This window comes from Choloepus didactylus, chromosome 19 (assembly GCF_015220235.1).
Source record: "Choloepus didactylus isolate mChoDid1 chromosome 19, mChoDid1.pri, whole genome shotgun sequence".
NCBI lineage: Eukaryota > Metazoa > Chordata > Mammalia > Pilosa > Megalonychidae > Choloepus > Choloepus didactylus.
In genome coordinates this window covers 3,101,030-3,169,878 of record NC_051325.1, presented here as the reverse complement: position 1 = coordinate 3,169,878, position 68,849 = coordinate 3,101,030, and the positions used below count along the sequence as shown (strand labels likewise).

General features: G+C 38.6%; 2 gene segments (V, D, J or C); both read right to left on the bottom strand.

Moving 5' to 3' along the window:
* Nucleotides 1-8,864: 8,864 nt before the first annotated feature.
* Nucleotides 8,865-30,343, bottom strand: LOC119515993. The segment is given in 4 exon segments: nucleotides 8,865-8,962; nucleotides 11,247-11,450; nucleotides 29,860-30,183; nucleotides 30,268-30,343. Coding segments are annotated over 4 exon segments (684 nt in total).
* Nucleotides 30,344-58,269: 27,926 nt separating this feature from the next.
* On the bottom strand, nucleotides 58,270-58,786 carry LOC119515992. The segment is given in 2 exon segments: nucleotides 58,270-58,643; nucleotides 58,737-58,786. Coding segments are annotated over 2 exon segments (420 nt in total).
* Nucleotides 58,787-68,849: the final 10,063 nt, after the last annotated feature.

Here is a 68,849-nt window from a genome sequence, read left to right as displayed (position 1 = left end):
GACAAAAGGGGGACACAAAGGGGGACACAAAATGAAACAGAATGAATTTTCAGTGGCTGACAGATTTCAAAAGGAGTCAAGTGGTCACTCTAGTGGGCATTCTCACATACTATATAGATTACCCTTTTTAGGTTTTAATGTATTGAAATAGCTAGGAGTATATACCAGAGATTATCAAACTGCAACCCAGTAGCCTTGACTCTTGAAGACATTTGTATAACAATGTATCTTACAAGAAGTGTTGCTGTGATTGTGAAAGTCTTGTGAATCATGCTCTCTTTATCCGTTGTATGGGTGGATGAGTAGAAAAATGGGGACAAAAACTAAATGAAAAATAAGATGGGTGAGGTGGATGATTTGGGTGTTCTTTACTTTTTTTACTCTTATTTTTACTTTTTCTGCTGTAAGAAAAATGTTCAAAAATATATATTGGGGTGATGAATGAACAACTAGATGATGGTACTGTGAACAGTTCATTGTACAACATGGATGATTGTGTGATATGTGAATATATGTCAATGAAACTGAATTTAAAAAAAAAAAACATTTTATTAACACACCATACAAACCATCTGATATTTCAATCAGTGACTCTCAGTATAAGCACACAGTTGTATATTCAGAACCATGATAATCATTAGAACATATTCATTGCTACACAAAGAAAAAGCCATACCCTTTGTACCCACCTTATATTGATACTTAGCCATGGTGTTGTACTTGTATTACACTTGAGAGAATATTGAAATGTTACTGTTAACTATAGTCCATAATTTGTAATAGCTGCATTTTTTCATATGTCACCTTATTATTGACAACTTGTAATAGTGATGTACATTTGTTCTAGTCCATGGAAGAACAGTCTACATTTGTAATATTAACTGCATGTATCATCTACAGCAGGGTTCTCTATGTTGTAGAGTCCCATGTTTCATCTTCTGGATTTCATTCCAGTAACATGCCTGACCCTAAATTTCCCCATAAACCACTATCACACTCAAAATACAGTGTTGTTAATTGCAGCCATGATAAGGTGCTATCATCACCTCTATTGATTTACTATCAACCTTATTATGTCCTGTAAATTGTAGAATGTTTAGCTGCATTGATGAAACCCTTTTCACAGATGCCAGTGATACTCAACTACTGTTTTCCTATGAGGTGATTTGCATTTGTGCAGTAACACTCTAGGTAAAGTTGAAAGGGGGTGACTGGAGTTCTTTGTCTTTTGACTCCCTGGGAGGAAGGTTGCTGGCTGAACTCTGGGAGAACACAGTCCTCTCTCTCTGTGCTCTGTCACCATCACTGGTTCCTTTACTTTCTGGCAGGAAATGTGTTGAATAGGGGTGATATGGGGCCAAGGAACAAGAATGGCTCTGGGAATATTTCACTCTGCCCTTATTTCCAGGGAGTCTACATATTGTGTTTATGTACATATATTTCCTATGTGTGACATAAATAATATGTGTATGTTCCCTAACCAGTTTATAATTTATTATGGTTGACTCATGAGGTATCAGTGAAGGAAAGAACATTCTGTGCCACCTTCTCCATTTTGTTGATTTCATTCCTCAGTTGTAACTTCATGTGTGAAATTTTAGTAAGTTATCAGTGCTCTCAGATATTTTAATTACTGCTATTCATGGAATAATCCCCTGTGAGCATCAGGAATTTACTGTGTATCCTCTCACCTCCCATCACCATGACTGCATAAGCCCCAGGTGCCCTCATCCTGCCCTGACATGTCACACCTGTGCAGCTGGGCATGTCCAAAATCGGTTACCCTTGCTTCCTCACCTGAACATTGACTGGTTTTGATCCAATCAACTCTGAACATGTCTTTCTACCTTATCATATTGTGAAAGGAATTGAAAACAGCATATTGCAACCTGGCCTTTTCAAAAACATTAGTTAAAATTATATAATAAGTATGGCAGTAAATTCATCTCTAGCCTTGTTTCAAGTTGTTGAGGCAGCAACGTGAGGTGAAAAGGACTTGGCCTAAACACTAGATCCACCAATGCTTGTTGTGGGATTTAAGGATTAGGGAGAACATCATGAGGCATGTTCCAATTTTAGGACCGGGTGCATGAGGCATTCAGAACCGCCATGGGTGGAGGTACTGTGAATGTAGGGGAGGCAGGAAAATGAATCCACAGGTGGGACATATTTTTTCATTGTGAGGACATTTTGCTGAATCAAAGTGTGTATGTCCTAGGTGATATATTTCCTCTTCTCCCTGTTTGGTGCATTGACTGTGAGGCTGTGGTTGTGCAGGAAGGTTAGGAGGGTGACATTGTTTTTCCAGATGAACTCTGCCTGCTACACAGAAAACTAAACATGTGGAGCTTGACATTGTCTTAATGTGAAAATGCATGAAAAACTGGATGGTAAAACCATGCACAAATAAACCATTAATAGCAGTATATCCAAGAAATATTAAATTAAAGAAAGAGAGGTAAATCTAGATGGAATCACAGATGCTGTTTGGAAAAGTGAAAAAATAAACATTGTGAGCCTGTTGTTTTGTCCTTCTATCTTCTTCTAATGTATACATTGAAACTTGTGTGCTTTGTGTGTTTCATAAGCATCACATCCCATGTAATAGAATCAGAATTCGTCAAAGATGTAAAATAGCAGTGTCAGTGGAAAGATCATTTTTTCATTTCCATCCAATCCAGAAGGAAGGGCATGAAAAAATATATACACACACATATGCATGTAACTCAATTAAAAAAAAAACACACACACATAATACTCTATTTTGCTCCAATATTGGTTAGATTACGGACTTGCTAAGAAAAGACAGTGGCCATTATCTGAAGTTACATGTTGTGGAGGAAAAAGAGGTAACCCAAGAAAAGGCCAGGAAACTTCCCCCAGCCTCTCCCCTGCACCTGCCCCTGGGGATGGCCTCTCATTTCTATTGAGATGATCCTGAGATTTTCCTTCTTATTGTATTGATTTCATGCATAAAATTAATTGATGCATGATAAATCAACCTTGAATCCCTGGAATAAATGCCAAATATTTAGGACAAATAATAATTTTTATATTACTTTAATTTCCTATCTTGTATTTTATGGAGAATTTTGCTCCCATATTCAGAAGAAATATTGGTGTATTGTTTCCTTTTTTCTGACAACTCTTTCTGTCTTTGTCATCAGCAAAATATGTGTCTTATATAATGTGTGGGGAAGTGTTCTTTTCTCTTTTATTTTTCAGAACAATTTGTTCCAAATTTGGAAGGATTGTGATTCATTCCTCTTTTAATGATAGATAGAATACAGGTGTGAATCTATGTTCACCTTGGCCTCTATTCCTGAGTATTTATGTTTACAGATACAATATCTTTATTTGTTATATTTCTATACATATTGTTTATTCCTTTTTGGATTTAGTTTCATCATTTTTTTTGTATTTCTAGAAATTTCCTTTCACCCATGTCTCCTCGTGTTTGGTTCACAATTGTTCAAAGAATTTCCAATAATCATTCTTATTTCTGTTTTGTTTTCAGGAATGCCATGCTCTAATTAGTATTTCTAATAATTCTGATAATTCTGGCATTTAAAATATCCAGTGTTTTTTTAAAACCTTTCAGTTTAAAAATAACAAAAGATACATAGGAGTGTACCACACAAACAGGGAACCGTATTTTAAATTATAGAATATAGTTAATAGTAAATCACAGTGTGTTTCTTCAATTGTAACAAATTGTTCTAGTTTGCTAATGCTTCCAGAATGCAAAACACCAGAAATTGATTGGCTTTTATAAAAGGAGGTTTATTTTGTTACACAGTTAAATTCTTAAGGCAATAAAGTGTCCAAGATAATGCATCAAGAAATGGGTACCTTCACTGGGGGATGGCCATCCAGAAAACCTCTTTTAGTTGGGAAGACACATGGCTGCCATCTGTTCCAAGTTCTGGTTTCAAAATGGCTTTCTACCAGGGCATTCCTCTCTAGGCCAGAGCTCCTCTTCAAAATGTCACTCTCAGTTGCACTGAGTTCCTTCTCTTTGTCAGCTCATTTATATGGCTCCAGTGATTTAATTTAGACCCACCCTGAATGGGTGGGGTAACACCTCCATGGAAATTATCCACTCAGAGTCATCACCCTCAGTTGGGTTCATCTCCATGGAAACACTCAAAGAATTACAATCTAATCAACACTGATACATTTGCCCACACAAGATTACATCAAAGAATATGGCCTTTTCTGGGGTACATAATACATTCAAACCAGCACAAAAATATACCACAATAATGTAAGACATTGATAATAAGGGGTTTTATGGGAGTTATGCATTTTTTTCCATGTTTTTTTTTTTTTTTTTTTTGGTAGGCCTAAAATTTCTCTTAAAAAATTAAATTACATTGGAATATGTGACTGGTACTTTTTTTTGCTCTTAAACTTCTTGGTGTTCATTCATTTTTACTATGAGATTCAGATAATTCAACTTTGAATATTACTATATGCTCTTTTCTATTAATGCATCCCTTATCCTTGATTTCCTTTCTTATTCCTTCACAAAATAATTAGATTTATGGATTTATATACTCTTTGCTAATATTTTATTTTGTTCCTCAAAAAGGCTGGTGATACTTTTTGTCACGCTCATGCCTTGAAATCTCTCATCTCAGAGATTTTGTGTCTTGTTTTGTATTTTTTCTAAGATTTCATCAGTTTACTATATTTTTCTGGACAAGGAATCTAGATCTTTGGTTTTGAACAAAATTTGGACTCAGTGCTGGAACCCCAATTTTTAGCTAGTTGTACCCTGTAATTAATCCCAGGATCAGTGTTGTTCTTGAATGCCTGGGTGAGCCTGCATGATTGGGAACATATATAGGAGGAATGGCACCATCTGGCTTCTCTTTCTTGAATCTCAGCAGGGGGAACTTGGTTTGGCTGTTGGTTTGGCTTGTGCTCCCAGCAGGGAGAGATTTGTGTCTCCCATCCTACCCTGGGGCTTCTTGAATTTCCTAGCACATCTCTGTGCACATATGTGTCCTCAGGTCTCATAGGCTCACCAGTAGATGAACCTAGCTCTGGAGATTCCTTGGGAAGCTTTCCTGACACCCAGTGTCTGTTCTGTGGATGATATTCCAACCCTGTTGATCCTGCACACTTATCTCAGCCTCTCCCAAGGAACCTGGAATTCAGAGAGTTCAAGTGACAAGGAGCCAGTTATCTCACAGGAGGTGCTTGTGTTTTCAATGGGCATCCTCATCCCTGGTTTGGATTCAGAGGTATACAAGAGCCCTCACTACCATGAACAGGAACTCCCTTTCCTTAAACACAAGATGCACCAAGGAGAGAGTTGTTTCAAAATCAGAGGTCTTTGGTATACTGGGGTCAGATGGAGACATCCTTGGCTTCCCAGGATGTGCTGGCACAAGTGATCCAAGCAGAGGTCTGAAGGGATCTAGTCTCCATGAGTAGACACCCCATCAGATCAATCTGTGGAAACTTATGGTTTTGAAGATAGTGTGAATTAGTTCTTTCGAATGACCCTGCATACTTTACAGAAAACTGTGGGGAATTTAACTTTTCTTTATACAAGGCTATTTGGTAACTTAAGGGCAAAATAATACAGAGAAAAAATTTTAATACATCCATGAAAATTAAAATAAAATAAATACATTTGTTAATTGTAACTGGTTTGAGGGAGGCTGTTTGTAGAACTGAAAAATAAACAAGCATTTTGTGCCTATTTATATCTGCTACTTTTAATCTCTTCTGATATATATATTGAAAACCTGTGTACAGTGTGTATATCATAATTATAATATTCCATGCAATAGCATCAGGATTTTTATGGGATTTAAAATAGACACAGGAATGTAGTCCTTCATAACACAAAGAGCAGAGAGAAAAAACTGAAATACCTGGACCATGACTCTTAGGCCATTCCAGAGGTTCTCTCTTTCTCCTCCTTCCACCTGAAGACACAAGCACTACCTGATGGTGTGGGAGGGCTACTTTTCTCATGGACATGCTGAGGAGATCAACATAAGCTCAGAGAATTCAATTCACTAGGTCACTGGAAAGCAAGATTTTTTTTTTTTTAGTTTCTGTTATATCCATATTAAACGGCAGGGAAATAAAAGCTACACACATACACACACACACACACACACACACACACACACACACACACACACACACATTCTATAATTTGCTTGAATATTGAATGCATCATAGTACTTCTTTGAAAAGATGCAGTGGCAGTCCTCTGAGGGTTACATGTGAAGAAAGAAGAGGGAACCCCAGGCAAGGCCAGGAGACTCCTCCCAGCCCCTCTCTGCACCTGACACTGGGAATGTACACTGTGCACCCCCTGGTGGTCAGAAGCACGTCCTGCAGCCCATTCCCTTCCTGTGCCCTCAGGGAGGTTTGTGTCTGGGCTCACCCTGAATTCCCCTCACTGTGTCTCTTGCACAGTAATACGTGGCCATGTCCTCAGGTCTCGGGCTGCTCATATTTAAATAAACTTCATTCTTGGAGGTGTCCCTGGTGATGCTGAGTCGGGACTGAAGGCTTGGGTTGTAGTATGTGCCTCCCATATAACCTATACTCATGACCCACTACAACCCCTTCCCAGAGACTGGCAGATCCAGCCCACAGCATAATTGTTTAAAGAGAACCCAGAGGCAGAGCAGGTGAGGGACAGGGTCTGTGAGGGCTTCACCAGGCCAGGTCCTGACTCCTTCAGATGCACCTGGGACAGGACACCTGAGGACAAGGAGAACCACAGTGAGTCAAGTGCTTAGATGCATTGTCCACATTACCTTCATGTCTGAAATCTGAGACACTCACATCTGGGAGTTGCCACCAGAAAGAGGATAAACCACCAGAAAGAGGATGTACCACAAGGATTTCATGTTCTTTTGGATAAGATCTATGGTGCCCAGGAAATAGCCAAACTGAAGTATTTAACCTGAATTAAATAAATGTGTGCTGGGGTTTCATCTGTTAGCCAATGTGGTGATTTGCATTTGTGAAGTAACTCTGTATGTAAAGTGAAAGAGGATGTGGGGAGGTTCTTGTCTTAGAGGCACCTGGGGAGGAGGATGCTGGCTGAGCCTTGAGAGAACACAGTCCTCTCCCTGTGTACCTCCTCACCAATCACTGGTTCCTTTACTTCCAGGCAAGAATGTATCAAGTGAGCTGGTCAGGGAGGCAGATGAGGCTAAGGATAGCAGACAGATGTGGAAATATCATCATTGTGCCCCTACTCCCAGAATTTTATGTATATATGTGCACGTGTCTGCATGTGTGATATATATATGTGTGTGTGTGTGTGTGTGTGTGTGTGTGTACACACACACACATATATATCTGTATTATCTCCTGTGGTAACCACAAAAGTCCTGCATATGCCCTCACATCAGTCCACCAGGACTGCACAAGGGACACTGTAAATGCTCCTGCCCTTGACACATCATGCCTGTGCAATGTGGCCAGGTGAACCCCTCTCAATCTCAGTGTCCTCAGCAGTACATTGATCAGTTTGGATCCCCTTGTTTCTAAGACCCCTTTACGTATCCTACCAAGAGCAGACATTTAATATATCATATTGTAACCTGGCTATTCAAAAATAATGAAGTCAATTAAATAATACAGAAGATAAAGGATACACATCACTAGCATGGGGAGATTTGGGGGCATAGTGACATGAGTTGAACAGTACTGAATCTGGACATGGAAATCACCAATTCTGAAGGCAGGCGTTGGGAATAAAGTGAATAGCAGAAGACATGTTCCCTGTCATCCCACACTCATGGGATATGGTGATAAAAATAAGTGGTGTGATTCAAGGGTATCTCTTCATCAGGAAAGCCAGAAACTCTCCCTGGACTTAATGGGGCTATAATATAAATATTCTGTCATCATGTCAATGAGCAATAAGGTAAGGATCTCTAGCACTTCCTTCTGAAACTTTGGGAATGAGAACATAATTTCCTTGAAGGAAGCTAGTTAATCTAAGTAAAGAATTGAAGGATATATGAAGATTATTTATATATAAAAATATATATAAATATTGAAAACCTGTGATTAATGTGATACATGGATCTCATTCTATATTAGAGAATGATAACTAAATTGTTCCCTAAGTAAAGGAGGTGTTTGAACCGTGATGCCATGTAAGATGGACAGAAAAACATGAGCCTCCTAATGGTTGCACCCAAGTCTGTTACAGGATTCCCCCTTCTTCATTTTTCCCCATGAGGACATGCAGAACTACATGATGGTGGGTTGATGGGAGATCTCTTGACTGGTGGACTTGGCATTTTCATAAAAGTGACTAAAATCTACATGCTTAAAAGAAGTATTTCCAAATAGTAGGTAAATGCAATTGTTAGTTCATACTATCAAAAAATTTCAGAAGCAGACAAAAAAATCACAAAATTATATATATATATAGACACATACACATGGAATAAAAATAAAAACATATTCTGTGTTTGATTCTTGGGTACATTAAAGCATTGTTTAGAAAATTTGCAATTGTGGCAACCCTAGGCAAAGCCAGGGAATGCCTCTGCAAACCATCTAATTTCCTGGCCCTGAAGTTGGACCTTGAGCTCCCCCAGTGGTCCCGAGTGACCCCTGATGGTAGTGAGTGTCCCCTAGAGCCCAACCCCTCCTATGACCTGACTTCCTCTCTCTGTGTCTCTTGCACAGTAATACACAGCCATTTCCATGGCTCTCAGGCTGCTCAGCCTTAAATAAAGTTCCTTTTTGCAGGGGTCATTTGTGATGCTGAGTCATAAATGAAGTGTTGGGTCATAGTTTCTCCTTTCATCATCTAATATCACACCTTCTGGAGACGTGGTTCAAGTGTACACCATAGCTGGTTAAAGAGAATCCAGAGACAGAGCAGGTGAGGGACAGGGTCTGTGAGGGTTCACCAGGTCAGGTCCCAACTCCTGCAGCTGAAGCTGGGTCAGGACACCTGAGGAAAACAAGAAAAGTGAGTCATGTGCTCAGACGCATCATCCCCATTGCATTCATGTCTAATCCTGAGACACTCATATCTGGGAGATGTCACGAGGAAAAGCAAGAACCACAAGAGTTTCATGTTTCTGTGATGTAGATCCATAACAACCAGGAAGTATTTTCCAGACCCAAAGGAACCTGAATTTGACTAAATGTTTTCATTGGTTTGCCCATGTGGTGATTTTCATTTGGGAGGCATCTCATTAAGTAAAGTAAAAGGAGATAAGGGGAGGTCCTTGTCTGTGGATATTCTGGGAGGAGGTTGCTGGCTTATCCCTGGGAGAACATAGTCCTTTACCTGGCACCCTCCATATGCACCAGTCCCTTTACTTTTGGGAAGGTAGTGTGTTGGATGGGGAGTCATATGGGGCAAGGATCAAGAATGGCTCATGGAATATGATCCCTGTTCCCCTACTTCCAGTTGTGTGTGTGCATATTTCAAATATATTGAATATGTGTATATATATATATATATATATATATATATATAGAGAGAGAGAGAGAGAGAGAGAGAGAGAGATAGATAGATAGATACACACACACATGCACACACACACAAAATGAACATCTTGATGAAAGTGCTTTCTGGTTTAGTGTGTTTGTCACCACATTCTTCACTTTGTTGATGTCAATTCCTCATTTGTAATTCATTGTGTGAAATTTTAGTAAGATGTCAGTAGTGTTAGGTATCTTCATTACTGCCAGTAGAGGTATAATCCCATGTGGGAGTCAGAAAGGTCCTGTGTGTGCCCTCACCTCTCACCGCCATGATTGCTGAAGCCCAAAGTGCCCTGGTCCTGCCCTGACATTTCATCCTTGTGTAACTGTGCAGGTCAACACCACTTACCTTCAGTTTTCTCACCTAAATACTGACCAGTTTTAATCCATTCATCTCTAAATGTGTCTTCCTACCATATGATTCCATAATGCTACTTAAAAATGGCATATTTCAACTTCTCTAGTCATCAGTATTAATGGATAAATAATAAATATGATAAGAAGTTCATCTTTATCCTGGTTTCAAGTTGATATATTAGCAATGTGGGGTGAAAAGGCATTGTTCAGGAAACTAAAATCACCAAATGATTGTGGCAGGATTTGCGGACTATGGAGAATATAAAGCACATTCCAAGGTCTGAACCTGGAGTCTGAGGCATTCAGAAATTCCATGGGAGGAGATGGTGTGAGGGGAGATGCAGGCAGGAAAATGAAGTCCACATATGGAGTGAATTTTACCACTGTGAGGACAAAGTGGTGAAGTACATTTTTCACAGGTGACACATTTACAAATCTCCCCATTTTATGGATTGGTTAATTCCTTGGAATATTTTTGTGTTAATTCATGCATATAATTTCTGTGTGTTGTCTTGGTTTTTTTATTCACATAACTTTACATGAGTTTATGGTCCCAGTCAGTGATTACTGAGGATGTCCCCTCAGCCTTTCCCAGGTGCCTGCAGGAACCACAGACTGAGCCACAACATGAGCTCCAGGTAAAGGGTCTGAGCCTTGAGATTTAGATCACAGGAAGCACATCATCCTGGGTCAGGACCAGAAGGAGCATAGGGAGATATGAGAAGAAAGACTAGAAGAAAGAATTGGATTCAGACAGAAAATCCAATTGTATCAGTGCTGAGTCTCATGGACACACTTCTGCGTGAGTAGGAATGCAGTTTGAAATCCATTGCAATCTAGAACTTAGAAGAGCCTGTCTATTGGTTTTCATGTGCATTTCAAAGTTTGTCAAAATGAGGATTCTTACTGGGTTCTCTGTCTCCCATTTCTCTGGGAAAGTCTCACCAGGATGTCTTGGGCTACTCAGATTTCTGAACCTGGCAAAAATTTACAGTCATTTCTGATTTTATAAATGAGAATTGGCAGTTTTTGCATGTGAATCTGCTTCCATATATTCCAAGGAACTTTTCTTAGGCACAGAGACAATTTAGAGAAGCTCCCTGTGGATAGAGTTAGCTGGAGAGGAATCCTGAGAACCTGACAGGATGCCAGCCCTCAAACATTGCCCTGCATCTGTTCCTGCAGCTGCTCCTTGTGCTCAGTGGGGTCTGAGCAACACCTCTTGGAGGACCCACAGGGGACAGTGATGTCTGGGTGAGCATTAACTTCCCCTCACATTGCCCCTTGCACATTAGTGAATGGATGTGTCCTCAGATTTTAGGCTGTACATTTGCAGACACAGCTGTTCCTGGGCATTGTCTCTGCAGGGGGAGAATCAGCCTTACCTTTCCCTGAGTCTGTGTCCTTAGTGCTCTCATCATTGCAGCTAGCATATGCAATCCTCTCCAGCCCTTTTCCTGGAGTCTTCTGGGACCTATGTGAGGAGTACGTATCACAGGTGAATCCTGAGGCTGCACATGGAGGCTCAGAGACACCAGCATATCTCACATCACCCCCAGACTCCACCAGCCACACTTCAGAAAGGACACCTGCATACAGACAGTAGAAGTTGACTCACTCACAGTCACACACACATACACACATGCACACATATATTCACACTGCAGCATCAACAGTTTCTCAATAAAATTACTGTGGAATATTGATGAAAGGCAACCCCAGCTCAGCACACACTGACGGTGCCTCCTCTTCCTCAGTCCTGGGCACAGAATGAGGAGAGCTTGGACACAGCGGAGGGGTCTCCTTTCTCAAAGGTGGGCTTGGCTGGTTTTCACAACCACAGGGAGTGGCCCCAGTTGCATGTCCATCACCCCACAGGGCACATCAACTCCCTCCCTGCAGCTGAGGCTGTCCCCTGGACCCTCAGTCTCTGCAAGCAGAGTTGTCTGTGACAAGCCGTTGAGAAATTGTCCAATATAGATTGCCCAGAAAAGCATTTCTGTTCTAGAAACAGTGCAGTGCTTTCTCTTCTGCATCTTCATGAGGAACTGAACCAAATGAATATGTTCTTTAAAGGGAGGTCCTACTGACTAGCATCCATTTGAGGCTAGGGTGCTGGGAAAAGCCCCTGACTTTTGAAGAGCCCCTGTTCCCAGGGTACTATCCTCCCCTCTCATCAGTTCATCCCAGGACCGGGACCCACAGGAGAAAAGCAAGTTTATCCAGGCTTCTCTCTTGTAGCACCCATGGGGCCCAGATGACAGCCAGCATCTTCTCTCCTGGTTGGAGGAAGTGAGGGATGGAAGCTCTGGATATATACATGTTAGAGTTGGTGACAGCTACCCATGACTGTGGATACAAATTCTGCATCATTTATCCTCACAGAGAAAGCACCAGAGGCAAGTCTGGACATTCAGCTGGATCTGACCTTGTGATCTTTTCTCAATTTCCAGGGCAGGTACATTTCATGGAGGATCATCCCCTCAAGGGAGCTGAATGGAATGTAAGGGAGGTGCTGCTGGAAATCTTGGAGCTGAGGCACTAACCAGCTTCCATCTGAACACAGTGCACAACTCACAGACCATGGAATCCTACTCTCCCTCCTTTCCTCCTCCCTGCTGTCCTGAAGCTCCTGGACCAGAATCTCAGACTATCTCTGGACTTCCATCAGAGACATGATGGCATTGGCTTCTGTCCTGATTCAGGTCTCCTGCTAAGCTATGAGAACCCCCCAGAATGGATTAGTGCCCTCTGTTGTGTGCCCTAGTGGGCAGTTGATAGGGACTCTGTGTGGTGATGTTGGCAGCCCCTGCACAGCATTCAAATACCCCATGAAGCCTGGTTCTGTGAAGGAATTTGTTTTTCACCTCCAAAACCATTGTCTCTATCCTGGCCATGGTGGAAGCCATCCTGATGCTCCCCTGGTCCAAGATTGTACCCTCCCCCCAACACCATTTTTCTATCTCAAGCTTTAGGTGATCAGGAGTCTGGGAATTTATTAGCTGGAGCTTCTGCTCAGATTTCACAATTATTATTCCAGATGCCAACCAGGCTGCCTTCTCATGGGAGACCCAACTGGGGAATGATTGGCTTGTTGGCAGAATTCATGCCCTTGACATTGCAGGAGTCTTGGTAAGTTCTTTCTACCAAGTCAGTGATAGGGGAGATATAAAATGCTGACACTTCTAGGAATACAGAGTTATGTAAATGTAACCTTTCCACAGCAGTGTCCACTCTTCACCTTTGCTATACTTACTGGTTATGCAAAATTCATGGTGTTGTCCCTAATTCTGTGTGTGTGAATTTTGGTGGGGGGTAAATGAGGGTGTGATACCAGAATGCAGTGATCACAGGGTCCCTTTGTGTCCACCAACCTCCCTGCCCCTCACTCTCTCCCATTCTCCCTGTCTCACACACACAAACTCAATCTGAAAGACCTTAATTGTTTTTTATTTATTTTAAACTTTATTTATCAAAAAATTAAAACAAACAACCAAGAAAAAACATTTCAAACAAAACCAGGCAAAGGATTAAGAAAAACAAAAATATCTGAAATAACTGCTTTGTTTCCAACATGCTCCTACCATGCCCCAAGAAAATTAACAAACCACAATCAAACAAAGGTATAAGAAAAATCAAAAAACTTAAAATAACTGCATTGAAGCAAATTTTTCATACAATAGCTTTTTGACTTTCTTTTACTTTATCAAAGAAATTTGTTTTCTTTTAAAAATTAACATCCAGAGGCCTGCAAATATCATACATATGCTATTCGGCAAATGTAAGTTCACAATTTTTATGTAATAGCCCAGTTACTTGTATTTTTGTGGATGTCATTGCAATATAGCTTTATATGTGGAATTTAAAATTTCCTCAAACACCATCAGCACACTGCATGCCAAATTTTCTAGGTATTTACCTCTGATTTAAAGTTTTGTTTTTGTTTTCCCTTTTGAAACCATAAGACAATTAATGGATCATAGGGAGTAATACACATGGGCCTGCAGATGTGTCACATTATGCTGAAAATTATCTACATATGAACTGTTTCCTGGACATTTTGCCACAGCATTCTCATCATTAGTGTGTTGCATCTTTTAAAGTGATCCCCTGATTAAAATAGATCATTTAGTAGGAAATGCAAAGTTCTCTATTAAAAACAAGATTCAGCAATCAGGACTTGGGCATGAAAATCAAGAATGCATACTTTTTGATATTACATAGCGAGACATGGTGACTTTTGTACTATCATCCTGTGGTGATAAAAGGTCATCATGTAAAATTTCTTGAAAATTTATTTTCAAACCTTGAAGAAAAAAAGGCAAAATTGTTACCATTTTCATTTTTTTAGTTGTAAATCTAGCCATTTGTTCTTCATGAGTTTTCCATGAGGTGCAAAGAGGTTTAATTATAAGGATTGTTATTGTAGGCAACATAGAGCAAATATCATGTAAAACACATTATTTAAGCAGTTGTTGTAGTAATTACAGGTAGGAAGGCAAGATTTCCTGTGGTATTTTGTAGGTTCTTCATTAACATGAGAAACAGGCCTAGTCTTTTTCTTTAGAGGAACAATTATGCAATACCATATACAGTCTAAACTAATTTTTGTATCATCACATATTTGAATGTGTTTATTGAAATAAAATCATGTACATGTCACAGGTGCGCACTAGAGAACAATGTGAAATCTGCTTATCATTTATACCTGTGTAAGTTTTTACCATACAGTGTAAGTTTTGTTAAAGTTGTTTGCTAATGGAAGAGCTCCATAATGATATACTATTTATAGATATAAATATAAGTATTCATGTTTTAGGAAGAGATTTGTTAAACATGTATACCCTTTCTGACCATCATATTTACCTGTGATTCTTATTGAACAAGCAGGTGACAGGGAGTAGAAAGGATTCTGGTCCTCAGACTCCAATAGTTTTTCAGGTGAAGCTTGGGAACTGACAAAAGGGAACATCCTGGAAGCTGACATCCAGTGTTGGATACCCACTAATGTCAACTACCAGGATAGTGGTTTTAAGACCATTTAAGTTTGGGTCCTCCTGAAGTCAAGTGTGGTCAGAGTCCCTCCCTTCAGAGTGCTCCTCTAGTTCTTCTGGGAATCATTGTGCAGCTCAGAGAATCTGGGGTGAGCCCTATCAATCTTGAGATTGATTAGCACTGGAAATCACAAAGTGAACAGAGTATGTTTGAGGATCAAAGACTGATGAGGGATCTGTCTGTTGATCTGTGTGGACCCCAAATAGGTGCACACATAGTGAAACCTAGTCAGAGTTCACACATAGTGGTGCACCCTAGATAAGTTATTCATCAGTGAAAAAGCTGAAAATCCTTGGGGTGAAATGGCATCAACTTAGAACTCAAATTTTTCAGGCATATTTGCAGTATATGAGCTTTTTATTGGGAAATTTGGAAATATTATGAAGAAACATAAGACCATGCTTTATTAAAATTTATTTAAAATTTATTAAAATCATGGCAGTAAAAATGAGTTAAAGATGCAAAACCACAACCATATTTATACATACAATAACATACTCACAGATACACATACAAAGGTGCCCATATGCTAATGCACATAAACTAACACATGCCTTCTTCTGTAAACAGAACCTCACACAGTACCACACACTCAGACACACAGAGTAACACTCACAATCCAACACATATTGAAAGATTCAGAGAGAGTAATAGACCCAAATTGTTCCACACTAGCACAACACAGTAAGAAGCACAGGCACATACACTAACCTACTATCACCCAATGTGTAACACACATCACTACCCACATATTAACACACACAAATACACATTTACACTTTCACGCCTACACACATTAACCCACATAATGCACACATTAACTCACAAACTATCTTGTATGCTTAGAGTAGGACTTGAAAAAATATTACCAAATACTGGAAAGGGAAAGACCATTAGAAAGATAGTTCCTCTATATGAAGAGGTTATAAAAGTCTAATCCAAGAGGCTCTTCTACAGACTCCCTCTTCACATACTCATGAGATGGACCCTGTCAGCCATGGATCATGAGCACCCCTTGTAGTGCTTGTGCCAACTACAGGGGATATTTGTGCCTGGGATTTCACTTCTTTCCTCTCACAATGATTCTTACAGTCACCTTTCTAAGGTGGTCATGGAGCATAGATGCAAATCAACCTCATTCTTGGGCATATCTTGGGAATGCAGATTCTACTCTGGTAGGAAGGTTTGAGGCATGCAATATGACTGACACACAAACACCCCATCCACTGTAGATTGTTTCCTGGTGTCTGATGGGGTGATTCTCAGTAGAAATCAGGGGCTGTGAGGAAGAAACTACAGATATTTCAGGGGAGCACTGGCATCTATAAAGATGTCACCAAATCTGGAACTGGCCCCTGCAGCTGTACTTGAGACAGGAGAGTTTTGGAAAAGTTCAACACAGTGACTAAGGTGAACCCTCATGATCAACTCCTTTGCACCAATCACTGAGTCAACTAAAGAGGGTTGCAGCCATCAAGGAATGTAAGAACTCCAAGGTAGCCAAGTTCATGATATGCTCTTGCATCTTAGCACACACCCAGTCCACAGGGGAAGGAAGCACTAGCCTTCTGATTTTGGCTGCTGAGGTTACCCTGGAAGCCTGGGTTCTCATCTACATGTGGAACACCCTTGTTTCTAAGCCATTGGAAAGCTCAACGGAAAATTTTTTTTCATGGGATCACAAAGAGCATCTACCTGTCCTCCATGTGCTCCCAGAAGAACATATGACTTTATTTCAGGAGGTACTGTTTCCCTGAGTTCCTGTGTGTGTGTGTGTGTGTGTGTGTGTGTGTGTGTGTGTGTGTGTATTCATGTTATAAAAGTAAATAAGGGACAGCCACACAAACATCCTGAGATGTCCAGCTGGATCATGTATGTGCTATGACAAAAGATTTAAATATCAAATTCCCACATACAGACACACACAGACATCCAGTACAACAGGAAAGTATATGGGTCCCTGGGCTTGTAGGGGCTTCTGAGGAGCTTTTCCTATGGGGCAATATAATAGGCAGAATAATGAGCTTAAAATACATCTAGGTCCTTACACAGAGAACCTATTAATTTCACTTTATATAGCATGAAGGACATAACATATGTAATTAAATTGAGGATCTTGATAAGAGATTGTCCTGGATTTTGCATTGGGATCTATATGTAAGCAGATATATCTTTATAGGTGGGAAACAGAGGGATATTGGATTGCAGAATTATAAAACAACATGACCACTGGAGGAAGATGTTATAGTGCTGGTTTTGGGTGTTTAAAAGATGCCACAGAATTTTAAGGATGCATTTCCAGAGAATGTAAACATTCTTTGAATGGTTAAAGGTGACAGGGAATTCTAAGGATACATTTCAGAAGCTGAAAATGGAAAGTAAGCATTTCCTCTCCTAGCATCTCTGGAGGGAAAACATCCATATCAGTGCCATTAGTTTGTTCCAGTAAATCTGACTTCAGAATTCTTTATACCAGAACCATAGGAGAACAGATATATGATGTTTTGATTTTCAAGTTTGTCATAACTTGTCACAACATCCTTGGAAATCTCATGCACATCTTGAGGTGTGCATCAAATTATCAGTGGCCCCCATGCTGCTCATGGTTGTATGAGGCCTTGTATGTGACCTCAGGACCAGGTGTATGTCCCAGTGATTTGTCCTTCTTTAGAGATTTATTGTCAAAGAGAGGACCAAAGGAAGGACAGTGCTGACCAAAATTGTTTGAGTCAAGCACATCAATCAGTTCATGCCTTTGTTTTCAATTTTTTTCATTTTTGCTCTGCAAGTGTAGAGTTTGGTGTTTGGATATATGCTGGGAAACAGAGATTTCCAGGATTTTTAATAGATAGGTTGGATTCTTTATTAACTTTATTTTAAAAATCATAAAAATCATTAAAAATCCGTAAACAAAATTTGTGGGTGAGGTGGCTTTGCTACTCTTATAGCTTAGGTGCCAAAAACAAGGCTGCTTTCCATTGATTGTAGCACAGCAAAGAGGTTACAGATTTGTGGCCAAAAGGAGATTTTCTTTGAAAGGGTTTATTTTCCTGGAGTAGTATGCAAATTCTACCATTAACACTTTCAGAACTACAAAACTGTTTTCAAATGTGGCTGAACTATTTCATATCACCGCCAGTTATCTATGAGTACTCCACTTTTATCCTATTCTCAGCAATGCTTAGTTCGTATTAAAATACAATGATTATAGTCATCCTAGAGGTTGATAACGTGTACCTTGTTGTTTTGGTTTTCATTTACCTAATGACTAATGATGTTGAATATTTTTCTTTAGCTATTTGGCCATTTGAATATGATCTTTAGAGAAATGACTACTGAAGCTCTTTGCTCATTTTTAATTATTTGATTTTCATTGTTGTTTTACTGTAAGAATATGTGTGGGGTAGAACAAATAAACACAGCATACTGCATACAATTCAGTATTCAAATAATCAGATGAACAGATACTTCCTTTTTACTTTCTTGATAATAAATGTTGATACACAGAAGTTATTTTTTGTTTTCATGATGTCCAGTTATCTATTAGTATATTTTATTTTTTGATGTTGCTATTGACATATCTAGGATTCCTTTGAAAAATCCAAGTTCAGTAAAACACATGTTCAATGGAAATATGGTGTGATGTAAGGATTCAGCTTAATTCTTCTGCCTGATGATATCCAGTTGTTCCCACATAATTTGTTAGAGAATCTACTCTTTCATATTAAATGATCTTTACATGCTTGTCAATAATCAATGTAGAACAACACTGTAATGTAATTAAGAGTGCAGAAATATATACCCATATGTGTTCATTGGGGAAATATTAGATTGTGTATATGATAGCATCTCTTACTTCTCTAATAGTATTCACTAATAAACAACTTTTTTCTAAATATAAATGAACCAAAGAAACAAGGGTCTTTTTCCAGACCCTCTAATCTCTTCTATTGGTCATAATCCTATTAGTTTACCAATGCTACAAGTATTTTACGTCTGTGGTTTTGAATTAATTTTTAAAAATGGGAAATGCAAATCCTTTAAATTCTTTCTTGTTTTTCAGGATTCATTTGTCTCTTGGGGTTTCTTGCAATTCTGTATAAATTTGAAGATTATGTTGACTATTTCTGCTTTTAAATATATTGGGATTTAATCAAGATTGCATTCAATGTAACCATTGCTTTAGATAGTATTTTGAGAAAATATTATCCCTCTCAAAGAATGAATGCAGGATGTCTTTCCATTTTTTTAGGATTTCTTCAATATGCTTTAGCATGGATTGCAGATTCTATTAAAGATGCAACTTATTCCTTAAAATATTTATCAGATTCTTCCAAGCTCAATTCAACAACACAAATGATGTTTGTGTTGATCTCTGACCCTGTCATCTCCTCCACTTGTTTATTAACTCTAGTAGTTTTTTATGCTGAATAATTGAGATTATCTTAACATAGTAGCATTTTATCCATGAATAGAGTATTATTTCCACTGGGAACAATGAGAGAATCAGCATTGGCCATCCCACCTGAGTGTCCAGCAGGGTCTGTGGACAGCTGTAAATATGCTGAGCACTCCTGAGATAATTTCCCCAAGCACCTGTCTGGGTGCAGTGAGCTCATAATCTGTTTAGCAAAAAGAATTTTATTCCCAGACTATCCTTGTAATGCAAGATCTAGGCCTGTGTTTCTTATTTCACTAATTTTAGGCATTGCATTAGGTTTTTTTAAACTCACAGATTCCAAAATATTTCCAAGGACTTTGGCTTTGAATACCCTGGGTCCTCTTCTAAACCCCACATAATGGAATTCCATGCTGTATTCATGCATTTAAGTTTCATCCCCAAATGCTGTGTTTTTAGTAATTGATTTGTGGTCAGCTTGTATTCATACACCTGCCACACTATCTAACCCACCATCTCCTGCTACAGTCAGGCCAGGGCACATTATCAAGGCTAATGTCTGCATGTGATCTGCCTTGGATCACTGTGTATTTTACATTTCTGGACACATTGATTTAGCAAATAAATAATTCCCAGTCCTCTACCTTCTCACCATTAAGGCATTTGTAGCATTTAGATCCACACTTTTGAAATATGCTTCAATCACCATTTTGAGGAGGGCAAATCCTCCCAAAGTAGTAGAATATTATGAGACCCATCAACCATCCTAGTTAAAATCTCATGTTAGATTGTCATTTGCAAAATGAGAACTGTGTTCCTGACAGGAAGCCCCTCTCTGGAGACCCTGCACCTGTCTGGGGCTGTGCTCAGTGGGTCCTGAGGACCCGCTTCAGCCCTGCCACTGGCCTGCAGGGAGGTTTCAGTCAGACTCACAGGACATTTCCCTCCTAGAGCCTCTGCCCAGGTTTAATGGATTTGCTCTTCTCCTCAGCCAGCTCTTTAGAGATGCCACACACTGTTCATACTATATACTGACAGAGTGAATTGTCTTTTGTAACTTGGTATACTCTTAGACAGATCAAAAGCAGGATTCTATGGAATGATTGGAGTCCCTTTCAAGGAGCCTGACAGATGCTCTGACACAGACCTGTGCATGCATGCAGTGAATCCAGAAAGTTGGGATTTCAGGGCACCTCTTATCCCCTTTCTGCCCCAATAATTAATGGCCACCCCAGAGATCATCTGCACATACAGAACTACTGGGCTGAAAGCAAATTCACACATGTATTGTTCCCATAATGTATGCACATATTGCACACAAACACCATACATGGACATGCACAAATTTCACACACACACTCACATACCTACTATAACTACGACACACACCCAAATATATACACATGTATAGACCTGCACATGCACACACATGCACACATGTCACTCACACAAAATCTAATAATCCAATTTTCCCCCACACACTCACAAGACATCCACAGACAAGTACTTGCACACATACCAAAGTACACATTCACATATACCTGTGCACATGCACACACAAACACAAAGACCTCTCCCATACCCATGACACATGCACATACACACATATACAGAAACACAAACAAGCACACATGCACACACAGGCACACATTACACAGGCACACTTACATGTACTATGTCCACAACTCATGTGCACATTTACATGAAACACACATGAATGCACATATTTACAGTCTCATAAAATCACACATTTACATGAGCACACAGACATAAACACATATATTAACATGCTGTATCTGACTATTGCAAAAATGGACCCTGTATTTGTCCTTTTTCCTTGTGCCCAGCACATGGGCACTGCAACCATGTGTGGGAGGACACCTGGACATACAGCTGAGTGTGCTGCTCTTCTCAGTGGACACAGAGCCCCATGGGCAGAGCAGGGAGAGCACTTGGCAGGGTGACACTCTTTGGGGCAGAACCAGGTGCTGGTCAAGGAAGGGGAACCCAGAGCAGTGAGCTGTGCAAGGGGTCAGAATCCCTGTGGTCAGTGTCTGTGATGGGCTTCCTGGGTCTCCCCTCTTTGATGGAGATTTCTCCTGGGGGGTGAAGTCCCTGCCCCAACACTTCTGTGGGGTCCATGATGATAATATACATCTTTGTAATTCACAGTTCTCCAGAACAGAAGGAATTCAATAAAACGAAGCCATTGGCATGAAAAATAAATAGCAAGTTTAGGTAAATGGAAAGTCATGCCACACTCAGAGGCAGTATTGGTAAATCACATTCTTGAAAAAGAACTTCTATCCAGAATAAAGCATACTTTTCCAAAGTAAAAAAGAAGATATGCAGTTAAGTTTTTAAATTGTGTAAAATTTTTAACTGCATATTTCACTGAAGAACATATATGAAATCCTAAGAAGCTCCTGAACAAGACTGAACCTCAGTAGTAATGACAGAAATGCAAATATTAAACCCAATGTGTTACTGTTTCGCATACACTAGAATGGCTATACAAATTATATTTTAAAATGATCAGATGTTCAGGGAATGATGTGGAAAATAAATGGTAATGAGAATAGAACAAATATATTTTGCTTGAAATGAAAATAAAACAGGTTAAGCAGGGAAATATGTATACCTGAATTAAAATATTCTTAATATTATATTAAATGTGAATAATTAAAATAACAGTCAAATCAATACTTATTATAAGGTCAACAAATTAGGAAAAGATGGCAAAATGAACTAAAATTAGCAGAGGGAAAAAGATTATAAAATTAGGAATAGAAATAAATGAAATGGATTAGAGTGCATAAATTAACCAAGACAAAGATAGTTTAATGAGATAATACAAATTTTCAATGCCCTATCTAAAGTGAACAACAGAATAGAAAGAACACAAATTATCAGTATTGTGCTTGAAAGAAGACTGACATTGTAGATCCTATAGACAATGATGCATATAGTAAGATAAAATATTAAATGTATACAAAAAGACTCAGCAAATAAATGCCATGCATAATTTTCTTAGACGTATATTCAGTACCAAAACTCACTCAGAATTTTCATATAATGTTAATATTTTCATATCTAATAAATAATCACATTCTTCATAAATAAATTACTCACAGAAAAAAATTCTGTGCCTCATCAGTATACTTGGTAATTTATTTTAAATCTTTAAGAATAGTATCAATGTTTATTACATCTAACTATAAATGCATAAGTAGAAAAGTGACTGAAATAATTTATGAGGATAAAACATTCCTAATACTAAGTGAAAATGACATTGAGAAAAAGAAATTTAGAACCTAAAATAGCTTATACATTTACAAGGGAGGTATGTGAAACATTATCTAGTGATAAAGATGCATGGCCCAGAAAACACCAGAAATAGATTCATTTAATTTGCCGTGCTCATATAATAAACAGGAATAGTTCATATTCTTCTCAATAGGTGCAGAAAAAGTTTTTGTCAAAATCAATATCAATCTTGAGACTAAATCTTGTCCAACTTGGAAGAGAAGGGAGCATTCTAAAATTGACCAACATCTATTGTAATCCTACAGCAAAAACAAAGCATTATCCCAAACTATGCCACTTCCCTTCCCTGTATCCATCCGGAAGAGAAAAGTGGAAGAAAGTAAAAATAAGTTAATAACATAGATATTTGATTTGAGAGACTCTGCAGTGTTACTCATGTTCAGATACATATGGCCATATGGAATTGGATGGCTTTAGAAGTTTTTAATGAGATGTTTTCTTTTAATTGGGGAAGGAAAATATCAGACCTTGACAGGAAAATCATCCCCAAACTTCCCAGCACTTGAACCCAGATCACTTGGGGTTATTCCCTGGGCTTGGTGGGTCCTGAGCACCCCTTGAATCCCAACCCTGCAGAAGTTGCTGTGTGGACTCGCATTGCCTTCCCTGCACTGGTGTTTCCCACAGTAGTGCACAGCTGGACTTAATCTTTCACAGAGCTCAGCTGCAGAGAGAAATCATTCTTGGAATTGACTCTGGAGACACTGTCAGCTACAGAGCAACATGTTTTATGCTGCACCATGTTCAGCACCCCTGCACCTGGACAGGGCACCTGGAAACAGGAAATGCTCTGAGTCACCTGCTTCATAGATCTCATTTCCATCCCACCACCCCCAAATTGTAAGAGATCCTCACTGCTGAGATCTCCCACAGGTGGAGGATAGAAGAAAATGGTTTCAGGGTCATTTGGTTAAATCCCATGAATCCTAGAAAATTATTCCTAGAAAGATCAGACAACTGCCTAAATAGCAGAGGTCTGTGATGTCTCTCAGGAGACCAGAGTGTGGTTAATATGTGCAAGACACATTTGTGTTTGAAGATAGGAAGTGTCATCTGGAGATCCTTCTCTCTGGGCACTCTGGTTGTTTTCCAGGGAACAACTGTGTACACTGACCACAGGTCAGAGAGTAAGGCTTTGTGGAAATAAGCATAACATTTACTTCATTATGTTGTGTTTTCCCATGTTCCTGGGAATGGGATTTTTTTTCTCTATTTATGAAGAAAAATCCATTGTATTTATAAGGCAATAAATAAATACATCTTAAATAAGTGACTATGTTAATGAATATAATGGAGAGGATTTTATTGCATAATCAGAAATGGTGTTGTGGTGGAGACAAGTAACATGTAATTTCCACACGGTCTCTGCAGTGTCCATCTCTCAGCATCACTCCTCAGTCACATGGAACAGAGGAAGATGGTGGAGCATTAGTGGGGTGTGAAATAACACAGCTTGAGAAGGAGACACCATTTGCCTGAGCACTGTCTCTCTGCACAATTCCAGGCCACATCTGCCTCCATCTGTATTTTCTATGAAAGAAGAAAGAACCATAACTTCCCCAGGAATGCATCTCTGAGGAAAATAAGAAAAGTACAACAGTAAGAGGAGGGCAAGTTTCAGGGTATATCTGTCTGTTTGGAGGGAGAAAACTGAGAGTTTCAAGGAGGAACACCCTCACCATCTTTATAGCAGGTCTTGCCCTTGTGCTCCATGGACAGGAGTTGACCACTAAATCAACCAGCTCTGTACTTCCCAGCAAGGGGAGACTTGTGGCTCATGCCCTTACCCAGAGACCCTGGTGTTTCCTAGCACAGTAATATGCATACCTGTGTCCTTGTGTCTCAGAGGCTTACCTAAAAATATACATTTCTTGGGATGGTCTCTTTTGACTGTGTTATGAAATAATGGCTGTTCTGGGGAGATGTTCCCACCACTGTAGATTCTGGTCATATATCCCAGCCTTTTCTCAGGAAGCTGGAAGTCAGTAAGATCAATGTTCAAGGATCCAGTTGTCTCATATGTGATGCTCATGTTCTGGATGGGCAACCTTGCCCCTGGGTTGGATCCCAGCAGGTGCACCTGCACTCTGACAATCAGGAAGAGGAATTCTCATCCATTAGCACAAGATTCTCCAAGGAGAAATGTATTTGCCAGAGTTGTTGGATTGAATGGAGGCTGGTAGAGATGTTTTCAGCTTCTGAAGATGTACTGGTACAAGAATTCCAAGCACAGTTCTGAAAGACCCAGGTCTCCATGAAAGGGCATCACATCAGGTCTGTTTTCAGGAGCCTGCAGTTGTGCAGGTAGATTAGAAGTTTGACTTTGGTCTTCCTGATGTTCCTGCCTGCTCTGCAGAAACCTAACGTGTGGAATATGACATTTTCTTAATATGAAAATAGATGAAAAGTTTATGGTAAAAAATACACAAATGAGTGCTGATTTGATATAACCAAGAAATATTAAAATTAAAGAATGAGAGTTAAATGTAAATGGAATTCAAGATGCATTTTGGAAAAGTAAATATAAACAAATATTGTGAGCTTGTTATTGTTGTCTTCTACCCTCTTCTAATGTATACATTGAAATCGTGTGTGCTCTGTGTGTGCAACATAATTGCAGCATCCTATGTAATAGCATCAGAATTTATAAGAGTTTTAAAATAAGCAAAGGCATCTGATCCTGAATGCCACAAAGGACTTAGGCTGCTCTTGAGACTATGTAAGATTTTCCCTCTAATCCTACTTCCACCTGAAGACTCAAGCACTGCATGATTGTAGGAAAAGATTATTTTTTGTTGCCATACTCAGGAGACTGACTTAAATTCAGAGAATTAAATTTTACAAAGTTGGTTAAGTGATCTTTTTATTTATATTTCCATCCAAATCCAGAAGGAAGGACAGGAGAAAAGTATATACACACACATACACACATACACCCACACTCAAACCCACACACACATAATAATAGTTTTAAAAGACCCAAAAAAATTCTACTGTGATTTAGTCTTGGATTGAACATTACCTAGCTTAGAAAAGACACAGTGGCTATTGTTGGGTTTACATGTTGTGAAGGAAGAAGAGGGAGCCCCAGGCAAGGCCAGGAATTTCCTCCTAGGCCAGTCTCTGCACCTGTCTCTGGGGATGGCCACTCATCTCTACTGAGATGATCATGTGATTTCACTTAATATTCTATTGATTTCAAGTGTTATAATAATTCATTGACACATGATAAGTCTACCTTGCCTCCCAGGGGTAAACATCAATGGTTTAGGACACATAATTATTTTCATGTTACCTTAATTTTTTATCTGATATTTTTTGAGGAATTTTTCCTGTATTCAGAAGTGATACCAGTGTATTGTTTTCTTTCCTTCTGATACCTCTTTCTGGCATTGGAGTCAGCAAAAGAGGTGCCACATATAATGACTGGGGAAGTGGTCCTTTCTTTTCTATTTTTTGGAAACATTGGTCCCAATTTGGAAGCAATGTGATTCATTCCTCTGTGAATGATAGATAGAATAGAGTTGTGAATCTATATTCTCCTAGACATCTATTCACATTTATCTAAGGTTACTGACCCTATTTATTTGTTTATATGTATTCATATTATTTATTACTTTTGGATTACTAGCAAAGTTTCCCCATGTAAGCTTTCTAATATTTTGACTCACAATTATTAAAATGTTCCTGATAATCATTTTTATTTATTTATTTTTCAGGAATGTTATCGTCTATTTAGTAACTCTAATAATTCACATAATCCTGTCATTTTAAATGTCTGGTGATTTTGTTAACTTTCAATTATTCATTTCATCCCCAGAATTTCCTTTAGGTTCTTTCAAAATTATCATAGTTTATTGATATTAATTATTTGGTTCAAATTTGCCAGTGTATCTTCCTTTGTTTCTTCAGTCAGGATTTCCTTTAGATTTTTTAAAGCAATTGTAATAGTTCCTCTAAAATACTCATTTGTTAAATATGACATATGACCTAACCAACAAGTAGTCTCTCTTGCATGCATGTTTTTCAAGTATCTGGGTCCTATATTCATACATCTTTGTATGTTTCATAATTTCTCATTGGAAATATAATGTAGTAACTGCAGATACTTCCAGACTTCCCACCAGTGCTTGTGTTTTGCCTCCTTCCTTGTTTAGAGACTGGCTGGAATAATTCAGTAACATATTCCTGCCCCACTGTCCTTAGTCTCTGATATTTTTCCTCAAGGAGGATTTGGTTCCTCCCACAATCATCAGTTGCCCTGGCATGAGAGCTGAACTGGTCATGCTTTTTTCGTACCTTCCACCAGTCACACATCAGTGTTAGACAAAAGTCCTTGTTGGCCAATTTTTTTATTCCTTAGTACTCTAACCTGAATTGTAAATGTATCTACTATCTAATCAAGAGAACTTTGGAGACTTCTGATACTTTCTTAATAATTAAGTATTTGGTGCATTTTTCTCAAAAAAATGATCTACTCTCATCTGCCTTATTCACCATTCTATGATTGTAAACTATCTGCTCTTCAGTCTAGACTGTGCCTTCATTGGATGTGGGAATCTTGTTTCAATTCCTTTCACTACAATGCCCATTCTTTCTGTAAAAATTCTTGGGTTTAAACTGCTCCTAAGTCTGTGCAATGAGCTTACCAAGGTTTTGGATCAGAAATAAAAGGTAGGATGCAAAGATGAAAGCTCACTTGGAGATAGACCCCAACACTAGAATCTGAGCATGTGGTGAAGGAGGGGAAAGCTATTGAGCTCCTCTGTGCTTGCACTCCTGGCTTGGGATCATGAACCCATGAGCAAAAAAAGGCATATTCCCAGGGATACACATCCAAGATTGAACCCCAATTCCATGAGTATGCTTTCAGCAGAAGAAGCAGTTTTTCTGAATCTCTCTCACTCTGCACTTAGCATCAGGAGCAGCACCTGTTTAGGTGGAGACGTGCTGGTGTCCTGCCCTTCCTGGGAAGAGACACTTCTTTGCAGGTTTATTGTTCTAGATTTTGTCCCTCAGGAAATTATTCTAACTCATTCTTATGTTATTGCATATCAAGCAATTGTATATCTGTATACTAATCAGTTTTTCAACATATAAACTTATGTAATTTTATTTGTAATTTAACCTGATGATGGAATTTTTGTTTCCAATTAATAGACAATATGAGGCAATCTGAAACTCATCTTGAATGTCCAGTAGTTGTGAAAAATATTTTTCTTGCCCTGACATGAATAGTAACACAAAGGATCTGGAAATCTACAAAGTATCAACATATATTCAAAACATCACCAACTTGAAGACACAGTGTAAAGAATAATACCAAAATATGGAGACAGAGTTGCTCCAAAAAAGAAAGAAGACTCAATTTAAAGTCTAGTTGGCACAATATGGCTGGATTACTAATAAGTTAGTCAGAAAATTCAAAAGTTGCCATTAATTAAATTCTACTTTTAACTGAGAAAAAATTCCTAGATTGTATCTCACAGAGGCCATACCCATGCTTTCTTGCAGGCTTTTCTTCCAAAAAAGTAATAATCCACTAAAAATCTAGTACCATCCATCATCAGGTTAAATTACACAAAAAAAGGCAAAGCTATTACCCCAGTGATGCTTGGGAAAACAGTGGTAGAAATGCATCCATAGCTACCTCCATAGTTCCACCACAAATTGAAACAATTAATGTGAATATGGAAAGCAAAGAAACTATCATCCTATAGGAACTAGTGGGATCCAGAAGAAGGAGGTCAGGAACTGAGTCCACTATGGAAAGTATGCTCAGAGATACCTCCTTTCTCTTCACTACAAATAACAACGTTAACCTGAGAAGAAAGGCTCTGAATTTGGCAGCTGAAGTCACTGTTGAAAAAAACATTGCTGCTTGGTCAGAAGCATCAGATAAAAAACACAATACCCTAGGGAGGGGAAGAAATATGTGACATTCCAAGCACTGCCTCCTGCAGATTATGTTCCCACCTCTGTCCATTCTGCTCATATCCCAGCCTTTCCCCAGGGGTCTGAGATTCAGAGAGTCCAGCAGGCACAGAGCCAGGTACACATCAGGAGATTGTCATGTCCTGAAAGTGCACTGTGTCCTACAGGTATATCTGGTCCTGCACAGCTAGGTCAAGAACTCTCATTCCTTTAACAATAGTCACAGTGAAGAGAAATCTGTTTCCCAGATGCAGAGACAGGGCAGAGAGCAGGCAGTGGCGGGGGTGGGGGGGGGGCAGGCTCAGCTTCCCAGGATGAATTAGAATGTGAGCTCCAAGAACTCATGTACTAGGTCTTGCCTCCCTGTGAGCATCCTCTGGTGAGCTCTGCCCTCAGAAGCCTGTGGCATTGAGGACAGGACTAGAATTTTGACAAGGTCTTTCTGGTGACATTAACTATTTCTCAGTAAGCAGTAAACATAGCTTTATATTACATTTATAGAAAAAGTTTGATGATTTTAGGGAAATATGTGACAATGGTTGATTTATAGAGACAAGAAAAATAAAAAGAAAGTTATTAATTAAGTATAAATGGCATCAGGAATGCTATTTAGATTAAAGATGAGACATAATGAATCTGCAATTTTTAGCCTATATCACTATGAATATATTTTGAATACCCATGTGTGTGTGATACAATGATAATATTTTAAGTAATAAACTCATATTTCATAAGGAATTTAATATAGGATCAGAGACCTGGTTGCTGATGCCACATGAGAGGGAGGGAACAAAGTGAGGCACTTGGAAGCTGCTCCTAGGGAGGGACAGGCTTTCCCACCTCCTTGTCCTTACCCTACGTATATGGGCTCAACATGATGGTGTGTTGGGAAAATTTTCCTGAAAATTTTCAGAAATGTTAGTTAAGTTGATGGAAACAATTTCACAGAGATGATAAATGCAAGTTTTATTCATACTTTCAGGCATATTCATACAATTCATATAACATTGTAAATAATTTAGATATGTATGTATTTAAACAGGAATTAGTAAAGAAAGTCCTTTACTGAGTTTGAATCTTAGTTTCATCCTAGCCCTGATTGCATGTTATGGGGTTAAATGTTGTGGAGAAAGAAGAGGGATCCCCAGGCAAGGCCAGGAAACTCCTCCCAGCCCCTCTGCACTTGCCCTGGGGATGGCCACTGGGTGCCACCTGGTGGTCAAGAGAGCCCCTGCAGCCCAGCCCCTCCTGTGCTATTAAGGGGTGTTTTTGTCTGGGCTCACCCTGACTTCCTCTCACTGTGTCTCTAGCACAGTAATACGTGGCTGTGTCCTCAGATTTCAGGCCACTCAGCTTTAAATAGACTTCATTTTTGGAGTTGTCCTTGGTGATGGTGATTCGGGACTGAAGAGTTGGGTTGTAGTATGTGCTTCCACTATTGGTTATCTCACCAACCCACTCCAGCCCCTTTCCCAGAGCCTGCCGGATCCAGTTCATATGATTGCTGGATAAAGATAACCCAGATGCAGAGCAGGTGAGGGACAGGGTCTGTGAGGGCTTCACCAGGCCAGGTCCTGACTCCCTCGGCTGCACCTGGGACAGGACACCTGAGGACAAGGAGAACCACAGTGAGTCATGTGCTCAGATGCATCATCCCCATTACCTTCATGTCTGAATCCTGAGACACTCACATCTGGGAGCTGCCACCAGAATGAGGAAGAACCACAAAGCTTTCATGTTCTTGGGCATGATGCCTCTCACTCCCAGAAAATACCTTTCCAGAAAACAAAGAAGCCTGAACTTAAGTAATTGTGCCTGGACTTTCATATGGTTACCTAGGTGGTGATTTGCATGTGGGTGTTGTCTTTCTATGTAAAGAAGAAAGGGGGAGAGAAAGACATTTTTTCGGGTGCTTCCCTGAGAGAGTTAAGCTGGTGTTTCCTCATCTTCTCCTAGGGTCTCTCTTTAAACCCAGGTTCCTCTTCCTCTACACAAGAAATATGCTGCATGAGCTGATCAGGGAGCCAGATCTTTTCAGGAATCATGTATGGCTTTGGAATATGTTCTATGTTTTGGAATAGGTTCTATGGCTTTGGAATAGGTTCTATGCTTCAGCTGAAAATAATTTGGGAATTTCAGTAGTAAAGTTATTGTGAATGTCACAGGTTTCTAGTCATGTTAGATGTTACTTTCACTATCATTACTATTATTATCTCTCTTGATACTAGAATTGGCTTCTGTAAAACCTTGTCTCTGACCATAAATTTAGAAGTATCACCTGCTTTCTTCTTGTCCCTGACTTCTCACACCTGTTTGACAATGGCAGGTCAACACCCCTCCCAGAGTCTGTACATTGACTGATTGTGGTTGGAGTCTTTATGAAAAGAAATCACAAAATCATGTATTCACCAAAGAAACAAAGCAGTGTCCCTGGGTAATACTCATTTATAAGGAGTTATGTTTTGCTGATGTATAGTGGCTTCTCTTTCCTCATGTTTGTATTCTCTAGTTCCCTTGGAAGCCCGTTTACTAACATCAGAAATATATGAGAATCACATTCATAGCTGGTAAAATTTCATTGAGTTGGTACATGCAGTTCTGGGGTCAATTAAGTTTAGTTTATCACAAATGTTTTACTGATAATGTAGCTGTCCATTTCAAAGGTGGAATAAGTGTATCACTATTCTTCCAAACAGCCTCATTTCCTTCTTGACCTTTGACATTAATACCACAGAATAATTAAAATAACTACACTTATGTGAGCTGATTCACATCAGTTCATGCATTAAAATAATCAGCCTAATTGATGCAATCTCATGTTCCCTATCAATGATCAGTGTCTCTGTGGGCTTGTGACATGGTTCTAGCCAGGTAGGCTGGGTAGATTTTCTCAGGGCATTTCTAGACTTCTGGAAGGACACCTCACAAGAAAGTCTCCCAAAGCTTGCAAAACATCATTGTATCTTCATGCAGAACTTGGGGTGGTGTCACCATGTCCATAAATGATGGACATCAACTGGTAGATGAAGCTGATATATCATAAGTTACATAGTATAAAATTATGAACAGTAAATTCCCAAGTGTCTGCCAATTGGATTCACCAACATGGTGGGCATCACATATCTGCTTATTAATTAGATCATAAATTTACTCATTGGTTAGGCCATCTGTTGTCTTTTCTTCAGTTAGTGTTGGAAGAATCATAATGAATAAGAATTGTGATGTAATTAAACAGATTTTAAAATCAGATGTCTGAATGAGCATATTGTAACCATAAGACAAGATGGAGACAAGGTTAAACCACAAGATTTTGCTGAGAATGGAAGTTCATTTCTTGTGGACATCAAGGCTGGAGTTGATTAACTTGCAGATTTGACCTGTCTTAAGATAATGCGGATTAGAAGCAGAAAGCATATTTCTATCTAAGAGCAAGGATGGGATGTGCATTGCTAACATGAGATAAATGGCTGAGGATGTCACCCTATTTATACCTGGGGAATAAGGGAAATGAGATGTACATCAAAATAATGAGGTTGGTTTTTAAAATTGCAGAACTTGATATTAATGGAGGAGAAGGAGTATGGGAGTCTAACACTAATGTAGGGAAACATGAGTTATACAGCAGGGCCTGAAATCCCTAGGGAAGAAGGATTATAGAAAATATATCACTACCATGGGACAAATGTGTAGGGCAGAAGGGACACTCATCCTTGGGAAAGTAGGATAATGGGAGGTGCACCAGAGTCAGGAGGAGAAATGCATGAGAGGGGCCAATTAGATATGCCTGGAGAGCATAGGATGTAGAAGGTACATCACCAGCCAGGGACAAGTGGGGGAGGCAGTGAGGCAAGGTGAGCAGGGCACAAACTAGGCACTGAAGTGATCAAAGGCAATGGGACAATTTGGGGATGATGGAGAAAATTAGGTATCAACTTATCAGGTATTACATCTTCAGGGATCACTGAGAGAGAATTGGTAAGATAAAATTGGAGACCTACAGAGAGTATATCTGCAAAAGACAGTACAGAAAAGTGACACTAGACTATAAGATGTTGAATAATCATATTGGTGCATTGCTGTGGGTCAGTGAGGAAAACAACTTTTCCACTTCCTTCTGGAATGTGGGGAACAGAAACATATTTACCTTGGCACAAGCTGGACTGACAATAATTTGTGGAGTTAGAAAGGAATCTGAGTATAGAGGTGAATGTATACAAAGTTTGACAATCTTTGGAACAGCTTCCAGAAAGTTCAAATAAATTTCTGATTGTGAAAGTGCCAAGGTATCAGCTTGGGGAAAATGAAAAACAGAGCAGTACAATAGAGAGGTTGCAAGGCTAAAAAGACTTGCTTGGCATGTTTTTCTGGCTCATAAGTTTTCCAAGAGAATAGGACCTTGACAGTGGAATCATGTGTGATCAGCATCCTCATTACTGAAAATACCTGTTATTCCAGTTCTACTTGTTCTCACTGTCCATTTAACAATTGTCCTATGCTTGGAAGTTAGTGACAATTGCAGGTATAAGAGATACCTGGTGTAGGGAGGTAGAAGCAATCATGTCACCCAGAATTGAAAAAAATCCTGATCTGTCCCTGGAGACAGGAACTGTGATGTCAGCATGGATGTCACAGTAATGGAATCTCCATGGGGGTGCATCACCTACCTGGAGGACCAAGATGAGTCTCACACATAAGTATATAATGAGTACATCAATTTTCCTTTTCTCTCTTACCGATTGAAAAATGAGACAAGGATGGGACATGCCTTGCCACAATATCCCTGTGGCACCCTGGTTACCCTCCACTGCAGTACAATGTCTCTCAGCTCCTCAAGTGTTGTCCAGCAGGTCAGTGGCCCATTTGTCACTCATGCTGTTGTGGTTAGAGATTTCCCAGAAATCACCTGGGCAGAATTATCTGAGTTGATCTGGAGGTTTTACCTCCTCATTTTCCAAGAGACAAGGAAGTAGGGAGAAATTCAGGGAGTTTATCCAGTTGCAGTTTGTGAAGTCATCATAGTTAACAGTACACAGTTTTCCCTTAAAAGATAATATATAGTTTATATATATATTATATTTTTAATATACAATTTATTACCTTAAATTTATTACCTTAATTTGCCTGGATGTGAGTGTATAAGGAGGAGATTACCCAAACACAAATGGCTTCTTGGATTGTGTTTTCCATGACAACATCTTGAGGACAATCTCCTTGAGAAAAAATAATTTATTTCAGAAGGAAAAGCAAAATGCTCTTATTCTTTCAGACCAGGCTAAATAGAAGAGTATTCTAAACAAAAATAGTTCCCAAAACAGAGGAATCTCAAAATGACTCATAATTTTCTGCACTGATTTCTAACCCTTTTAGTGGATATATCTACAAATAAGGTAAAGTTTAGATCAAATTCTGTATGAGAGTTTGCTGGTTTGGATGTATTATGTCCCCCCAAAATCCATTTACTTCAATGAAATCTTGTGAAGACAGACATATTAATGTTGATTAGGTTGGGATATTGAATTGATTTGTTTCCATGGTGATATGACCCACCCAACCAGGTGATAACTCTGATGAAATAACATTCATGGAAGTGTGGTCCTGTTCACTGAGCATGAGCCTTGATTATTCAACTGGAGCCCTATAAAAGCTCAGAGAGAGGGAACTCACTGCTGCAGCTGAGACAGACATTTTGAAGACAGCCATTAGGAGCTGACACGGACATTTTGGAGAATGCCATTTTGAATATGCTGCAATGGATGGGACATGGTTATTCCAGTGGATCATAATGGAATGAAAACTGCCCTAATATCCAGGGCCACATATCCATCATGTGTGCCATATCCAAGAAAAAAGTTTCTGAAAACATGCTCCACAACAACCCAGAACATGGCTGAGTATTACTGTGTGTAGGAGACACCCAGTAAGAAAAATGCAGTGTGAGCCAGACACAATCTTCTCTTGTAGGTTGTGCTTAGTGGGTCCTGAGCACACCCTGCAGACCAACCATCTCCCAAACCCTGGAGGGGAAGCTTGAGTCTGATTTGCCAATGATCCTTGTTCACTGTGTTTTTCATACAAAGATTCATTATTATTACTACAGTTATAAATTTGCCTATTTGCAGACACAAGCTGTCTTGCCTGGTCTCCAGAAATGGTGAACAGGGACTTCACGGAATCTGTGTTCCTCTTAATACCTACATCTGTTTTGAAATCTGCACTTATTTTCCTGGAGTGTAGAACACCTAGTCCATTCAATAGTTACTGAAGTTGGATTCAGGGACTGCTCACGAGAGTGTGAAAGACCCTCCAAATCTGTACTAATCTCCCTCAGCTCCCATCCACTGCATCTCCATCTGGATGCTGGCAAGCACAAATATACACTGGTCAGAAAAATTATTGCACTTATCCAAGTTTTCTGGCACTCATATCCAATTGAAGCAACATAGTCAATGTCATGTGTTCTCCAGAAAATGATCTTTTTAAACAGTTATCAGGAAATCCCAGCTCAGTACAGACTCCTTATTGTGTTCATACTGTCATTAAAGGAACACATGGAAATTCCTGGGCTGGAGGTCCTCTGTCATAGGTGCAGGGAACATGCAGGGATGGTTTCCACCAAGTTTTATTTCCTCATTTCATACAGCAAGTTTTATGGTTCCTGATCTTCATAAATGAAAATGTCCAGAGCAGATATGAGTGACCAGGAGGACAAATATTGTAATGGTAGCACAACTTTGCATTCCATTAAAGTAACAGTGCCTAGGTCTCTTTAGACAGGACATTAAGGGACATGTGGCAACTAGGGGGTTCCAAGCAGTTGAATCACACTGGGGAAACACAGAGCCAGGGTGAGCTGTGGGGACCTTGTGGCTCTCAGGTAAGAGGGGACTTCTTAGGGCACCAGGGTTACAACTTAAGGGTCATACATGCCTGTGCTGTAGTGAGGAAACACCTGGGCAGGCAAAGCAGCTGGACATTTAGTGGTGAGTTGAGGAAAGTGGAGGGAGGTAAGGAGAGGAGCCACATGATGGGGCAGACCTTGTGGCTTGGACCAGCAGCTGATAAGGTCAGGGTCAAATTTGTGCTGGCTGCACTCTGAAGCCCTGGCCAGGAGTTGCTGTTTGGTCTTTTGGATGTGGTGGGAAGACACTGAGAACACATCTATCCACCTAGACTGAAGCCAGACACAGCTAGTCCTCCTGGTGGATCCTGCTCCAGGAAACATGACCCAGAAGGGTAAGAGTAGTGCCCCTTTGTAGGTGGAGGGGAAGGCTGGTATGCAGCAAAGCAGGGGTGCTGGAAGGTAAAACAATCTCTGCCAGAGGTCTTGATCATGGCTATAGCACAGCAAAGGTGGAGGGAGGAGGGACAGGAAAGGGACTATTTGTGATACCAGAAAATTACTGGGGAAGACAGTCCCCAATGGCACTGTCCATTCCTTCTGACACTGGCTGGTGGTTTGGCTTTTGAGGGCCAGCATTGTGACTTGACTCAGACAGACCAGAACAGGGTCTTTGGTGGGCAATTTCAGCCTGGGTTCTGCCAATATAAGTGAGGAAGGGAAAGGCCCTGCTGGCCCCCAAGCTGTCTGGTTCTGTAGATGGGGAGAGTTTCTGTAGATGGGTACAGTGTAGACAAGAGAGCTCTGGGCTGGGGATGCAGCATCTGTGAACTGTGGGCAGGAGGAGTACCAGTCAGGACTAGTGTCTATGTCCACCTGAGAATCCAGATCCAAGCAGCAGAAAGGCCATAGCCTAAGGGCAGTGTCAAGGCCTGGGGCAGAGGGCTCCATTAGGACCAGGCTGGGCAGCAGGCATTGGAAATTGAGGGCCAGGCATGGCAGGTATGGCATAACTCAAGTCAGAGGGGCCCCAAGCAGAAGTCCCCTTAGGAAAGGCCACCCTCCACAGGGTCCACCTCATCCTGACCATACTGGATGTATGTAAGCTGGTTCCTTCGGGGAGTTTCTCTTCAGACCACTCACCACAAGCTTCACACACAGAGCTCCTCATGACAATGACCCTGTGGGGATGCAGTGCCCAAGTATTCTGCTCAACCCCTGTCTCAAGGAAAGAAGACCATGAAGACCCCAGGCTCTGTGACAGCCCAGGAACAGGGCCCATCTCTTTGCATGGGATACTAACCCACATGGACCCTGCTCCACTGCATGCATCCCAAACTCCTGTACAGATGCAAACAGCCTCAGCTCTAGGAACCACTAATCTCTGCACCTCCTGGAGGCCCAGAGCAGAATGTCATAGGCTCCATATTCTGCCTGAGTGGTTGAGCAACCTGGCTCTGGGGACTATGGGTGTATGTTGGAGGGGTTTCTGCCAATTTTAGCTTGCCCACCAAGGTTGGTTTTCTCAGAATCCAGCATAGGAGCTCTTGGTATGGGGAACAAGGCAGTCTCGGTTGGCCTTGCACAGTGTGGATGTTGGAGGGAGTGGGAGAGGTGGCCAAGTGGGTCAGTGTGCCATCTTAGCACCTGCTCTTTGAAGCCTCTGGTTGGCAGGGGAATACTGCACATGGACACAAACTCATTGGCTGAACTTACCCAGGATGGCCCTGAAGAGACAGAGGGAGAAGCCCTTCCAGCCTCTTGGGGGAGCTCATAGCTGAGGGCTGGATATCTTGGAGAGTCAGCCTTTGAATTCACCCTGGGTATCAGTTATAGGATCCATAGTCTTTGAAATTATCCACAAAGGCAAAACAAAAGCAAACTAAACAAAAATTCTCTAAGAATGCAGGTGAAATATTTTCACTTTTTAGGAGAGTCTTGTACACTCCCAAATCCTGACCTCTGAAATGGATACAAAGACAATATTTTAATGGGACAATACTTCATGATAACTTTAATTCTTCCAACATTAACATTGTGGGTACCTTTTTTTCTAGTATTACAATTGTTAAATATTAGTGGCACATGCAAATTTTTCAGAAAAAAATACCATGATGATGGATAAGACCACTTATGAGAAGCCTGCAATGAACAAGTGCAAACAAAGAGATTGGCTCATTAGACTTTGAGGATGAACATGTCCATATTCAGTAGGGCAGGCCACAACCTGGGAATTCCATTGAAGGATTTCAATGAATTCACCAGGAGAGGCTGGCTGTCTGAATTACACATGGAAATTCTCCCTTCTGATGGCACAAATATCACTTCTTTTAAGGTCTTTAGTTAAAGCTAACTGACTGGATGAGATTTCTCTCATTGCAGAAGACAGTTGCAGAGGGAAGTTTCCTTAGTTATTGTAGATGTAATCCGAGATAGATGAGGTCAACATCATGGTGACATAGATCCACAAAGTATCCTCACATCAACAATCAGGCCTCTGTCTGCTTGACCAAACAACTGGGCACCATAACTAGCAGAGTTGACACATGACTTAACCATCACAGAAAGTGAGACAAGGACACTGAGAGCTGAGACAAAGCTGGGCTGTTCTTTGGGACAATCTGAGGATTTTAATTTCTGAATATTATGCATTTGCATTTCTGCCTGGAAGGAAAAGAAAATGAATGAACTACTGAAGTAAGATTTACCAGTATAACAGAAGTGAACATAGAAAGAGAAGAGAAACTTCACTCAATGTTCCAGTAAACATGAATTAAACACCTAAATAATATATTTCCCCACACATCAGGACTTTGTGAATGCACAACCACAGTTAGCATACCTTGGGTCCCAGGCACTCAGTACCACAGTTTCTCCAGATGGGGCATCAATGTAGGACAGCAGTTGTGGTTGGGACTTGGGACAAGGCTGCAGTGGAGGGTCACTTGGGCTTAAGAGAGAGGAGTCTGACAAGGTGACATGCCCCAGCATGAAAACTCCAGCCATTGTGGAAGAGTCATGAGGTTTGATGATTGTTAATGTCTAGGTTTGTAGTTTGTTAGTGGGTCTTACATGTCCCCTAACAGTGAAGGGGTCTCCATTGGTTATGAATCCCATCACTTTCTCTATCCTGATGAGCACCCAGCAGCCCTGAAGATAATTCTGTGGCCTTGGGGCACTTGGTGCCTGTGCAGAGCTCTAGGTAAGGCAAGCTGGTTATATGTTAGGTGAGCTAGGCACTCAGTGAGGTGATCTAGGATCCGGTGAGGTCATCAGGCCCCTGGATGATGTGAGCTGTGTTCTGAGTGAGGCAAGCTGGCTCTGAGTAATCTATTCTTGCAGGCTTTTTGTGAGGTGAGTGGGGTTCTGGTGGGTTGAATCAGGGCCTGGCTGAAGTCAATCAGCTTCTTGTTGAGATTTGCAGGGTTCTGAGTAAGGTGAGTCAGATTCTGGGTGAGTTGAGTTATGCTGTCTGTGAGGTGAGTCAGACTGTGAGTGAGGTGAGTTGAGTTCTGGTTGTATTGGGGTCTGAATGAGTCTTCTTGGTTTCTGAGTGAGGGGAGTCAAGCATGTTATAGAGCAAGTCTGTTTCTGAGTGAGGAAAGTCTTGCTTTGTGTCAGGAGATCTGAGTTCCTGGTAAGCTAAGAAGGAACCTGAAGCCTGCTGCTAATAATCTTGTTTTGGAAATTACCAACCAGAGGCTTGAAAGTATTTCATATGATACTGTGCATATGGGCAAGGTGGTTAGTTAATAGTGGATCCAGTCATCAGTACAGAGGTTGGCACTTTCTTTTACTGTCAATTTATGGGAGTTTGGAGAAATTTGGGGTATGCTTAGCTTCCCAGGATGTGCTGGAACATGAGATCCAAGTACACATCTGAGTATACCTGGATTCCTTGCAGGACCCTCAGGTAAGCTCTGCCTCAGAAGCCTGTGGCTATGCAGGGAATATTATGAATACAACAAAGTATTTCTGCTGACCTGGCCTCTTCAAATAAAATTATAATGGTGCCCCTGAAATCATATTTATAGAAAAATACTTGATGATTTTAGGGAGAAATAATGTGTGACAAAAGACAGGTACATGCATGAAAAATTTAAAGAAATTAATTTATTAAATATTAATTGTAACAGGAATGTTAATTAGATTTAAAAATGATACAAATCTGAACTTGTTTTAAACATATATAGCTATATATATATCTGTATCTATCTACCTATCTATATATAATATACCTTTTAGTGTACATGTAAAACCTGTGTGTCAGACACAATGTTGACATTTTATGTAATAGGGTCATAATAGATAAGGACATTAGTGTAGTGGCAGAAACTTTGTCTTTGGTGCAACATGAGGAGGAGCGAACAAAGTGAGGTCTTGGAAGCTGCTCCTAGGGAGGGTCAGGATTTCCCACCTCCTCATTCTTCCCATGAGGACATGGGGCTCCACAAGAGGGTGGGTGGGGGATTATTTCTCTGAACATTCTCAAAATATTTGGGTTATATTGAGGGGAATACCTTCACAGAGATGATAAATACACATTTTGCTCACATTTTCTTTCATATACAAAAGAGTAGAAAAATTACCACATTTCACATAAAATTTTATATAATATGTATGCATGTTTGTATTATAATATTCATTTAGCAACAATGAAAACAGAAACCTGTTCTGAGTTTGAGTCTTGGATACATCACAGCACTTCTTAGAAAAGGTACAAAGGCAGTTCTCTGGGAGTTACATGTACTGAAACAAGAAGAGGGAACCACAGGCAAGGCCAGGAAACTCCTCCCAGCCTCTCCCTGCACCTGCCCCTATGGATGGCCACTGGGCACCCCCTGGTGGTCCTGAGCAGCCCCTGCAACCCAGCCACTCCTGTGCCCTGCAGGGGAGGTTTGTGTCTGGGCTCACCCTGAATTCCCCTCACCGTGTCTCCTGCACAGTAATATGTGGCTGTGTCCTTGGGTCTTGCGCTGCTCAACTTTAAATAAACTTCATTCTTGGAGGTGTCCCTGATGATGTCACATCAGGACTGAAGATTTGGGTTATAGTTTGTGCTCCCTGCTGCCCATATTATACTGACCCACCCCAAACCCTTTCCTGGAACCTGGTGGATCCAGAGCATATCATAGCTGGTTAAAGAGAATCAGAGACAGCAAAAGTGAGGGACAGTCTGTGAGGGCTTCATCATGCCAGATTCTGACTCATGTGGCTGCACCTGGGACAGGACATCTAAGGACAAGGAGAACCACCATGAGTCAAGTGCTCAGATGCAACAAGCCCGTTGCCTTTTAGCCTGAATCCTGAGACATTCACTGGGAGATGGCACCAGAAACAGGAATAACCACAAGACCTTCATGTTCTTCTGGATGACATCTATGACTCCCAGAAAATATCCACATTGAGGAGGTACCTGTTTTAAGTAACTGTGTGCTGTAGTTTCGTCTGCTGACCCACGCAGTGATTTGCATTTGGGAGGTAACTCTGTATGTAAAGTGAAAGGGGATCAGGGGAGATCATTGCCTTAGGATCATCCTGGGTGGAGGATGGTGGCTGAGCCCTGGGAGAACACAGCTCTTTCCCTGGGGTGTCCACACAGCCAACCCAGTTTCCTCTACTTACAGGCAGCAAATGTTTTGAATGAGCTGGTCAGGGAGCCAAATGTGGTAAAGTTTCAAATATGGCTTTGGGTTTATTGTCATTGTTCTGCTACTCCTAGGGAGGATGTATATATATATACATGAAAAATACTGATAAAGTCAGTTCTGATGTTTCTACTTGTTTTTAAATGTCTGTGGAGGGATGGGTTTTTAGGGTTCTCTTTTCAGAATTTTATTTTGGTCACTACACAGTAGTCAGGTTAAGGACAAATACATACTAGGATGTCAGAGCTGTTAGGATCACCACAGTTATTTTCATTTTCCATCCTTCTTAGATGCCAGAATGAATGTGTCTGCCATCATCTCTGGCCACCAGGAATGCACAGGGCATGCAAACAACTACCCCTGCCCCTGGTATATCACACTTGCATGAATCAGGCAGGTCAAATATCTCAGTTTCAGTGTCATCACATGTGCATTGATGGATTTAGGACAACTTACCTATAAACATTCCTTCCATCTTATAATAATATGATGTAATTTTGAATGCAGCATGGTGTAAGGCATTTAATAATAATAATCAGTGGAATTAGAATTTTTAAAAAAGCAACATGGCAAATATCATCAGCACTGCAAACATTCCTGGAGGCAGTGATTAGAGGTAAACAGTACTAGATCTAGACTCTAAAGCCTACAATTTTGATAGCAGAGTTTGGGCATTAATTGATTAGATTATTTCAGATAAGATGTGGGTCTTATTATCCTTAATGCAGTTGTTTATAAGAGGATAAAGGACACACAGTAAAAGCCTAGAGAGTTTAGAGAAGCCTCAGAGAATTTGAGAGACATGAATACATCCACTGTGGCTGAGAGAAGAAGCCACTGAAGCTTGAAGCTGAAAGAAATGAATCTCAGGAGAGAAGGACCAGCAGATACTGGCTGAGGGCCTTCCCATGTGACAGAGGTGTCCTAGAGGCCAGCAGCCTTTCTTCAGAGAAGGCATCATCTTGTTGATGCCTTAATTTGGGCTACGCTGTGCCTTAGTCCTGTAAATTCACAAGCTAATACACTTCCATGCATAAGCCAAGCCATTTCTACAGATTTATTCCCACAGACTTAGCAACTATAACATTAACTTATCTGAATGCTAGGATTTTGCACATAATATTTAGTCTACATAGTGAGGGGAAACTACAATTTCAAATATTTACCTTCTTCAAGACTTTTGGAAACAGTTTTTTTCTTTGCATTGAAAATGACCTGGATACATTTTAAGTCTCCGAAACAATCTTTATACCATAATATTCTGTAAGGTTTTGTTATATGACTGCAAAGTGCAACATTCTTTCTTCTGTAAATATACCTTAAAAATTGGCATAGCATAGAAATACAAGGTATGCAAAAAAAGAAAAGACTTGGTGAATAGGACACCATATTATGGTAAGTAACTGAGCAGTGAATCTGGTAGCAAGAATTTGCATACAGTGTGGGAAGAAAAGTTTCCACACCTCAACCCGTGTCACTATTCCACAGAAACTTCAGTAAAATACCTCAAGCTAATGCCAGGCTGCTAGAATTAACCTTGAGAACACCAAAATGCAGAAATTGCTTGTTGCTGAACAATGCCTCCTTTTTCCAAAACCAAATTATATTGGAAAATCTCTTTGTAGATTATGCTTCAAAACTGAATATTTTATTAAAAAAAACATGGATAAATAGTTATTTCTTGAATCAGAAGCAACATTTGATAATTTCATACATTGAAGTGTACAAATTGAAAAGCATTTACCTATGTGAGCATATATTTTACCACAACTACAAACCAGATATTGGCCTTCCCCAATATTTCTCTTGTCCATCTTCAATTCCTGCCTCCTGCCCCTTCCTTTTATCCAGGTAACATTTGATCACTTTGTATAACAGGTTTGCTGACATATAAATCTTATATCATTAAAATCAAATATGCTATATCTAAAATTCAATGGTTTTTATTTTATTCTCAGATATGTGTCACCTTCACCAGAGTCAGTATCAGAATGTTTTCATTATCTCAGTATATTAACTTGTCTAATTCCTCTACATTCAATCCTGAATCCCCTTAAGTACTGTGTTAAGTAATCTCCTAAGGAAAATGGAAAATTAAAATGGAAAATGAAAGTCAACAGGAATTCCACACAAACATCTGAACTCATTTGATTATTGATTCTAGTGCTGATTTTAGTTTGTTTCTTTTCAATAATGTGATAGTTCCTAAGTCTTTGCTTTGAAAAAGAGCTACATGTAAATATGCAAAGTAGTAACTTCAAAATACTTAGCAACTTAATTTCTAAAGAATTTTCAAACTTGAAATATGGATTTAAAATATTGTAACTTGTAATGATGTAAATGTAATTTTTATATTTTAAATTCTTGGGGATGAATTTGTGCGTCAGTCCTGGCCAGGTTTCATTCCATCAAAAGAAGACAGTTGTCCTTGTTTCACTGTCCTCTTCTACACAAGAACAATGAGAGTTCATGAAAAAGATGCTCCTGTGACAGACTCAGGGGTGTGCAGTCAGGTAGATCCCTGGGGAGGGTGAAGGATAGTGTGGTGAAAACAATAAACTCACTCTATTAAGATATCTCTCTATGTGGAAATGAATAAAACTCCACAAATTTACCAGCTGTACATTTAAAATTTCCTAAAGAGAAAGGCAAGACTGGGCAATAGAACCCAATAAATAATTAAGGAGTAATGTTTTGGGAGTAAATATGATTACTTACAATTGTGTGGAGGCCAATATATTACTTTCAAATATCACCCCAAAGAAAAAAAATAGAAATATCTTTTCTATTACAGAGGGCAATAAAGATTGTGTTGTTTTTATTAGTGATAAAGAGGAACATAGAAAAGAGATAAAGGAGTCAATTTTCCAAAGACATATACAAGCCTAATTGATGAATATGTGATTTTTACTTCCTACTTTTAATATGCTGTATTACATTGATTGATTTTCTTATGTCAAATCACCCATACATTCCTGGGATAAGTCTCTCCTGGTCATGTTGTATAATTTTCTTAACATTTTCTTGGATTTGTTTTCTAAAATTATATTGAGGAATTTTGCATCTACATTCATAAGGATAATTGGTCTATTTTTCTGTTCTTGTTATATCTTCAATTGGTGTTGGTATTAGGGTAGTGTTGGCCGCTTAGAATAATTTAACAAAAATTCTCTTCTCTTAAGATTTTTTTTAAGTTCATGAATGTTTGATGTTAATTCATATTTAAAGGTTAAGTATGGTACCCAGTGAAGTTATCACATCCTGAAAATTTTTTTTGCAAGGTTTTGATTACTGATTCAACCTATTTACATGTGATAGGTCTGATGAGAACTTCTTTTCATTCATCACTCAGTTGGGGAAAGTTGTGTCCCTTGAGTAATTTATCCATCTCCTCTTGATAATGTAATATATTGGCATAGAATTTCATATAGTACTTTCATTCAGTCCTTTTAATTTTTGCAAGATCATTGATTTTGCCCCTCCACTCATTTTAATTTTTATTTATTTGCCTATTTTGTCTTAATTTCCCTTACAGCTTTTTATTTGACCCCTTTATTATTTATTATTATTAATTAAATTCACAAACTTAATTGTGAATTTTTCTGCTTTCTTTATTTCTAGCTTCTTTTCATTGTGGTAGGAGAAGTTGATTTGTATAATTTAATTTATATAAAATTGATTGAGACTTGTTTTGTGACCTAAAATGTAGTGTACCCTGGAGAATGATCCATGTGCACTTAAAAGGAATGTATATTCTACTGTTGTTTGTTGTAAAATTCTTTATATGTCTCTTATTTCTAGTTCTTTATAGGAATGTTAAAGCCTTCCATTCCTTCACCGATCTTCTATCTTACTGTTATATTGATTGTTAAAATATTTGTATTGACGTCCCCAACTATTATTTTAGAACCATAGCTATCTCCATTCCAATTGTCCTTTTGGATTATATTTGGGGCTCTGCTGTTACTTGCATATATATTTATAATTCCTATGTGTTATCAATGAATTCACACACTCTTCTATATATAGGTTCCTTCCTTGAAAGTTCTTTCAGCTTTTTTTAATTTTTAATGAAATTTTACTGAGAAATATTCATAAAAACCATTAAAACAATCCACGTATACAAACACTGGTTCCCTGAATCATCACATAGTTGTACATACATCCCCCAAAATAATTTTATTATGTTTTCATTACTGTCAATGAAATAAAAATATAAAAGAAAGCAAAATATTCCCATACCCTTTTCCTCTATTGTTTCAGTAAAACATTATTTTTTAACTCAAATAATCCATTTGTATGTTTACATGTACTTTTTCAAATTCAGCTAACCTCATGAAAAATGATTTCCTGAGAGAGACAATAAGATAATTTATGGAATTATTGAAGAAAATGGGTGGAAATGACTCATAGGAGTAAGCACAGCAAGGAGAACTCATACTTTGGCAGTCAAGAGTCAACAGATTTCTTCTGGACCTGTTCCTGGGGTTCCCTGTACTTGTTGGCTACAGCACTGAAAGGTGAGGCTTTTGTCCAGGATCTAAGTATCTTTTCATTATTGTGCTTCTCTTACAAAGTGATACATGGCCAGATCCTCAACAGTCACATAGCTCAGCTGTAGGAAGAACTGACTCTTGGATATGTCTCTGGAGATGGAGAGTTGGCTCTTGAGGGATGGATCATGGTATATTTCCATTTTAACATATTTCTGACAACTATTGAAAGGCCATGTCTTGAAAATTATGGATCCAATGCCAATGGGAAACACTGTTGATGGAGTAACCAGAGACTGTGGAGGAGAGAGACAAGGCCTGGGGAAGCTTCACCACTCTTGGACCAGATGCCACAAGTTGAATTTGGGACTATGCATAGGGAGAGAAAAAGTTGTAAAAAATCATGGCAAAATTCATATATCTCACCATATTAAGCCAAAGGGAAATCTCTGAGTCACTGACAAGGGGGTGTGACCATGAGGCAGAAGAATATCTTCATGTTACTTATGGTTTTCTGAACAAGGTACATGAATCTTGGACAATCCAGCTCACAGTGTGGAGGAGCTGCCCTAAATTTTGATGTTAATCTTAAAAATTTATTTGTGATTTGCATGTGGGAGTCATGTGTTTGAAGCAAGGACATGACATGGAGTCATCAGACTCTATTTCAGAAGCTGTAAGGAGAAGAGCTGACCCTCCCCAGGGAGGGACCACTCATTACTGAGAGCCCAGGGGACTGCATCTCTAAGTCAGAGAAGCTTTGATTTTTAAAAACTAATTCTGATACCATGGGAATAACATCTCACCCACATTGATAAGTAATGTCCTGGTTTGGACTTCTCAGTCCTCTCTTGGGAGAACATTATACTGTGAATTCACTCCTTACTTCATCCTACATCCCAACACTACCTGGGAAAATGTGTTGGCAGCTTATATTGGACAGAGCTTGCTGACCAGAGGCATCAGAATTGTTTCACATCCATGCTCAGCCCTGGAGAGCTGCATAACCTGAAGAAGGTCATTGGAACTTTTGCAGGTGGTCCCTCCCCACTAGAAGAGGCATGATCTACTATTTCCCTTGGCATCAGGTTGGGTTTGTTTTTTTCTTAGTTTTACTGAGGCATGATTCACATACAGCAAAAAGTGAAATTCTTTAGTTGTTCATTTTCATGAATGTTGACAGAATTGAGGCTTTATACCAGAACTTCTCAAGCCCTGCACTATTGATATTGCACACAAAAGTTATTTGTTTGGCAATTGTAGGACATTTAGCAGCCTCCCAGTTCTCTGGGTAGTAGATGGTGTCAGCTCCTATATTCAGTTATGACAAACATTAATGTCTCTAGGCTTTGAAAAATGTCCCAGGGGCAGAAACCCCCTGGTAGAATATAGGCTCCCTTATTGGCATGTACAATACTATTTAGGTTGTTCAAATGGAAGAAACTTTAATTAGCCAGGATTGGGGGCATTTATCAGGAAACGCTTTGAGGCCCATGTGAGTTTGGGATAAAATTCAGGATATATAAAAATATGACTTACTGCATTAAATGATTCTAATTTCACAATTAGTGACACTATTCAGTAATCTGAATTACAAAAGACTCACCAAGAAAGGTTACTACACATCCTCTCCTAGGACAGATAGTTACAACAGGCACTATTGACTTCAATGAAGAAAATAATATTTCATGTACAGAATGAGGAAAAATCCCTATATTTGCTATAGATGTGGATTCTAGGTTGGGGCCTTGAGTGAGGAAACAACAGCTTGTTTTAATTAATATTGTAAAGTGAAGCACTTTTTTTCAAATATATGTTCCTGTCATTTGTTCATTTTGCTCCTATATAAATTTTATTATTTTAAATTCAATTTCAAGGATTTTAATTGAAAGTTTGTAAAAAATACAATGGATTTTACATTTTGACATTGTATCCTGCCACTTTGCTTAGTTTTGAAACTTTGTGTGTGAATGTATAGTTTTCTAAAGATATTCATTTACAAATTTATGTCATCTGTAAAAAGAGAGCATTTTACTTCTTCCTTTCCATGACCTGTGTATTTTTTTCTTCTTGTTTTTAGTTTGTTTCTTTGTTCTCTTAATGTTGAAAGTTCCCATAAACTGCATAGTGATATGGCAGCTAAAAGCAAATGTAGACTAATAGCTACTTTATGAGAAATATTCCTAGATTAATGTTGAGTCTCTTGTTAAAAAAGTAGCCAATTGTTATATTCCATTTGGGTTATTTTTTATCCTAATTAAATGACTAGGAGGTATTCATTGCAAAAAAAGTAAAAGAAAAATGCAGGAAAGAAATTCAAAAGAGGAAACCTAATATAACCTCTAAGTTTGTTGTTCCTCAACATTTGATATAAAGGTCAATTGTTTTTAATACTTTTTATTATGGAATATAACACATATACATAGATGTGTAATTTAATAGTAAGAGACCAAATTTCAGAGAAAGTCATGAGTTACAGTTCCACAGTTTCAGTTATTTCCTTCTAGCTATTCTAATATCCTAGCAACTAAGAAAATGAAAATTATATAAAGACCAAGTATTCAAAATCTTTTGTTAAATTCTATCTGTTGCTACCCCTTCCTTTAGTTTAATCACTTTCCTGGTCTTCTGTGATGTCTATGCAGGGACCAATGTAACTTGTTCATGTGGAAAAGAACTGTCTACATTCTGAGAAAAGGGGACACTTCTGGCTGTTGTTCTTGAAAGAGCTGATGATTATGGGTTTTTCAACTTACCTGGTGTAGGAGCTCTCTGCTGCATTTAATTTTATGAAGAATACATTTAGTGAATGAAACTCTTATATAATCACAGATAGGGACCAGGTTATTCTTTAGGGTTTTGGGACTGTGGTTGACTTGGGCTTCTCGTACTGTGGTCACTTGAAATATCTCACTGAAGATTGCATAGGAGGGAACTCCAGGACATCTTCTTGACTCTATGTGAAATCTCTTAGCCACTGAAACCTTTTCACCTTTTGATGATTTGTCTTTTTTTCTTTGTTTACTAAATGGTTTAGCTAGAATATCCATTTCTAGATTCTAGAAATTTAATAAGCAGATGAGTACACAGCTTTTTTTTTATATTTGATGTACTTGTTTTTTTGTAGTTGTTGTTGTTTGTTTGTTTGTTTTTTATTAGTGATGTTTTGCCATTATGTATCATGTCATCTCTGGGTTTTTCATAGATGATTTACAGCAGGTTGAGTAAGTTATTTTCTATTTTTGTTTTTCTGGGTGGTTTTCCCATGGAAGATTGTTTGATTTTTTCAAATGATTTTTTCTTTGCTTGTTGAGATGACCATGCATTTTCTTTTCCTTCATTAGTTAATATGATGTAGAATCTTGATTGATTTCAATAGGTTGAGCCAATGCTACATTACTGGGAAGAATTGACTTAGTCATGCTGTACATTTTATGCATGTTGCTTCTATTGGTTAGTTTATATTGTCTTGGGGATATGAAAGTTCTTACAACACTGTGTTCCTGCATGCTAGAGATTATTCTTTTTAACATTTACTTGATTCTTATATCATTTTAAAAAGATTTGAATATTTTATAAATTATCTATTTATAGATAATTTTTGGTTGCTATTAGACTTATTGGATTCCATTATTCCTTGGTTGAAGATGTGAATTCTTCAACTTTTAATATTATAATATTGTTTCTTTGATTATTGTTTCTCCTCTCACTCCTTTTATTGCTTTTACACTGAAATCCCCAAGAATTCTTGATTATTCTTGTGCTCTCAGATTATTTACTTCATATTTTGCTACATGATGGGAGAAGACCCTTTTGTACTTTTTACTTAATATTTCCAGCTCCAGATTTATCCATTCAAATTTATTAATGTTATTTATCAAAAAAAATTTAAAAAATACAAATAATAAAATAAAATTTTGAAAAAAAGGAATAATAAAAACAAATAACCTAAAGTAACTACAATGCTTCCAACATGTTCCTACCAAACCTCCCAAAATTAACAAACCATAGTCCTTCCTGAGCATTCCCATAACATTAAGATTAGCCTCTATAACTTATCTGTTCTTATTAGATTATTGCTATCCTTTCACTATTTGCTGTCTATCAATAGATCCCCTATATTCTACAATATAAAACATTTATTTTATATTTTTCACAGAGTTAACATTAGTGGTAATATACAGTATAAACACAGAAGATCTGAAAACAGTGACATGAACAGGTATTTGCACACTGATGTTCATAGCAGCATCATTCACATTTGCCAAGAGATGGAAACAATCCAAATGTCCCTCAACAGATGAGTGGATAAACAAAATGTGGTATATACACATGATGAAATACTACATGGCAGTAAGAAGGTATGAGGTCACGAAACATATGACAATGTGGATGAGCCTTGAATCCATTCAAATTTAATGGAATAAATTTGGAATTATTTCCAGCCTAGCTTCATTTTGCTTCCTTTGTTTTTAAGCTTCTTGATTGTTACAGTTATAATTTTAATCTGATTTAAGTTCAAGTCAGCATATGTAAAACCAATGTATTTTCAATTTTACATACAAATCATTATACGTAACTCATGTATATATTCATGTATCTCACTTTACTCTCATGAAATTTACAGTACCTCCAGAAGAACAACCACCTCCTTCTATGATTATATCAAAACATCCACCTCACCCTCTCAACCATGGATTTATAGTTTAACTCTATTCACTAACCTTTGGAAAATATCAGTTAATTGGAATCATACAATGTGTAATCATTATGAATAGCTCCTTAAAAGATAATGATGCCAGAGTCTTCCAGAAAGATGGTGGAATAGGAGATGCAGAACAAATTTCCCCTCTCTGAAAAGGACTAGAGGAAGGGGAGATGGCACCCAGAACAGTGGTGGCAGGCTGAGACTGGTTGGAGAGGGAATCTCTACAGCACATAGTGGGGACTAGGATCTAGAGGCAGAGAGATTGCTCCTGAAAGAACAGAGTGAATTTATTATAATGGGACCACCATGGGAGACTGGTGGCTGTGGCTGGACACCAAGTGTGACAGGGAGCATGTTTCCATGCCCTATTCACCCAGTTCAGCATTTGGCTGGGGAGGTAAACCTTCAGAGAGCCATGGCTGGGAGATCCCATGAGGGAACTTCGGATTCTGGGAATTTGTGGTGACTGCATTTCCTCTTCCTCCATGGAAGCCTGTAGATTGTTCCATTCCAAATTACCATGATATCCATTCTTTTCAAACACTCATGGAAAGTTCTCTGAGATTGGTCATGTGCTGGCACAGACAACAGGTCTTAGTAAATTTAAAAAGTTTGAAATTATACAAAGTGTACTTTCTGACCAAAAGGGAATTCAATTAGAAATCAATAACAACCAAAGAATGAAGCCTTTCACAAATATATGGAGATCAAATACTCACATCTAAACAATAAGTGGGTCAAGAAAGAAATTGTAAGAGAAATAAGTAAATACCTAGGGGCAAATAAAAATGAGAACACAATATATCAAAACCTATGGTTGAATAATATGGGGGATGTGTGTGACAGAAGGTTCTGAGTGTTCTTTTTTACTTGTATTTTTATAATTATTTTTAATTTTTTGGAGTATGAAAATGTGCAAAAACTTATCTTTGTGATGTTAGCACAACTGTATGATGGTATTTTGAACAACTGATTGTACACTGTTGATGATGCTAGGGTATCTGAATACTTCTCAATAAAAATGAATCAAAAACACTATGGGATGCAGGGAAGGCAGGGCTGAGGGAAATATGCAGCTCTAAATGCATACATCAAAATGGAAGAAAGAGGTAAAACCAAATACCTAATTAAACAACTGAAGAAACTACATAATATCAGCAAATGAGCCCTTAAAAAGTAGAAGAAAAGAAGTAACAAAGAGAAAGCAGAAATAAATTGTCAGACCCCATAAAAAAGAGTCTAACATATAGAAGGAATGTCTGATCCAGGGGCACTGCTGCTTATCTCACAGAAAATAGGTGCCCCATAAAGTAAAGAATGAAGGCTGTTCAAGGCTGTTCCAGCTCCAGCCACAGTGGCCCCTCAAAGGCGGGTAAGGCAAGGTCAGATATGTCCATGAGATGAACAACCAGAAAGGCCTCCTCTCCCTAGATAACACAGCTAGATTTCAAAGAAGAGTAATGCTCAGAACCCTAGCAACCAATCAGCCCAGAAATTAATAGGCACTCACCCAGTCAAGGCACAGAACACACTCAGCAAGCACCCTAACCCTCAAAATCCTCCCATCCCAATGTGGGTTTTTCTTTTAAAAGTGCTGCTCTCAGATAGAGAGCTGGAGTCATTTTATTTGTTTTTTCTTTCTGCTGGCTCCCACCTTTCTTCATCTAATAAACCTTAAACTCTCTACTTGAACCATGATTCACTGCATTGTGTGGATTCCTGAATGACTCTGACCTAACATAAATGAGGTAAAGAATTAAAAAACCCAATAGAAAGAACAAATGAAATCAAAAGTTGTTCTTTGTGAAGATCAAAAGAATTCACAAACCCTTAGCTAGAGTGACACGGTCAAAAAGAAAGAAGAAACAAATTCAGAAATGAGAATGGAGTCTTTACTATGGATCCCAAACAACTTTTAAAAATTAAAAGGGAAAACTATGAAAAACAGTACTCAACAAATGAGGCAACTTATAGGAAATGGACAATTTCCTGGGAATGCATGGACAACTTACACTGACTCCAGAAGAAATGGAAGACATTAACTACCAATCAGAAGTAAAGAGGTCAAAGCAGTAATCAACATGTTCCTACAAATAACAGCTTGGGGCCAGGTATCTTCACAGTGGAATTTCACCAAACTTTCAAAAATGAACTGTCACCATTCTTGTTCAAATTCTTTCAAAAATTGTAGAAAAAAGAGTGTTACATAACTAATTTTATGAAGCTAACATCACTGTAAAACCAAAACCAGAAACTACAAGAAAGAAAAACTACAGGCCAATATCCTTAATGAATATAGTTGAAAAAATTGCTCAATCAGATACTTGAGAAATGATTTCAACAGCACTTTAAAAGAGTTATACACCACAACCAAGTTGGGTTCATTTCTGTCATGCAAGTGTGGTTCAACATAAGAAAATCAATCAATATAATTCAACACATTAACAAATCAAAAGGGAAAAATAAAATGATCATCTCAAAATATGCTAAAAAGGATTTGACATAATTCAGCTTACATTTTTGAAAAAAGAACACTACAAAAGGTGAGAGTTGAAGGACATTTCCTCAATATGATAAAAGGTATATATGAAAAGCCCATAGGCAATATAGTACTAAACAGTGAGAAAATGAAATATCACCACAAAAATTGGGAATGAGAAAAGAATGCCCATTTTAAGCACTAGTATTCAACATTGTGATAGAAGTTCTAGCTAGAGGAATTCACACAAAGAAAAAAAGGTATCCAAATTGGAGAGGAAGAAAACCTTTCATTATTTACAGATGATATGATCTTATATTTGGAAAATCCTGAGAAATTGATGACAAAGCTACTTGAGCTTGCAGACTAATTCAGCAGAGTGGCAGTAAACAAAATCAATGCACATAATTCAGTAATGTTACCATACAATGGAAATGACTTAATTGAATTGGCAATCAAGAAAAAAATCCAGTCACAGTAGCAACTTAAAGAAATCAAGTACCCAGGAAAAAACTTAGCCAAGGATGTAAAAGACCTCAACACAGAAAATCACAAAACTTGACTAAAATAAATCAGAGGGGAAAAGATATTCCATGATCATGGATAGGAAGGCTAAACATTTTAAAGACATCAATTCACCCCAAAATGATCTACAGATTCAATGTGATTGCAGTAAAAATTCCAACAACATATTTACATACTTGGAAAAGCTAGTTATCAAATTTATTTTGAAGGGAAACTGGACATAAGCTGCCAAAAACATTCTAAAAAAGGAAGAACAAATTGGGAGGACTTATACACCCTGACTTTAAAGCCTGCTATAAAGCCACCATTGCTAAAACAGCATGGTATTGGCACAAAGACAGACATATTGATTTGTGGAATTGCATCAAGGGTTTGGAAATAGACCAGCAGAACTATGGTCAACTGATTTTGATAAATCCCCCAAATCCACTGAACTGGGATAGAACAGTTTCTTCAAAAAATGTGGCTTGGGGAACTGGATATCCATAACCAAAAGTATGAAAGAGGATCCTAGCTCACAACCTTGACAAAAATTAATGCACAGTGGATGAAAAACCTCAATATAAGACACTGCACTATAAATCTCTTAGAAGAAAATACAGAAAAACATCCTCAAGAATAGGAGGTGACTTCTTTGACCTTACATCTAAAGCACAAGCAACAAAGGAAAAGATGTATAAATAGGAACTTCTCAAACTCAAAAGTTCTGCATCTCAAAAAACTTTGTCAAAAAGGTGAATAGGTAAACATCTCAATGGGAGAAAATATTTGGAAATCCTACATATGATAAAAGACTGATATCCAGCACATATAAAGAAGCTGCAATGCAATGACAATAGTAAAAACAATCAAATCATAAAATGGGTGAAAGATATAAAAAGTCATTTTTTTCTGAAGAAGTACAAATGGCTAAAGACACACAAAAAAGGTTCATCCTCACCAGCCATTAGAGAAATGCAAATCAAAACCACCATGAGATATCAACACTCAATAATAAGAATGGTTACCATTATACAATCAGAAAACTGCAAAGGGTGGAGAGGATGTGGAAAAATTAGAGCTTTTATTCATGGCTTCTTGGAATGTACAATGGTACAACCATTGTGGAAGACACATTTGTGGTGTCTCAGAAATCTCAATATTGAATTAGCCTATGATCTGGGAATTCCAGTTTTTGGTATATACCCAGAGGATCTGAAAACAGTGACATGAACAGACATTTGCACACTGATTTTCATAGTGGCATTGTTTACAATTGCCAAGAGATGGAAGCAATCCAAGTGTCCTATCCACTTGAGTGGATAAACAGTATGTGGTATATACATAATATGGAGTTATAATGGTGAGTGAAGTAAATCAGACATAAAAGGAGAGATATTGTATGTTAACAATACTATGAACTCCCTGAACAATGTAAAATCAGTGCTGTATTTTACAGAATATAGGTGACCTCAATAGAGACAGAAACTAAGAAAGAGGGAATGATAGCCCAACATGCTCATATATGTTAATGTGCATGAATTCAAAAGTATGAGAATGCATGTGTGATTATTTTTTTGCTAATGTGATTGCAAATATCAGAGCAGCATCGAAGATGAACATGAACAAAGGGTGTTTTTTTAACGGCATGTATCACACAGATAAGCACTACAATTATAAATAAGTGCTTACATGATAAACTTCTAAGGTAGAACACTTGTACAAAGAGTTAAACAGAGTGGCATATGAGAAAAACTGACTATTGCATAATAGGAACTATAATTAATAGGGATGTCTTTCTAGTACTATACAAATACTAGGGATAAATAATTAAGGGAAGATAAAAGCTTTAGGGTGTTTTGGGTCATGAGAATTATTTAAAATGGAGAGTGATGAAGATGATTATATAACTAAGTGAAGATAATGTGAGACATTGATTATTTATCTTGGGCAGAACATATACTATTTGAAATTAGGAATGCCCTACATAATAAGTCAAAAGCTCAATCTTGAGGATTCTTCTTGTGAAACATTTGCTGTAAAGTGGAGGCTGACCCCACCTAAATTATGCCTCCAGAGAATCTCTTTATTTGCTCAGATATGGCCATTCTCTCTAAGCACAACTCTGCAAATAAATTCATCATCCTCCCCTGGATGTTGGGCAGGACTCCCAGGTGAGTGAGTCTCCCTGGCAATGTGGGACATGGATCCCAGCAATGAGCCTGACCCTGTTATCAAGGGATTAATAACGTCTTTTTGACCAAAAAAGGGAAAAGAAAGACAACACATTAAGGCTTCAATGGCTAAGAGATTGCAAATAGGGTCTAGAAGCTGTCCTAGAGGTTATTCATATGCAAGCTTCAGATAAATATGCCAAATGGCCAGAGTATGACAAGCCCAAAACAACAGTAGTTCCCAAAACTCTAAGAAGACCTTGGTCCCTATCTGACACTCCAAAAGTTTCACTCACTAAGTATATTTTTCAGGAAATTAAATCCTCCAGACTGTTTCTATGCCACATAATCCCAAAACCCAGAGGCAACAAACTCATGAAAACATTAGCCAGACATGCTTCCCTTTCCCATAATTTAGACAATCATTTTCAACATGAAAAATGTAGGATGTTCATTCCCTAGACATCTCTGAAGCTGGGGAAAGTGATTAAATTAGAAGAAGCTATAGCCAGAGACAAGACAGAAATTAACAGAGGAATACAAATACTGAATCTTTGTATCATGTGTTTTCCTTACTTGCTATGGTACTAGAGTAGCTGGAAGGAAAGAACAGAAATGTTGGAATTGAAACATATAACATTCTTTGAAATTTGCTCTATAGCTACTTACTAAATTTTACTTTGAACGTTATCACCCTTCTAAATATATGTTAAAATTCACAATAAGGAAATAACTGAAACTATGGTATGTAATCCATAATATTCTTTAAAATTTCCTATGTAACTACTTGTTAAATCATGCTTTTAAAGTTATCATCTTTCTGCATATATTTCACAAAAAGGAAATAATAAAAACTGTAACTGTAACCCTTACAATTCTTTGAAATTTGCTCTATAGCTACTCCTTAAATTGTAGATTGAATCTATCACCTTCCTAAGTATCTTTAATATTTCACAATATGGAAATAACTGAAACTGTGGAACTGTAACCCATAATAATATTCTTTGAATTTGGGTCTCTAACTACTTGTTAAACCACACTTTGAAATTTATCACTTACATGTATGTATGTGTATATATATATATATTATATCCCACAATAAAAATATTTAAAAACCCTATCACCCCATAAAAGAACATATATAATTATCTGTGCACAAATTGATAATTTTTCTTCTTTGTCATTGCTACATATAGTTACTGTTTCATAGCATGGATAGACCCCAAGACTGGTATCTCACTGTGATTTTGCTTTTCTGTTTTAGTTTGCTGGTTGATATATGAAATACCATGCAGTCGGTTATCATAACCAATGGAAATTTATAGGCTCCCAATTTTTTGGTCACAAATGAAGGTGTTATCAAGTCAATGATTTCTCCCAGAAGACTGTGGTGTTCCGTGGCTGCCAGCCAATCCTTGGTACATGGCTTTTTTAGTACCTGGCAATGCACATGATATCCTTTCTTGGCCTGTCCTTTTTCTGAGTTCCATTGTCTTCCAGCTATTGGCTGCTTCATAAAAATTTCTGTCTCTTTGTCTGAATGCCTGAGAAGAACTCCAGCAATAGGACTAAGACTCTCTTGATTCAACTGGCCATGCCTTTGCTGAAGACATTTCATCTAAAGTTGGTATTTGCAATCGGTTCTCACCCAGAGGATTGGATTGTGTTAAAGAAAATGTTTTTCTGGTGTAATACCTGCAAACAACCACACTTGCCTTTCCATAATATAAAATGGTGATTATGATATTTCCATGTCTTTATGTGCCATCTGCATTTCTTTTAATCTGCTTCTAGTCTTTGGGTATTTACCTGTTTTATAATTGGAGTTTTTACTTTCTTTACTTTTGCATTTGTAAATTCTTTATATATTAAGATTACAAGTCAAATGGTGGACATGAAATTTGCAAATGTACTTTCTTGTCTATTACTACTCTTCATATTTTTAATGTCTCATAGCTAGACAAATGTTTTATATTTGGTGTAGTCCATATTACCATAATTTTATGAATCCTGTTTCCTCAAATATATTTCCTTTTCATGATTATTATTTTAATTTAAATACTATATATATTGTGCCAACTACCCAAAGGTTTTGATATTCCTGGTCTCTCACAGTACTGTTTGCTCACTCATTGATCTCTGTGATCTCTGTGATCATCTTTTTCACAGAATGCTTTAGTTAAAACTTTAGATTATTGTGTTTTTATGTGAAACTTGGATATCATTATTTGAAGAGAAATGCTTTCTGTAGTGCTTTGGTCAGGATAAAATAAGAGTTATTTCTTGGTTTCAATTTAGATATCTGTTTCTAAGGTGTTTTGCCTCCTATCCTGGTATTTTTGGACACCCTATGAATATATTCATCTCCTAGACCCAAAATTTATCACTTCTAGCTCCCACATGAAGATGTGAAACTTCATTTTAGACTCCCTATGATTGGAAGAATTTTAGTATTTTTTCCATTTCACACATATTTTCATTTATGTAACATTTTCCTTCTTCAAGACAAAAGAAGTGAACATTTGTATTCCTCCAATAAGGATGCTTTCTCATCTACTATTCCTTACCCTTGACATCCAACAGTTCAGTAACTGTGCTTATTTGTATATGAGTGCATGTAACAGGCTCCACCATATAAATGATCCATTTTCCTGATGTAACTCAATCCTGTCAGATTGAGTCTTATTAAAGAGGATACTACCTTGACTTTATGAACTGATAAGGGGCATGATTTTTATAAGTAGAAAAAAGAAAGGAAACCTAGGCTATGATTCTGCTGGTTGGGAACAGAAAACCCTAGAGAATAATAGGAAATGCCTTCTTCACTGAACTCTCCTTTTCTCTAGAGGTCAGGGCACAGCTGAGAACCCACACTTGTTTTTGTACAAAAGTACCATGGGACTGTTCCTTTGTGCTCTTGCACAGTAATACATGGCTGTGTCTACAGGGTTCATGTTGGTCATTGCTAGAGACACCTGACTTCTGGCATTGTCCTTAGAGATTGTGAGCCGGCTTTTCAGAGATGCTGCATAACGCTTATCATCATCCCAATATATGGTTGCAAGCAACTCCAGTGCCTTCCCTGGGGGCTGACGGATCCAGGCAACACCTATTCCAGAAGTGCTGATTGAGAACCCAGAAAAGGTGCAGGTCAGTGTAAGGGTCTGGGCAGGTTTCACAATACCAGGACCAGTCTCCTTCAATGTGACTTGGGAAAAAACCCCTGTGGAGAGAAAACAATGAGAAAGTGAAGCAAATTCAGAGTGAGAAGAGAAGTCCTTTCATCCCTGTGGGATGAAATTCCCAGAGCACTCACAGGGAGGAACAATCAGCAGCAGGAGAATGGAGTTAAGCCTGTCCATGGTGGAGCCCATGAGTCATGGAAGCAGGACAATTGCTCTGCTTTTCAACACAGGGGAAGGTGGAGCTGAGGAAGATTTGCATTTACCTCATAAAGCCCTGTCCCTCAGATCACAAAACAGAGTAAAGGACCAATTCTGTGTTGGAAGTGAATGGAGACAATAGGACTGGGCTCCCACATACTGATCTCCAGGGATGGAAAATCCATCCATTTCTGAACCTGATTTAATGATACACAAAGTTCTCAGAATTGACCTGGGAATTGGATAGATAAAGCCATTGAGGTTCCCAATGCAACAGACAGGATACCCTAACTGGGTATTTTTCCCTAGTTGCTTCACCATTATCATTCCTGTCATAGAAGAGTGTGGTTAGGAAACAAGACAGACATGGCTTATTCCCATCTTCAGAGGCAAAGAGGTGTTTTCATTTTTTATTGAGATATATTCTCATATCATACAGTCATCCATGGTGTACAATCAACTGTTCACAGTACCATCATATAGTTGTGCATTCATCACCCCAATCTATTTTTTAACATTTTCCTTATAACAGGAAGAATAAAAAAAATAAGAATGAAAGTAAAACTAAAGAAAAACAACCAAATCATCCCCACATCCCAACATCATTTTCATTTAGTTTTTGTCCCCATTTTTCTACTCATCCATTCAAACACTGGATAAGGGGATTGTGAGCCACAAGCCTTTCACAATCACACTGTCACCCCTTGTAAGCTACACTGTTATACTATCATCTTTGAAAAATACAAGTTCAGCCAAATACATGTTCAATCAAAATATAGTGAGAGGTAAGGATTCAACTTAATTCTTTAACCTGTAGATGTCCACTTGTCTCAGCATGATTTGTTAAAGAAACTCCTCTTTCATATTGAATGACATTTGCACACTTGTCAAAAATCAATTGTAGAACAGCACTGGAATGTAATTGAAAGCACTGAAATATATACCTGAATGTGTTGAAAGGGGAAATATTAGGTTGTATATATGGTAGCATCTCTAACTTCTCTGATAGTATTCCCTAATAATACTGTATTTTTTTTAATTCACTGAACCAAACAAGGGTTTACTTACAGTCTCTCTATTCTTTCTATTTGTCTATATTTCTATTCTTTTACAGTACCACACCTTTTGACTGCTGTGGTTTTGAATTAAGTTTTTAAAATTGGAATGCAAATCCTCTAAATTTTTTCTTGTTTTTCAAGATTCATTTGTCTCTTGAGGTTTCTTGCAATTCTACATAAATTTGAGGATTAACTCTCCTATTTCTTCATAAAAATATGTTAGGATTTATTCAAGATTTCATTCAATGTGAACATTGCTTTAGATAGTATTTATATAAAATACTAACCCTCTCAAATATTGAATGCAGGATAATTTTCCAATTCTTTAGGTTTTCTTCCATTTCCTTTAGCACAGATTATAGTTTTTTAAATGTACAGAAATTTATCTCCTTTGCTAAATTCATTAATATCTTTTATTTCTTTAGATGCTATTAAAGATAGAATTGATTCCTTAAAATCCTTATCAAATTCTTCCAAGATCAATTTAGGAACACAAATGATTTTTGTGTTGATCTCAACCCTGCCATATAATGCATTTGCTTTCTAACACTAGTATTTTTTTATGCTGATTCATTGAGATTATCTAAAAATAGTATCATTTTAGGGGTGAAGATGGCTTATTAATTCCACTATTAACACTGAGGGAATGACTGTTGGCCATCAAACCTGAGTGTCCAGCAGCGTCCATGGACAAGCTGTAAATATGCTGAGCACTCCTGAGATAATCTCCTCAAGCACCTGCCTGGGTGCCCTTAACTCTTAAGCTGTTCAGAAAAAAAAAGAATCTGGTTCTCAGAGCACTCTATGATACATGATCCAGGCCTGCATTTCCTATCCCACTGATGATATGCATTGCATTAGTTGCATTATCAAACTCCACATAATGGAATTCCATACAGTATTCATGGATTTAAGGTTCATCCCCATTGTGCCTTGTCTTTAGTAACTGATTTCTTGTCAGCTTGTTTCCATGTTCCTGACACAATATCTAACTTACCATCTCCTGCTGCAACCTCAGCCCAGACCACGTTAGCTATGCTAATCTCTGCATCTGCTCTTCCTTGGATTATTGTGTGTCCAATTATTCCAGAGCCACTGATTTAACAAATAAATAAATCCTTGTCCTGTATGTTCTCACCATTAAGGCATTTATAGTACATAGATTCACCCTTTTGAAATATACTTCTGTCACCTTATTGAGTGAGGCAAATCTTCCCAAAGTAGTACAATATTATGAGACCCATGAACTATCCTAGTTAAAATCTTATGTTGTATTTTGAAAAAGGAGAACTATGCCCCTGAGAGGAAGCCTCTCCCTGGCACCCTGCATCTGCCTGAGGCTGTGCTCAGAGGGTCATGAGTGCCCCCTACAGCCCCAGCCCCTGCCCTGCATGGTGGTTCCAGTCAGGCTCACTAGGCATTTCCATCCTAGGGTCTTTGTCCAGGATTACTGGATTTGCTCTTGGTTTTAGACTGCATTTTAGAGATTCCACACACTGTTGATGCCATATATGTCATAGTGAACTTTCTTTAGTAACTTGGCATTCTCTCAAGTGGAACAAGGGCAGGGTTCTTTGGAAACACCTGGGGCCCATTTCCTGGAGCCTGACAGATGCTCTGACCCAGTTCTGCACATGAACATGGTGATCCAGAAACTTGTGGAGATTTCAGGGTGGCTCTTACCCCTGTTGTGTCCCAAGAATTAATTGTCACATCAAAGATCACCTGCACATACAGAACTACTGGGCTGAAAGCCAATTCACACATTATTATACCCATAACTCATGCACACATTACATAGGCACATATACATTAACATGCACTTATTACACACACACTCACATACCTACTATATGTATGACACACACCCAAATATATACACATATATAGACTAGCACTTACACACATTACACACACAAAATCTACTATGCAATCTGTTTCCTATACACACTCACAAGCACATCCAGAGACATGTACTTGTACACACACCTGAGTACACATTCACACATACCTGTATACATGCACATGCAAATGCACTATCATACCCATGACATCCAAACATGTCTACATATATAGAAACACAAATGCACACACACACAGGCACACAGACACACAGACACACATTAAACATGTGCACTCAAATATAAGATGTCCACAACTCATGTGCATATACACACATACACACACATGCATGCAAATATGCATAATTTCATATATTTACATGCAAACACACTCATAAATATATATATAAACTTGCCATGTCTGACTTTTGTAGAAATGGAACCCAAAATTCTCCTTCTTCCTAGTGCCCAGCACATGGGCACAACCCCCATGCTTGCACTATGCTTCTTTAGGTGTCCTCCATTGCCAAACAGAACAGAAGCAAACATGAGCCATGTGAGACTTGGTAGTGTGTGAATGCTGGTTTTGACTTTCCCCACATTGCTTTGGAGCCCTACAGATGCCCCATGAGAGGAGCCAGTCCTGTGCCCAGGGGTCAGGAACACAAGGCTGATCACACAGTCAGTGCAGCCAATACTGACCATTCCCGAGTGTGTGGGAGGACAGTCCGGTCATACAGCTGAGTGAACTGCTGTTTTCAGTGGACACAGGGCCCCCTGTGCAGAACAGGGAGAGTCCTTGGCAGGGTGTCATTCCCAGGAGCAGAAGTAGGTGCTGGTCAAGGAAGGGGTGTCCCAGAACAGTGAGGATGGCAAGGGTCAGAATCCCTGTGAGCCACTGTCTGTAATGGGCCTCCTGGTCCTCTGCTCTTGGATGAAGCGTCCCTGTCCCAGCATTACTGTGGGAACATGATAATAATATTCATATGTCAATGAAAATTATCATATTCATATTCATCATGGTCCTGAATACCACAAAGACAAATGCACACACACACACACACACACACACACACACACACACACACACACACACAGAGGTACACATTACACATTGCACACTCAAATATGCTATGTCCAAAACTCATGTGCAGAAACTGAAGCCACCAGATGCTGCACCTGAGTCCATGTCAGGGTTTCTCTTTTCTCCTCCTTCACCCTGAGGACTCAAGCAGTACATGATGGTAGCCAAAGGTTATTTTTCATTGCCATTCACAAGAGATTGAAATAAGTTTGGAGAATGCATTTCATAAAGTTTGTTGAAAGACAATTTCATTTACACTTCCATGAAAATCCAGGAAAAAAGGCAGGTTTAGATATATAAGACAAGTAATAACATTTAAAAAAAAAAAATCAAGCCCAGAATTCTACCTTCCTTGAATCATGTATAAATCATAGGACTGTTTAGAAAAGATGCAGTGGAAGTTCTCTGGGGATTACATGTTGTGGAGAAGGAAGAGGGAACCCCAGGCAAGGCCTGTGCACCTTCAAATCATGGTCTCTTTGTGCCCTCTGGTGGTGTTGAGAGCCCCCTGCAATCCAGCCCCTCCTGTGCCATGCAGGGGAGGTTTGCATGTGGGTTAACCCTGACTTCAATCACTGTGTCTCTTGTGCAGTAATACATGGTCATGTCTTTGAGTCTCAGGCTGCTCAACTTTAAATAAACTTCATTCTTGGAGTTGTCCTTTGTGATGTCAAGTCAAGAATGAAGAGTTAATTTCCACTATTCAGTATGTGCTTCCACCACCAGTTATCCTGCCAATTCACTAAGCCCCTTTCCTGGAGCTTATCAGATCCAGCTCATACCATAGCTGGATAAAGAGAATCCAGAGAAGAGAAAATGAGGGACAGGGTCTATGAGGGCTTTGCCAGTCCAGGTCCTGACTCCTGGGACAGGACACCTGAAAACAACAAGATCCATAGTGAGTCAGGTGCTCAGATGCATCATTCCCATTAACTTCATTTCTGAATCCTGGGACACTCACATCTGGGAGCTCTGAACAGAAACAGGGAGAACCACGAGACTTTCATGTTGTGCTGGATAATGTCCATCACTCCCAGAAAGTATCATCCAGAATTAAGTGGAACTTAAATTTAATTAGATGTGTGCTGTGGTTTCATCTGTTTACCCATTTGGCAATTTGCATTTGAGAGATAACTCAGTAAGTAAAGTGAAAGGGGATGAGGGGAGGTGTTTTTCTTTTGGGCACCCCAGGAGGAGGATGCTGGCTGAGCTCTGGGAGAACACAGTCCTCTCCCTGGGGTGCACCCTCACCAATCCCCAGTTCCTTTACTTTAAGGCAGGAAATGTGTTGAATTAGGTGTCAGATGGGCCCAAGGATCAAGAATGGCTCTGGGAATATGATCATTTTGACACTACTCCAATGTATTATACATAAGTGTTTGTGTGTGGTTGTTTATGTACATTTATATTCCATATATATGGAATTACTAATATGTATACAAAATATAAGGTGTATCTATTCCCTGACAATATTAGTTATAATGGATTCTGGCTTATTAATGAAGTATCAGTGGAGGGAAATGTGTTCAGAACCACCTATTTTCCACTTTGTTGATACCATTCCTCTTTTGTAACTTTATGTGTGACATTTTAGTAAGTTTTCATTGCTCTTAAGTATTTTCAGTACTGCTAGTAATTCACCATGATATCCAGAAAGGGCCTCTTTGTGCCTTTTTCTCTCACAACCATGACTGCCCAAGCACCATTTTTCTCACCTGTACAACTGGGGCGGATCAACAGCACTTACCTTCAGTTAACCCACCTGAATATTGACCAGTTTTGATCCACTCATCTCTGAATATGTCTTTCTATTTTATCATCTCATGAATAGAACTTGAGAGATGCTTATTGTAGTATGGATGTTAAATAATGTTATTTAAACATTAAATAATATATATGTTAAAAAATCACCTCCATCCTTTTTCCAAGTGATGTGGCAGTAACATGATGTGAAAAGGACTTGTCCTCAACACAAAGTCATCAATTATTGTTGCATAATTTGGGGATTATTGAGAACCCCATAAGGCATGTCCCAGGATAGGACCTGGTGCATAAGGTCTTCAGAAATTCCATGAATGAAGGTGCTCTGAGGGGAGACACAGGCAGGAAAATCAAATCCATATGCAGACTAAGTTTTCTCACTGTGAGGATGGTGCTGAACAACAAAGTGCATATTTCATGGATGACATATTTTCACATCTCCCTGTTTGATATCTTGAAGGTGAGGTTATCAGTTTGTTACATTATTTCAGGTGGATGAACCTCTGTTTATATTGTTTGCTTTACATAACTTTATAGCTCTTATTTTTTTATGAAATTACTCAAATATAAGTTTATTAATAAAATTTCACTGCAATTCAAACTTAAGCCACCTAGCAGTCTCAAGACCAGTTTTATCTCTTCTTTCCCTTAATATCAAGAGAGAAGTACTCAGAATAAACTCCACATGCTGACATGAATCTCTTTTGTTCTGCCCCTATGCATGTCCCTGGACATGTCCCCTTTGTTTATGGCCCTGTTACTCCCAGCTCTTTCCCAAGCCCTGGACCCTGGACTCAGTGGTTCTGAGCTTCCTGAGACCTGCCCTGTTCCTGTCCCCTGGACTCTGTCTAGTGGGAGTCATTGGTCAAAGATAGCATGTGGTTTCTTATCTTGTGATTGTGCTGTGTGATACACTTACAGACATAATCTTATTTCATTTTCCAAAATCACACTGTAGAAGAAAATTATACCTGAGTCTAACATGTCAAAACACTTCCCGGGTGATAGTAGAAATCTGTAGGCCTCAGCATGGGCAGGGTGATTTGAGGAACACACATTTGATTCCCTTACTTCCAGCAATACACACAATCCTTTCTCCTGATTTCCAAGGTCCTTTTTGTTTCTTACTAAAGGAAAAAAAAAAATAGGAGATGATGCTAAAAGGCAAGGTGGGAGACTAATCAGAAGTTTGACACAGGACCAAAGATGGATATTTTTAAAAATCCATGAACACGTTGAAAAAAAGATTAGTTTCTTCTGGGTACTCTCAGTACAATAGATGATAGGATTAGATTGGTGAATAAAAAGTAAAATAAACACAGATTCTCCTGTTAATATACTGCTATCTATAATCATATAACCATAACTACAGCTTCAGGGTTGATGGATTGACATTGCTTACTTTTGTAAATAAAGTTTTATCAGCACTCAGCATGCTCATTATATATCATCTATGGCTGCTTTCAGTGGAACAATTGAGTAGTTGCTATAGAGACCCTATGAACCACAAAGCCTGAAAGATTTACTATGGGCCTTTTATTACCCTGTCACTGTGGTGTTGGGTGCCTGAAATGTGATTAGTGTGATTTCAGAACTAAATTTTTAATTTCATTTAATATCATTTAATTGAAATTCTCATTTCAAATTGATACTTGATTCCATTAGGGGAAAATAGAACTATATTTGGCACAACTTGGCCATTTGAATTCACTATAAATTACTATTCATTCACAAATTCCATGAAATCTAAATTAAGATGTGCTGTAAATGTAAAATACAAATTGGATTTAAAAATTTGGTACAAAAAGAGAATGTAAACTATCTCATTAATAATTTTTCTTACATTGATTGCATGAGATGATATCTTAGATTTTTTGTGAAATAAAACATATTAAAATTAAATTCACCTGTTTAAAAAAAAGAAGAAACAATATCACCACCATTTCATAAATGTGAAGCTACAAACATAAAAATAGAGGGGTTGTTTGACATCCATGAGCACGTATCTGGTAAGCATGAGCCTGTGTCTGGACCTGTGTTCCTCACCATTGGACTCATGTGCTGCTCTGAACCAGCACCAGGACACTGTGGGACAACCCTAGTGATCTTTAGATGCCCACAGCTGCCTTTGTGTAAGAGAGCCCATTGTTGCTTTGCTGCATTCTAGTGTTTACCTGAATTATGTGAAAGAGAACCAGAGCATAGGAAATGCTTTCCCAGATTCTCTGACACATCATATGTCATCATTTATGCCACCATCTCTCCTGTGGTGCAAGTTGCAAACTGTTATATACCCCAGAAAAGGCCATGTTTTTTTGGTCCAGTCTTATGGAGGTGGAATTATTTTGAATGGGATATTTTCATTAGGTTGTTTCCATGCTGGTGTGATCACACACATTCAGAGTGGATATTAATTAGATTACTGGAGTCAAGAGAACTGACATGCCACACATACCCAGATTCTTGGAGATGCTTGCAGATGCAGATAGAAGGATGTTTGGAGATGCTAAGTTGAGAGATGAATCCCAGAGATTTCCCCAGAGATTCTAAGAGAGAATCTCAGACTCAGAGAGAAATGCCCAGGGAGAAAAAGCAAAGATGCACAGAGACTGAAAGGGAGAAGCTCAGAGAGACAGAAGTTCAGACACATTTTTTGGAAACCCATTTTGAAATCAAGACCCAGGAACAAAGGACCAGAATGCACCAGTCTTGTGCCTTCCCAGCTGACAGAGGTGTTCCAGACACCACTGGCCTTTCTTCAAAGAAGGTTTCTTCTTGTTGATGCCTTAGTTTGGACACCTCTATGGCTTTAACACTGTCAATTTGTAACCTAATAAATCCTCTTTACAAAAGAAAATCCATTTCTGGTATTTTGCATAATGGCAGCTTTAGCAAACTGGAAAACTTTCTTGCCAATATACCCAATTTTATGTTTTGTGACTTCCTCATTGAAATAAGAGCTGCTCTATGATTGAATGCATGTAATTAAAGTAATTCATAAGTTTATGCCCATGCATCCAGCACTGCAATCAGGATAGTGTGCAATTCAAAAACCCTTACAGATTTTCTCTTGTCCCCATGTAATTCCTTCTCCCTCCTCTTTCATCCTTTCACCCTGACTCCAGGCAAATACTGATCTTCCATATGGTGCATTGGATAATTTGGATCCACAATTTTTGTAAATTGAATCATACAATATATGGTTTTGTACTCTTTTCATTAGTGTAATTTTTAGTAATCCATAGATATTGTACTGAGTCCTGAGCATTCATTGTCCTAATGCTGAGTACCTTTCCAATGTATGTATATGCCTCAGTGCGTTTGTCTAGTCACCTGTTGATGTGCACTTGGATTGATTCAAGTTTCTTGCTATGAGAAGTGTAATACCCAGATAAAAATTCTCTTTATTTTTACAGCAAAAACAGGAAAACTTAGAATTAAATAATTAACATCAACATGTCAGGTAATTGAAATCACAAGACAAACAATAAACTTGTAAAATGGAGAGGCAGATGTTTGCAGGGAGAAACAAGACCCAAACTTTAGCTTACCTGGAGGAGATGCCAACAAATGATTATTTACCTTATTAAAAGATCCAAGGAAATGTTTAGGTTTCCTAGTTTGCAGGAAGGCAAAATATCAGAAATGGGTGAGATTTAAAAGTGGGGATTTATTAAGTTAAAATTTACAGTTCTAAGGCCATATGAAAGTCCCAACTAAGTCATTACAAGGATGTTACCTTCTATGAAGATAGGCAGCCTGCATCCTGTGTTTCTCTGTCATACATAAATTGGTTAAATTAAACAGCCCTAGATCTTTAACTTCAGCTGCAGAGAAGGAATTACAGTTAGTGGAAGCTAAAGTTCAACAAGCTCAGATATCCCATGTTGATCCTACACAACCTTTATCTCTACTTATCTTTTCCACTCCCAAATCCCCCACAGGTTTGCTTTTGCAAAATGATAACCTTGTAAAATGGATCTTCTTGCCCAATTCTTCCATAAAATCCATTTCCCCTTATCTAGATCTCTTAGCTACTTTAGTTGCTCAAGCCAGAAAAAAGGCAAAACAACTCAATGGTTTTGACCTTCATTTAATTGTGCTCCCTATAACTGCTAAAGAACTCTCAGTTATTTTGCAACAACATCTAGCTTGGCAAATTGCTCTAGCTGACTATATCCGCCAGGTGGATATCGTCTTGTCCTACTTGTCAACTCCTTACTGCTCCACCTTTGCAGGATCCTGGTGTTAACCCTTGTGGTCTAGCCCCTAATGATTTATGGCAAATGGATGTTACTGATA